Raw genomic sequence first — 72,089 nt, 5'->3', positions numbered from 1 at the left:
GAACACATTGTAAGGGGTTGGGGTCCTAGCCGATAGTCATGAGGAAATGGAGTGGCAGTTCACACCATACTCATAGCCTTTAAATGGGAGTACAGTGTGACCGTCGCACACTGTATCCCTCCAGAGCTAATCTAGGAGAAGAGCCTTCTGAAGAAGAGGGAGACACTACTGGAAAACTACGAAACTCGAGGTAAATCTGGGTCTAGTAATATATCAGTGTCCACCTCCTACTGACACTAAACTAAACTGATTAACTTAATGCCAGTCAGTGGGGTGTACATTGCTGGGGAGAAGCTAACTTTTTTGTGCATAGTGTCAGCCTCCTAGTGGCAGCAGCATACACCCATGGTTTCCTGGGTCACCTAATGAAGCGAAAGAGAAAAGAAAATCACAATCTCAGTATCACTGGCAGAAGCATTTTACAGTTATTACCACATAAACTGACGTGTTAGACTTGAATAATGGGGCTGTCAGGAAGGTTAATACTTATTACCACAAGACAAGGTTAGGAGACATGGAATGGTAACGTGCAGTACATACCTGACAAATCAAGAGTCATGCTCTTCTTATGCTAAATAGTAATTAGAGGAAATACTGATTAGTCAGGGTAATACAATAATGTATGTAACATGAAAATAGGTGATATATTTATGCATGTTTAAATGTAATTTTTTTTGCAGTGCTCAGCAAAAAGTGACCACAACCCCTTCAAAAAGTAGGATTTTAACTAATACCTCACTGAACACAAGAACAATTTCCAAAATGCTGACAAGACGGGGTTTCACAGAACATTTTTTTTGACCCATAAAGCATAAAGGTAAGGTTAATATTATAACTTTCATTGCGAACTCTTCAGTTTTCCCACATTAGTTGATGCAAAAATGTATACACCCCACATCAAAACTACTACATCTAGTATTTTGTATGACCTCTATATTGTTAAGGACAGCACCAAGTCTTCTAGACATGGAACGAATAAGTTGGTGACATATTGTAACATCTATCTTTTTCTATTCTTATAGAAGGACCTTTTTAGAGCCTGAATGTAGAGCGATTCTTAACTTGTCTTTTTAGAATTCCCCCACAGCTGTTCAGGTTGGGTTCAGACAGTCACAGGGGTACAGTGGGGCAATCATATTGAATTGGGGGTGTGGAGCCAACACATTTTGTGGGCAGCATTCTGTGCATATGGTGGCTTTGTGAGGAGGGAGCTGTTTGGTATCATACCTTGTGTGTGTCTGGGGGAGAACTTTGAGGAATGATACTGTATGTATGGGGTACCATAAAATGTGTAGGGTGAACAGTAGTCATCCTGCCATGGGGGCATCCTACTATGTGTATGGTGGCTGTGATGGCTATTATACTGTGCGTGGGAGGGAGCTTTGGGGCATGGACGATATAAAAATTAATAAATTATATGGTTTTGATTGGCTGCTCGAAGTAAGAGCACGTTACAATAAGCTCTAATAATAGTGGCAGTTGATCAACATGCTTGTGATCAATAGCAAGCAGTCAAAATTAATATAATAATAACTTTGCTTAATATTTCTACTAATATTCTTAAATTCAGTGTGTTGGTTTAACCCTGCACAACAGTCACAGTCTCTTATGTGAGCCCTTGAGAAAACTAATTGCCGACCCCAGATCCATGCTCTATTGAAGGGAATCTGTCAGCAGGTTTTTACTATGTAATTTGAGGACAGCAGGAGATAGAGGCTGAAACACAGAATTCAAGGATGTGTCACTTGTCAAACTGCATGCAGTTATTTGCTAACTGTGAAGGGTTTATCACTAAGCCATTGTTTATATGTATCCTTTATAAAAGACATAAAAATTTGGAATAAATAAAATAAGGACATACCGCATGAATGATACAAATGTTCCACAATGCTGTAGATTAGAAAAAAGCACATTACTACATGCATGTGCAAAATATTAACTACAATAAAAAAATTAAAAAAGAAAACTGTTATAGAGTAAAACAATAGTACTGAAATTTACATTAAAGGGAAACTTTTAAGTGAAACAACGCAATTAACCTGCACATATGGAGATAATCTGTAGGTTAATACAATTCTGAACCTGCCCTGCGCCGACACTTAGACCCCCCAAATTAAATTTCCCCCGGTAGTGATTAGATTTCAGTCATGGGGGTGGCACCAACATTGGTTCAGTCACTGCTCTGATTAATAAAGTTAATGAATAAAGTTAATTTCCTCCCAGCTGCAGGGGTCTAAATGCCGGCGCCAGGCAGGTTCAGAAAGCAAGGATATTTTATTAGACAGAGGACAGCCCCTTGCTAATATGTTCCAAAGAGAAGAAAAACTAACAGCATCAAAAGGGTTCCCTATAAAGGAATGCTCATATACAGTACCAATAATAAGTTTGAACATAAATAATATTCCTTTATTTTATTGAAATGTGCTCATTGTAGATTCAGACTGAAGGCAGCAAAATCACGAAGGAACACAAATGGAAACTAGGAGTAAAGAAATACACTTAAAACAAACCAGGATATGTGTTAAACCTTTAGGCTATGTGCCAACAATGCAGAACTGATGCAGATTTTTCCTGAGCGTTTCTGCCTCTCCCTGGCAGAAAAAAAGCATGCGGATTTTACTTGTGTTTTTTCTGCCAGGGAGAAGCGTTTTTGCATGCGTTTTTTCAAGCGCTTTTCCAAGCGATTTTGAGCATCACTTGGATAAAATGCTTGACAAGTTGGTTGCACAATATAAATCCATGCAACTGGCATGGATTTATATTGTGTGACCAACTTATGCTGCTTTAAATGCAGCATGAATAGTAAAAAAAATGAATTAAAATGTAAAAAAACAAAACAAAAAAAAAACCATTACACTTACCTCTCTGGTGGCCCCCGGTCTCCTCTCTGGTGGCGCCCTCGGTCATCGGCATCCCACGGTGTTCTCAAAGGACCTGCGTTGACGTCATTTAGTCAGCTGACAGGTCACGCGACCGTCGACGTCAGCGGTCGCGTGACCATCACATGACTAAATGACGTCACCGCAGGTCCTTTGAGAACACTACGGGACGCCGAGGACAGAGCACGCCACCGGAGAGGAGACCGGGGGCCACCGGAGAGGTAAGTATAATGTTTTTTTTTAATTCTCTTTTTACTATTAGTACCCGAGTCTGGAGGAAAGTTTCCTCTTTTCCAGACCCGGGTACCATCCGCGCATTGAACCGCACAACACACCGCAATTACGCACAATAAATGGTTGTGCTGCGGATATTTCCACAATGATAATCCGCATCAGAAATTTCTGCAGCACATGCGGATTATCATTGGGAAACATGGCAGACAACTTAACAAGCGTTTTTAATGCGTTTTTGTGGCGGAAATGCAGCCACGGAAACGCATTAAATCCGCATCGTGGGCACACAGCCTTATACATCCTCGGCATTGTCTCAAGCAGCTTCTAACTCAAAATGGCAGCAGTGGTAAATGAAGCTTGCTTAGACTGAACAATTCAGCCCTTCATAAGCCAGCACATACTTTGGTTTGTTTCACATGTGCTTTTTTACACTTTGTTTCAATATGTGTCCTTTTGTGGATTTGGTGTCTTAGGCTATATGCCCACAATGCTGAATTTTTCCTGAGCGTTTCTGCCTCTCCCTGGTAGAAAAAAAACGCATGCGGATTTTACATGCGTTTTTTCTGCCAGGGAGAAGCGTTTTTGCATGCATTTTATCATGTGTTTTTTCAAGCGCTTTTCCAAGCGATTTTGAGCATCACTTGGAAAAGTGCTTGCAACTGGCATTGATTTATATTGATTTATATTGTGTCACCAACTTATGCTGCTTTAAATGCAGCATCAATAGTAAAAAAAAAAGAATTAAAATATAAATATAAAATATAAAAAATAAAAAAATAACATTATACTTTTTACCTCTCCGTTGCATCCTTTGTCCTCGGCGTCCTGAAATGACCTGTGGTCGTCATTTAGTCAGCTGACAGGTCACGCGACCGCTGACGTCAGAGGTCGCGTGATCATCACATAACTAAATTACGTCACCGCAGGTCCTTTCAGAACACCGCGGGACGCCGAGGACAGAAGACGCCACCGGAGAGGAGACTGGGGACCACCAAAGAGGTAACTTTAATGTTTTTTTTTTATTTATTTTTTACGTTTTAATTCTTTTTTTACTAATGGTACCCGGGTCTGGAGGAGAGTCTCATTTTCACCAGACCCAGGTACCATCCGCGCATTGAACCGCATAACATCTGCAAGTATGTATGTATGCAGTTCAATGCAAGTCAATGGCGGCGATTTTGCACAATAACTGGTTGTGCTGCGGATTTTTATGCAATGATAATCCGCAGCGGAAATTTCCGCAGCATGTGCACAGCACATGCGGATTATCATTGGGAAACATGGAAGACAACTTAACAAGCGTTTTTAATGTGTTTTCGCGGTGGAAACGCCGTCGCGGAAAAGCTTTGAATCCGCATCTTGGGCACACAGCCTTAAGTCTAAATCTACAATGAGTACTTTCCAATAAAAAAAGGAAAACCATTGCATAAAAAGGATTCTTCAAACTTTTGATTAGTACTGAGCTTAACCCTTTCATGACACGACGTGACGTATAGGGAAGTCGTATGTTGTGTCTCTCCCTTTGATGAGGCTCCGGCGCTGAGCCTTGATCTTTTCAGGCACATGACAGCTGATCTGATCAGCAGTCATGTGTCTCTAACAGAAGCGGGTGTAATCGTGATCCACACGCGGCTGTTAACATGTTAAATGTTGGTGTCAACCTCTGACAGCGGCATTTAACATGCCCGGGCTGGAAGCGCGTCAATGGCTACGGCCATCGGCGCACCTGTCACATGATCGCGGGGCGCCCATGGGTTGGCCTGCCAACACGGGTTTTGTAGAAGACTGCAGGTTGTCTGCTATGAGCGCCACCCAGTGGCCAGCGTTCATAGTATATGAGCATTTCTGCTACACATAGCAAGGCTGAAACCCTAATATGTTCAGCACAAGCAATCGGATAACCGCAGTTGAAGTCTCCCAAGAAAAGTAAAGATTTCCAAAAATATTTAAAAAAATTAAAGCCATATAAAGTTCAAATCGACACCCTTTTGCGCCATTCAAAATAAAACTATATAAAAAAAAACAAAAAACACATATTTGTGATATACGTATCGGCAGGTTCAGAAATGCCCGATCTATCAAAATATAAAAATAATTAATCCGATCGGTAAACGGCATAATGAGTAAAAAATTCAAAACGCCTGAATTAAATTTTTTTGGTCGCCTCAACATTGCAATAAAAGGGGATCAAAACATTGTATGTACCCCAAAATGGTATCGATAAAAACGTCAGCTCAGGCCACAAAAAATAAAGCCCAAAATCCGGAAAAATGGAGACGCTACGGGACTCAGAAATGGCGACATTTTTGTTTTTTTTACCAACTTTGGATTTTTTTTCACCACTTACACAAATAAGAACCTATACATGTTTGGTATCTGTGAACTCGTAAAGACATGTAGAATAATAATGGCAGATCACTTTTAGAATTTAGCTAGCATGGTAAAAAAACCACAATTGTGGAATTGCACTTATTTAAAAAAAAAAAAACTTTGGCACTAGGAATTTTTTCCCTGTTTTCCAGTACACTATATGGTAAATTCAATGATGTTTTTCAAAAGTACAACTTCCTCAAAATACAAGCCCTCACATGGCTATATTGAGGGAAAAATAAAAAAGTTATTGCTCTGGGAAGAAAGGGAACAAAAATCAAAAATGAAAACAAAGCAGAAAATTGCCCGGGAGTGAAGGGGTTAAAGGGAAATGGACACATGCTGCCTAATCCGTGGGCAGCATATCTCCATCACTGACTGAATGAACTCAGCCATGTATATTTTACTCTGAAAAGCTGTGTTCTTAGGTTCCCTTTAAGTACAGTACCAAACAGAGAAAAACAAACTTTTACTAGCCACTCGCATCCCTGACATGACAGGCCTTTGCCTATGAGCGCGTACAGCCCTGAATAAGAGCATATAGCCAAAATAGATAGCACAGCACCTGGCTTAGCCCTAGAATGGTCCAGCTGTGCAAAACAGCATATATATGGCTAGAAAAGACACTATCACTTTGCTTTATGCATATTATGTTAATATTAACTTTTACTTTAAGTTAAGTTTAAGTTGAATTCAAAAGTTATATAAATTGTTAATCTTTTATTTCTATTATTCTATGTTGTCAAAATTACTTACAACTCTGAATCTTCCACGACACAGATGAACTTGCGGGGGGGGATGTCTTTACACCCACATGATTTACTGCAGAAACATACAAATCAAGGTCTCTTTTAGTATTAAAAACAAAATAAAAATAACATTTTAACTAATAAAACCATCATGGTGGGGGCATTGTCCTAGCAAATGTGGAGTGAAGACGTGTTCATTGTTCTCCTGGGCCCTAATCCACAACTAATCAGATTGCATTTTACCTAACCAGATGGGTGGCAAAAGAGAAGATAGACACCTACACCATCACAAGACACTACAATTACCATGGAAGGCAGCATCCACCAATTCCTTACTGATACCTCAGATTGCGCTCCTAGATTCAGATGCAGACAGTTCAAGGTTCTGGAGTGTCCATCTCAGTCTCCTGACCTCAATATCATTGAGCCACTCTGGGGAGATCTGAAGCGCACATTTCATGCTAGACAGCCCAGGAATTTACAGGAACTGGAGGCTTTTTGCCAAGAAGAATGGGCAGCTTTACCATGTGAGAACATAAAGAATCTCATCCACAACTACCACAAAAGACTTCAAGCAGTCATTGATGTTAGAGGGGGCAAATCACGGTATTAAGAACTGGGTTATGTGAACTTTTGATCAGGGTCATTTGGATGTTTTTGGTTGTCATTAAGATTTAAAAAGAGAAAACACAGTAGTTTGACAATAAATGGCTTCACCCAACCAATGATGAATTTATGTATCAATGGGGTATTTAAGTACTGATGGTGATGCTTGTGGAATACTGATGGAATGTTCTGGTGATGTATTCATTTAACGATGATCGTTCTGTTGATGCCTTCCCTCATTAAAAATAAAAGAACAATTTAAAATATTTGGTATGTCCACATCCACAAAAGTCTTATTTTGTGCTTACTTTGCCTCTACAGCCTCTTCCTCAATTACTGGCCTTTTTCTTTTTTTCTGTTGCCTTCCTAAAATATATAACAAAACTGATTATGATTCTCATTCATCTCCATATTTACACATTGTCAAAAGCAGCAGTCTCCACCTCTCACCATTGGAAGAAGCAGAACCTATTACACACCATATGGATAAACCTATTGAGACACATACACATTACTCCCAGAGATGCTTTTATGGCATTCCTTTTTAAATCCAGGGTCATTAATATGGAGTTGATCTCCCTTTGCAGGTAATAAAGCTTCCACTCTTTTGGAAGGCTTTCTTAAAAAAAAAATTGGGAATATTTCTATGTTGACTTTTATCCACTCTTCTAGAAGAGCATTTATCAGGTCAGTCGCTGATGTTGGACAGGAGGACCTGGCTTGCAATCTCTAGCTCATCTGATAGAGGTATCTGATGGAGTTGAGGTTAATCAAGTTCTTCCACATCAAACTCATCCAACTATGGCTTATTTGGACTTTCATGAACTGCCTTAAGACAACATATTACAGCAACATGCTGAATTCAGTGAGCTCTTTAGAACAAGCCATTCTTTCACAAATGTTTGCAGAGGCAGACTACATGTTTAGGTGCTGGATTTTATATACCCGTGCCATTGGGACCAAAAGAGAAAACCTGAATTCAATGATTAAGAGGTGACTTTCCATCCTTGTCCATACACTGTAAGGGCTCTTTCACACGTCAGTGTGTCCGGTACGTGTGGTGTCAGTTTCCACACATACCCAAGACACCAAATGAATGGGTCTACGCAAATGTCAGTGTGTTTCCACGGACCGTGTGTCCGAGTGACACACACGTAGACATGTCTGTTTTTGGCCAGCAGCTTGGATCACATGGACCCATTCAAGTCAATGGGTCTGTGTAAACACATACGGCACACGGATGCTATCCGTATGACACGTACCGGAGCCTGGGATCAGCGGTACAGTTAGCGCTGTTCCCAAGTGTCGGGTGCTGAATGCTGCCCTCATCATTGTTCCCTGCTTGCACTGCGATCAGCACCAGCAGGGACAATGATGAATAGTAGTATTCTGCTCCCACAGTGTCCAACTGTAAAATAAAAAAAACTTATACTCACCTGTCCTAGGTGTCCCCCCGCTGTAATCCATGCGAATGATCACACGCGGAGAATGACGTGCTGCAGCGAGCGGGCCCCGGAGCTGCGCTCAGTAAGTGACAGGACACCGCTTGATGAGCTCAGCAGAGGTCCGGTGCCCTCTTGCTGCAGGAGCCATTTTCCCCGGCTCCTCTGTGTGAGCGGTTGCATGGATTACAGCAGTGGACACTTAGGACAGATGTGTATAAGTTTTTTTTTGTTTAATTCTCATTTCTACAGTTGGACACTGCGGGAGCAGACACTTCTATTCTCAAAATTGTCCCTGCTGGTGCTGATCACAGCGCAAGCAGGGAACTATGATGAAGGCAGAGTTCAGCACCCACCCGGTGCTTGGGAACAGGGCTAACTGTACACTGATTCCCCAGCCCCTGTACGTGTGATCCACACACGGACACAGATATCTCCGGTACTGGTGTTTCTGGTACCGGAAATATCAAGACATGTGAAAGAGCCCTAAAGCCTCCTTCACATGTACGTGTTTCCGGTACATGTGGCATCCGGTTTCACATGCACCGGAGACAAGTATCCACACATACCTATTATAATCTATGGTGATCTTCGTATGACCAGTCCATTTTCTCCCGGCTGCATGGATGACAAGGGCCAATACAAGTTTATGGCTCTGTGTAAAACATCCTTGTAACATCTTTGTGCTGTACATGTTTAACATTGCAAAGTATAGGAGAAGCTTTTGAATTGATATTTCTGAAGTCATAGTGGAAAAAAAATGGGTGGCACACGGATGGAACACTGATCCAAAATACTGATGACAATGGTACCAGTATTATATGGATGTGTTAAGGGGGCCTTAGTCAAAGGAATCTATTACACATGTCATCCTTCGAATAACAAACCCTGAACAGGAGGTTGCAACGAGGTAGACATAGAGCTTTTTCCCAGGATAGTGTAACTTTGTCTTTTACTCCATTTCTAATAAGAGCCATAAACTTTTTATATTTCAACATAGCTGCAAGAGGGCTTGTTATTTGCAGAACACCATTTATTTATGAAATAAGTGGAAACGGTGAGGAGAAAAACACTAGTTCCACAAATTCTTATTTGGAGTTTTGCATTAGCTCTGCTCACTTTGTGGTAATGTGGTGGTGATCTGTTAACTTTGTTCTATGGGTCAGTATGGTTACGGGATACCAAATCTATATATTCTTCTTTTGATTTACTACTTAAAAATAAAATAAAACCAATTACAAAAACAATTTGGCTTTGTCGACAATTTTCTGACAGCCATAATTTTTTAAAAAGTGGGCATCCGGCAATCAAGATAACCCTTCGGAAATCTGCGTCCATACTGCACGGTGGGCACATGGTCAATAGAACTGATGGCCACCATGTTGAAGTCTTTTACATGCCACTATCACACTTTAAAGAAGTAAAACTGATGTGAACAGAGACAACTGTAAGGCTAGGTACACACTCTGTTTGTGCTTGACATTGGCCACAGTCAGGATGGGTGTCATCCATCAGCTATAGGGGCGCACTGCAAGGAAAACATACTGTATAGCATACGTTTCTCTGCCGTGGGCTTCTGTGTAGAAAGGCACAGCCCACTGTGATTTGCTTTTCCAGTTTTTTTGCCAAGTTTTTAATTTATTTTTTAACGGTGTTCACTGAAGGGGTTAACTTCAGTTTTATAGATCAGGTCATTTCGACGATAACAAATGTGTACTTTTATTTTTGTTTTTATATAAATATAGTTATTTATTGGCATGTTTATTATTTTTATTTTGTAATTTTTTTTTTAGATTTTTACAATTTTTTACTTTTTTTTTTTTACTTTGTCCTATAGGATTTTAATTTTTATTACTCTAGATTACTGGTACAACACATTTCAATGCTCCAGCACTGCAATACATTATACCTGTCAGTGTTAGGCAATGTTCACATATTGCGTTTTTGATTCATGTTTTTTATGCAAATTAACCTCTTCACCCCCTGGCCATTTTCAATTTTTGTGCTTTCTTTTTGCTCCCCTTCTTTCTAGAGCCTTAACTTTTTTTATTTTTCTGGCAATATGGCCGTGTGAGGACTTATTTTTTTGCAGGACGAGTTGTACTTTTCAACAACACCATTGATTTTACCCTATAATTTACTGAAAAACAGGAAAAAAAACGTCCAAGTGTGGTGAAATTCCAAAAAAAGTGCAATTCCACAACTGTTTTTTTTTTTTTTTTATCTACCATGCTCACTAAATGTTAAAACTAATCAGCCATTATGATTCTCCAGGTCATTACAAGTTTGCAGATACAAAACATATGTAGGTTCGCATTTATTTAAAGGGGTACTCTGGGGAGATAAAAAAAATGTGTACTGTTCCTGCACTCATACACTATAAAGACAAAATGGTCAGTGCAGTTTAATTATCTTTATAACCCTTGCAATTCCACGTGACAGAATCTGCTCCTGACCACTCACCCTTCCCATCCGGGTCATTACATGATACACAAGTGTTCAGCCCCCCCCCCCCCCCCCGTAAGGAACAGCCACCCTGAGAAGAGGGGACATGGCCTGTTCCAGTGCTGTTCAGAGCTCCAGCGCCATGATATCTGTTTGGTTAGTTCAAAAATATGGGGCATGCTCCCTTCTAGCAGGGCTGTGGAGTCGGGAGTCGGTGCCCATTTTGGTGGAGTCGGAATCCGTATAAAATGGACCGACTCCAACTCCTAAAATGTATAATAAATTGGGTACAGTAGTTCAATGCAGTTTGTGGGGAATATTTTTTCATAAGAATTTGGGAAAGTTATGAAATGTCCTATAAATGTCTGTCCTATTCCCCATCTAAGGGTCTAGACTTTTAGCTGAGATTAATCTGTGATACAGTAAATTTATCACTTAAATATGAGCCATGCATGAGGGAGTTGGTGTCATGGAAATTGAGGAGTCAGAGGTTTGGCAAACCGACTCCACAGTCCTACCTTCTAGTAGCAGTCATGTCAACAAGAAGATGCAAACACATGCTCGGCTGTACAACAGGAAAAAATGGACCCCAAAATTTAAAAATTTGTTATGCAATTTATCCTGAGTACACCGATACCCCATATGTGGGGGAAATCCACTGTTTTGGAGCACGGCATGGCTCGGAAGGGAAGCATCGCCATTTGATTTTTTTGGATGTAAAATTTCCTTGAATAATTAGCAGACGCCATGTCGTGTTTGGGGAGCCCCTGATGTGCCTAAACATGGGAAACAACCCACAAGTGACACCATTTTGGAAACTAGACCCCTTAAGGAACTTATCTAGATGTGTGGTGAGCACTTTGAACCCCAAGTGTTTTACAAAAGTTTATAACGTAGAGCCGTGAAAATAAAAAAATCTCTTTTTTTCAACAAAAATTATCTCCTGAGTACGCTGAGGCCTCCATATGTTGGGTAAAACTATTGTTTGGCCACACGGCAGGGCTCAGAAAGGAAGACGTATAATTTTGGAATGCACATTTTGATGGAATGGTCTGTGTGTGTCATATCGTGTTTGGAGAGCCCCTGATGTGCTTAAACCAGGGCTGTGGAGTCGGTAAGCCAAACCTTGGACTTTGACTCCTCAATTTCCATGACACCAACTCCGACTCCATGACTCTGACTCCCTCATACATTGCTCATGTTTAATTGATAAATTTACTGTAGCACAGATTCATCTCAGCTAAAAGTCTAGACCCTGAGATCAGGAATAGGACATTCATAGGACATTTCATAACTTTCCCAAATTCTTGTGAAAAAATATTCCCCACAAACTGTATTGAACTACTGCACCCAATTTATTATATATTTTCGGAGTCGGTCCATTTTATACCAACTCCACAGCCCTGGCTTAAACAGTGGAAAACCCCCACAAGTGACCCCATTTTGGAAGCTAGACCCTTTAAGGAACGTATCTAGATGTATAGTGAGCACTTTGAACCCCAAGTGTTTTACAAAAGTTTATAATGTAGAGCCATGAAAATAAAAACAAAAACACTTTTTTTGAACAAAAATAATCTTTTAGGCCCCATTTTTTTTATCTTCATAAGGATAACATGAGAAATTGAACCCCAAAAGTTGTTGAGCCATTTCTCCTGAGTACGCTGATGCCCCCATATGTGGGGTAAAACTATTGAAGGGCACACGGCAGGGCTCAGAAAGGAAGAAGAGAAATTTTGGAATGCACACTTTGATGGAATAGTCTGCAGGTGTCATATTGCGTTTGGAAAGCCCCTGATGTGCTTTAACAGTGGAAAAACCATACAAATTACCCCATTTTGGAAACTAGACACAAGGAATAAATCTAGATGTGTGGTGAGCACAGGTGCATCACAGAATTTTACAACATGGATGTGTAAAAATAAAAAAATATATACAGTAGTTTCCCCACAAAAAATTTGTTTTAGCCCCCAATATTTTCATTTTCACAAGGATAGCAGGGAAAATGAACTCATCTAGCGGTGCAGTGAGCATGTTGACACCACATGTGCCTTACAGAAATTTACCCCATTGGGCGGTGAAGAAAGAATAATTACATTTTTCACCACCAAAGTTTTGTTTTAGATTTTACATTTTCACACAGGAAAATGGGTAAAAATGGCACCAAAATTTGTCCCACAATTTATGCTGAATGTGGAAATACCCCATATGTGGCTGTACAGTACTGCTTAGCCACATCGTGAGACTCCGGAGGGAAGGAGCGCTATTTGCCTCCTGGAGCGCAGATTTTGCTAGAATAGTTTGCAGACTCCATTAACAGAGACCCTAAGTGCTAAAAGAGCAGAATCTCCCCTCAAGTGACTCCATTTTGGAAATTATACCCCTTTGAGAATTTATGTACAGGTGTGGGGAGGATTTTATCTACATGGGTGTTTTCCAGAAACAAGCAGCAGTGGATGCTGCTGACTGAAAATTGCAAACTGCCATTGTAGTGACCAGTACGTTACGCCTAGCTTGTGCTTCTGGAGACATGCACCCGTAAATTAGGCGGGCTCTTGTCGCAAAAGTAGTGCCAAACATGTGGATGCTAACTGCGATTTAGGCACACTGTGGGGCTCAAAAGGGAGGTGGGCATTTGTATTTGGGAGCACAGAATTTACTGAATTTCTTTTGGGGGCAAGAGCCATTTCGCTTTTCCAGAGCTTTTGTGCTACTAATAACGTGGAAGCCCCCTATATTTCCGTTAACAGATGATGGACCCGAGTGGGTACTTGCTTTTTTCGTGGATTGAGCCAAAGCTTTTATTGTGATCCAAAATGTTATGTAAAATGTTCCCATTTATCCTGTGCTCTAAGCTCAGCAGTGATATCGGGGTTTCCATTTAAATCTAAGAGTGACTTAATTCAGATGAAACTCCAGAGGGATCCATTCATTATAATGAGGCAGCAGAGTTACTCTGGACCCTGTCTGGCCTCTGTTTAGCAGTGTCCTTTTTTTTCAGAGGTGAATAAAACTATGGCCGACGGCACTTTTTTATGCACACCTAATAAAAAAGACGGACATCGTGGGATTACAGGCCACACGGCGTCCACAGGGTCTCCATTTGCCTCATTATAGGAAATCTTCCGCCGGTTGTTCCGTCTGAATCACGTATTTCAGAGATTTACACAGGAAGCACTGTGAGTGCTCAGCACAGGATAAATGTGAGCCGAGCCTTACTGCAATCCTTGGGAGGCAGAAGGAACAAATCAGCAGCAGGTGAAGAATTGGCTTAATTTATTTTTTACGCTATTCCTTGTGCGGTGTAAGTGATTAGACGACTTTATTCTTCAGGTCGGTGCGATTACAGCGATACCAGATTTATAATGGGTTTTTATGTTTGGCAGCTGTCACACACTAAAAGTGCTTTTTTTTCCTCCAAACACTAGTTTCTCCAAACACTAGTTTTTGCAGAGCCATATTTTGAGAGCTATAATTTTTTCATATTTCGGCTGACAGAGTCAAGGTAACGATTTTAGCGGTAACATTTTTATTTACATTTGTCTTTTTGATCGCGTTTTATTCCACTTTTTCTTCAGCGGCATGATGATAAAACACCTTTTTTTTCCTTCATTTTTTTTATTTTTTTTTACCGTGTTCACTAAAGGGGTAAATAGTGGGATTGTTTCATAGGTCAGGTCATTCCTGACGAGGCATAATATTTATGGGTACTACGCCAGATGACCTGGCCCCCACAGTCACCAGACCTGAACCCAATCGAGATGGTTTGGGGTGAGCTGGATAGCAGAGTGAAGGCAAAAGGGCCAACAAGTGCTAAGCATCTCTGGGAACTCCTTCAAGATTGTTGGAAGACCATTTCCGGTGACTACCACTTGAAGCTCATCAAGAGAATGCCAAGAGTGTGCAAAGCAGTCATCAAAGCAAAAGGTGGCTACTTTGAAGAACCTAGAATATGACATATTTTCAGTTATTTCACACTTTTTTGTTAAGTATATAATTCCACATGTGTTAATTCATAGTTTTGATGCCTTCAGTGTGAATGTACAATTTTCAAAGTCATGAAAATACAGAAAAATCTTTAAATGAGAAGGTGTGTCCAAACTTTTGGTCTGTACTGTATATGTTACATTTTTGAAGAACTGGGGGAAAGAGATTCAGTGGCCAAGAATTAATCTGAACCCAATCAAGACACCTATGGGGAATTCTGAAGAGACAAGTTAAAGAGGTTGTTCCATGAACAGAAGTTCATTTTAATCAATAGATTTTGAAATAATTATAATTTCCACAATTAGATGTGTTTAAAAAAAAGGTTTCTGTGCTGAGATAATCTTATAAATGTGCCCCTGCTGTGTACTATGTAATGGCTGTGTCTGACCGTGCAGGAACATGATCTGATCATACTACATCTCCTGGGCAAGGGGGTTGAAAAAAAGTGAACAGACATTACAGCAGGGGACCACAGATGATTCTTTCTTTGAAGTATAACATTGTTTAAGAACAGGCAGGGAAATGTTTTATCTCACAAAAAGAATCAGCTGTGAACCCACGCTGTAATGTCTGTATACTCTTTTGCTCCCCCCACCCCCTGCCCAAGAGATGTGGCATTATCAGACTATGTCTCTGTATGGTCGGTGAGACATGGCCATTACACAGTACACAACAGGGGCACATTTATAAGATCTCAGCAAAGAAACATTTTATTTAAACACATCCGATTGTGGAACTTATTATTCCAAAATCTATTGATTAAAATGTACTTTTGTTTATGTGAAAAACCCCTTTAAGCATCACTCTCATCCATCATCCAGGCTCTAAAAGAGGTTGTTCTTGAAAAAAGGGAAGAGATAGATGTTGCAATATGTCACCAACTTGTTCATTCCATGCCTAGAAAACTTGGTGTTGTCCTTAAAAGTCATGAAGCTCATACCAAATACTAGATGTAGTAGTTTTTGATGTGGGGTGTATACATTTTTGCATTAACTAATTTGAGAAAAACTGAAGATTTTGTAAGAAAAGTCATAAGTTCATACTTTAACTGCTGGCTACAGCAAGCTCCAGGGATAAAAGCTGGGAGGTAGCACAGGTGCAAAATACTGGTGAACAACCACTCACACCGACCATTCATAGGGAAAGGGGTGAATGATTAGAATTCTAGATGCATGTGAATAAAACCTGCATAATGTGCCAGTCACACAGATACGTGTAGTGCACCACGCCGGCTTATTATGTATAAGTGCGCCAACCATCCTATTTTCCCCACCAACACTACAGAGCCTGGTTGTATCCTGCAAAGATTAAAAATATTAGAGTTAATGGTTTATATTTTGAGCAAAATATGCAAGTTTGTAACCTGTGTCATAGGTCCCCATTTTCTTGTGAGTTCCTACACTAAAATTACAAGCAATTCACTGAAAAGGACATTAAATCCCCCAAAACTGTAAGAGCAAAAAGCAGCCTAATTTACCAATACTTGATCACAATACTAATGCATTAAGGATGTAGCTGACCACCATGATAAAAAGACAGAGCACTACACATACAAAGGGCCAGACTGGCCATTAGACGGGTCGGTACAGCCGTGGGCCACACTGTCTGGTACACTGTTAACAATATCAGCTTCCTGTGGATGCTGATACTGATAAGGACACGTTCACACTAGGTTTTTTTTCAGCTTTTTTTTAATGAAAATTTTCAGCTGTGTTTTACAGTACCAGCAAAGTTTAAGATTTCAGAAATCTCATGCACACACCTTGGTTTTTGTGTCATCAGTATTTTGTGCTTTGCATGTTTTTTTGTTGTACAATAGAGCAAAAAACGCCTCGTGTGAACACAGACATCAGGCTTTGCTGCATTTTTAGTGAAAAAAAATCAAGTACAACAGTATGTGAAACTCATTTATTTTTGTGTTTTTCCCAAGTTTACCATCTTGTCTTGGTCACCTGAGATTACAATTTGGATTAGTACAGTTTAATTAAATTTTTGATGTTTACAACAATAAACATTGGTTGAGCCAGGTGTGTGATTGAACAATACCTGAGCAACTCAATGGCAGACCATAGTTTGAAAATAAATAGTGTCCTATAAACTCAATGCACTGCCAGTGTCTTAAGTAAACTATTCCTGAACAATTAACCTCCCTCAACTGTTATATTTGTAATTCGGGTTAATATAGTTTCACATATATTTTGCATTGGTGACATGTGTTCATGCTTCTGTGATGAAAGCAAAGCTGAATTTTGGGATCTTGAAAAACGCACCAAAACTGGAGTTTTTGACGCAGCTTCTTTCCTGCCAAGAGATCAGGTTTTGCTGCAGAGAAAAATGCTGAAAAAACGCCTAGTGTGAACATACCCTAACAGTTGTGATTGAGCATAGAGCTACTATATTAGTGCCACATCGCTTACTGTTAGGCCACAGGATACCTCTGGCCAGCTGGAGGCCGGCACCGCACAGGGGATATCAGGCTGTGCGGTGACATCACTGCATCACGCCATGCGCATTCACTGAGACACAGGTTAGAAGAGGGGACAGAGACTCGGGACTGTGGAGAACAATCCTACTATATAGTGGACCATGTGGGACTATCATACTGTATGAGGGCTGTGTGATGCCTTTATACTGTATACTGTATTGGGAGGCCCAACATAATGTTAAGCTAACAGATGGATTAGAGAAGGCACAGCGCGCCAGCTTCAGCAATCAAATGTACTCGCGTCTTTCACTTCCGAATCACATCTGGGTGACATCAGCAGCGTAATCAGATCAGCGGCACCGCAGAGGTGCATACAACGTCGGTGGTAAGTGCTTCAGTGAAGCCGGATAGAAGATTTGTTGTAATAGGGTGGGGAGGGATTTGAGGAGAAAGTATGGGGAGCGATCAGAGTTGGGTGCAGACACAGTATGGAGAGCAAGGGGGGATGGGTGCTGACAGTATGGGGAGCGAGGAAGGGGAGATGGGTACAGACACAGTATTGGGAGCAAGAGAGGGAGGGATGGTGTCATGTATTCCACAGGGACGACACCGGGGAGATCACGCAATACCTCACCGTGCCGTCACTATCAGGATTTTGCCAGGGATCCGCGAGCACACGGCCCCACTACTCACTACGGAGGTATCGGCAAGCAACCAGTGGGCATATGGCGTCACACCTCTGGATTCCAGCGCATGGAATATGTGTTTACGCCCTCCATACGATCACTGTCAGCTTCACAATAGCCCAATTATTAATATTATTGGCTGCCACCACCGGCCGAGTTTGAAATATAATACAGGCCTGGCCAAACGCCTGCGTTCTGGTAGCATATAGCTTCGGGGGAGGGAGCGATTACAGGACAAAAGAAACAGAAATATTTATATTTAATCCAAAAGGGAGGCAGTGTTTAGGAAAAATATATACAAGGATGTTATAAAGGAGACATTTATAGTACAGAATAGACAGTTACATAAAATAGGATTACAGAAGAAACTTATTATAGAGTTCGCAGAGACGAATAAGTATAGCTGTAGGGGGGGCTCCCAGATTTGATTTGAGCGTTATCTAAAGCAATCTGTTGCTTATAGTCTCTATACCCACTTGGCAAAGAACATTGATCAATCTTCCGTCGGCTCTCTTGTGTCGAAGGGGAAGATCGGCCCACACACCCCTGTGATGACATCATATGGGCTCGGGCTCCACCCTTCATGTTTGTATTTAAAACCTGCTTTTGGGATAACTTATCGCTTGTTGATCACAGAAGCTTGCAAACGACGCCATTTTTTCCGTTATGATTTTAGCTTCATTTAGAGACCACACATGGCGCAGTTTCGATCCGTTATTCTGGTGCTTTTGCGCTACAGCTCCACGGAGGGGTTTATGGCTATGCAAAAATAAGCATATTATTCCTTGGCTGACCCTGCCACTAAAAATATAGGTTCCGTTATTATCGGACGTATGGAACTTTAGTTATTCCGTATTTCGTATCGGAGTCAAAAATCCTGCAGTTTGTGGTTGGGGAATTGTCTTAATTATTGTAAGTGCGTTTGATGCCTAACGAGCCATTTCCTCTCTCCTTCCATCTCTGCCCATCTGCTGGAGGTGTCTACTTCGCAGGTCTGTGCTAAGAGGAACTGCATTCGTATGTTAAATAGAATAGGCTATTGAGATTCTTGTACTGTTATTGGCATACAGACAGCTGCGTGGAGTGTCAGCTCTTGTCTCGTGACAAATAGGGGATAAGGGACTGGTGAGGGGGGCTTCAGGGGGAGAAGGAAAATTTTCAATATCTCTCAATATTTCCCTGACAGATGGTTACAGACACAGTATGGTGAGCAAAGTGTGGGAATGGGTGCGGACACAGTATGGGGTGCAAGTAGACAAAATAGACACCGAGGGGATAAATATGTGAGGAGACAGTATGAGGAAGGGGGGAAAAATGTGTGCAGAGACTATTGAGAGGAATAGTGTGTGGGGGCAGTATAAAGAAAGGGCAGCATGGGAGTACAGTGTGCCGAGGATGGGGAATGTGATGAGGGGCACAGTGTAGAGACTGGGCACTATAGGGGAGACAGTGTGAGAGGACAGTGTGAAGAGGGGGCCCAGTATATACAGTATAGGAGAGGGGAAATGAAGGGCAAGTACCATAAGGAGGACAGTGTGTGGAAGTCATATTTTGTTCAGGGAACACAGTGAGAGGCAATTATTTATTGAGGGACTCAGCATAGGGCAGTTATTTTTATTCAGGAACATTATAATCACGCTACTATTTTTATGGGCATTGTGTGGTGATGTACTGCACAAGACCGGAGAAGATGGAAGTCTACAAAGACAAAGTGTGGATGAGAAAAGTCAATATAGCGTCTGAACAAGATGAAGAATAGAGAATGATTTCAATCAGAGACAATGTACCTGGACGTAAATGTTTGTATGTGATACTAATTCTCATCAGTACTGTGGTTTCAGCATGGTCCGCAGCCTGATGATGATTTATAACAACAACTCCCAGCATCATCTTACCATTGTTAAGGATATACTGGGAGTTTAGGTTCATGCGATAAAAATGATACAAATGTGTATGGATCTGATCTGACATTACTATTAATGTACCATGAACTGATGCCGGTTTTGGTGATGTAGTTCTGTGCTGATGGTGGTTCTGGTGCTGAATTCATGAATGAAAAGTGGTTCTGGTGATGTATCAATGGTGGTCCTGGTGATGTATTTATGTACTGCTAGTCATTATGGTAATGAATTTCTGTATTGCTGGTGGTTCTGGTGATGTATATCTGTACTGATGAGGTTTGTGATGGTGTGTTTCTGTATGGATGTCGGTTCTACTGATGCATTTCTGTACTGATAGTGATTTTATTGATGTATTATTGTGCTGTTATTGAATTTGATCGTGTACACATGTAATAATCCATGACTTGTATGATTACGTGATACATGTCTATATTAATAAAGCATTGTGTTTGACAAATTATAGGTTACTATATTTTTATTTATGTTAGGAGCATTAAAAGGGTTGTCTAAGTTTGTAATGAAAGTATGCAGTTACTCTACGTGACTGCAGACTTCTGAATTCCCACAGTGAGCACTGCAACCTAACTGGATTCTCTGATGCCATCGGTGAGAGCAGGAAGTCAAGAGACCACATGTATGCGATTTACATACATGCAATCATGTGCCAACTAGACATGCATGGCCTCGCTAAATTAAAATTAATTGAGTGAGGCTGGACACATCTAGTCGGAATCTGGTTGGAAGTTTGCAAACACTGCGTTTGTATGACCGTACACTCTTGCCGCAATCATGGAAGAATCCTAAAAGTGTGCAGTACACGCATTGTGAGAATTCAGAAGCCTGTTGTCACCTAGAATGACTGCCCCGTAGCATTCCAATCCTAAAAGCGTGTAATATACTCACTGTCAACTCAGCTTGCTAGTTCCAGAAGTCATCACATGGCCAATTCACTCAAGCGATTTGCATACTTACGGTCAAGTGAAATCTAGCGTTTCTGGTTGCTGCTCTCAGTTTTTCACTGAACATTGAGAATTAGGAAGAGCAGCTAGTTGGCACATGATTGTAAGTGTGTAAGTCGCATATGAATGAACGGTCACATGACGACAACTCAAACCGCATGAGGAAGGGGGGTTGCGCCAAACTGAATTCTTGCTCCCAGTGTGGAAAACCTAGATGTCAGGGACAAGATAATAGAACAGCACAAAGCTGGAATGGGCTACAAAACCATAAGTAAGACACTGGATGTGAAGGAGACAACTGTTGGTGCAATAGTAAGAAAATGGAAGAAATAAAAAATGACTGTCAATCGACATCCATCTGGGGCACCATGCAAAATCTCACCTCGTGGGGTATCCTTGATCATGAAGAAGGTGAGAGATCAGCCTAAAACTACACGTGGGGAACTTGTTAATTATCTCAAGGCAGCTGGGACCACAGTCACCGAAAATTACGCCTTAAAGGTTTAAAATCCTGCAGTGCCCGCAAGGTCCACCTGCTCAAGAAGGCACATGTGCAGGCCAGTCTGAAGCTTGCGAATGAACACCTGGATGATTCTGTGAGTTATTGGGAGAAGGTGCTGTGGTCAGATGAGACAAAAGTTGAGCTCTTTGGCATTAACTCAACTCGCCGTGTTTGGAGGAAGAAGGATAAGTATAACCCTGAGAACATCGTCCCAGTCGTGAAGCATGGTGGGCGAAACATTATACTTTGTAGGTGCTTTTCTGCAAAAGGGGACATGACGACTGCACCATACTGAAGGGAAGATGGATGGGGTCATGTATCGCAAGATTTTGGCCAACAACCTCCTTCCCTCAGTAACAGCACTGAAGATGGGTCGTGGCTGGATCTTCCAGCAAGACAATGACACAAAACATACAGCCAAGGCAACAAAGGGGTGGCTCAAAAAGAAGCACATTAAGGTCATGGAGTGGCCTAGCCAGTCTCCAGACCTTAATCCCATACAAAACTTATGGAGGGAGTTGAAGCTCCGAATTGCCAAGCGACAGCCTCAAAATCTTAATTATTTAGAGATGATCTGAAAAGAGGAGTGGTCCAAAATTCCTTCTGACATGTGCAAACCTCATCATCAACTACAAAAAACATCTGACTGCTGTGCTTGCCAACAGGGTTTTTGCCACCAATTATTAAGTGTTGTGAGCGCAGCACAGAAGCCGGGGAGAGACAGGAGGCAGAGGCACAGCCTCTATATAGCAAGCAGGAGAGTACAACAGCTGAGCAACTTGTAACAGGAATGGATAGGAGGCAAATCGATGATAGATGGACAAATGGAGAGGATTTGGAGACAAATTACAGGCAGGGATTGTCTCCCTGTCAGAGATATGAGTCCATGGATAGTGACTGTTAACAGGAAAAGAGCATCCAGGAACTGTCAGTAGCAGTCACAGACTACTATTCCAATATAAAAGCTTGCTACTCCAGCCAAATAACAATGGCATAGAGGAGTTTATAATTAATGGAGAGATATGCGTTTCTTTATAAGGGATTAAACTTCCCATCTATGCTTCCCCTTAAATATGTCCAGATGAGGAACAATCATAATCAAAGGATCATAACTCCTACCCTTAAGATAATGAAGAGACCTTTAAAAGGCTGTCTGCCACCTGTCAATCACATGAATCTAATAAAAAAAATGAGAATAGCTATCAGGAGATGAGTTCTCAAGAGCGCATTAACACAGAGGATTTAACCCTCAACTGGTGAGGTGGGGTTTGGCACACCCCAGTGAATTTTTGATCGGCTGCCACGTTTCATAATGCCCTCGGATTGAATCATCAAAGTATTACATTTTCCGATACTTGCGGGTGTCAAAAATTTGTTATACTCATGTGTAATCAATCGCCAATAAGAAAACGATTAAAACTAATGTGATCTTTGCATTTTCAGTAAAAATAAGAGATTTCTAAACACTGGGGTATTGGAAACCCCACCACCAGTTGCGTGACAAAAACCCCACCTCACCAGTTGAGGGTTAAATCTCCAAGAGAGAAAGAAAGAATCTGCAACCTTACGAACCAATGGTCTAAATTATACTAACACATCCTCTACATCTTCTTACCATAGAAGCAATAGCTTTGTCTCAATTCAATCTGAATACCCCTTAGACACGTCAGATGCAAGCTCTGAAAACTCAAAAGGCATCCAATCACAAAATAATTATAACGAGTCTAATGGTCATCAGTCATTTCAGGTCCTTAATAATTATTTCATTAAGAACATACACGCTACCAACGCACCTGTAACAGAAGAGTTTGAGGAGAATTTGCAATGCTCTACTTCAATCCCTTGAATGTCGCCCCACCCCAACTCAAGTTAATATTTTAGACAGGTACTTGACTAACCCAGAAGGTAATTTTCTTCACAAAACTACGACCGCAATAGACAAAGTTACCCTTATTCAAGCAATGCCATGAGAGACATTCATTAAGGATATATTAATGGAGGTCAATAGCCCTGATTCACATACCGTATTTTTCAGACCATAAGATGCAGTTTTTTTCCCCAAAATTTGGAAGGAAAGTGGGGTGTGTCTTATGGTCCGAACAGTACTTTACCGTTGGTGGTGGAGCGGGGATCGCAGGGTCCTCCGGCGGCGGCAGAGGTGAGATGCGGCTGGAGCCGGGGCCTGTACCTCTGCTGGTGTCCGGCGGTGAGGTAGAGGAGCCGGGGGCTCTGCCGGGCTGTGAGCGATGTCCTGCAGTGCGGCAGAGCACGGTGTACGGCTTCCGGGCGCGGCGGCCATCTTCCCAAGGCCGTAATCCACGGGAAAATGGCCGCCGGCGCATGCGCCGACCCGGAGCTCCGGCGTCCATTTTCCTGCAGATCACAGCCTCAGGACGCCGGAAACCGCACACGCTGCTCTGCCGCATCTCCGGAAACCACTCACAGCCCGACAGAGGCCCCGGCTCCTCTGCATCACCACCGGACACCAGCAGAGGTACAGGCCCCAGTCCACTGGCCCCAGGCCACAGGTCCAGGCCCGTCCACAAGCCCCAGTCCACAGGCCAGGCCCCAGTCCACAGGCCAGGCCAGGCCCCAGTCCACAGGTCCAGGCCCCAGGCCCGTCCACAAGCCCCAGGCCCGTCCCCAGTCCACAGACCAGGCCAGGCCCCAGTCCACAGGCCAGGCCAGGCCCCAACCAGACACCGGCATCTCACCTCTTCTGCTGCCGCCGAGTTCCTGAGGCAGGAAATGGAGGGACCTGCGATCCTGCTCCACCCCCCCCCCCCAAGGTAAGATACCTAATCAGAGTATAAGACGGACCCCATCTTATAAAAATTATTTTTTTTCCTATTTTACACCCCAAAATTTGGGGTGCGTCTTATGGTCCAGTGCGTCTTATAGTTCGAAAAATACGGTAGTTTAGTTACATCCTCTGAAATTACAAAAATGAAAGTAAGAATCGATAAGGTAGTATCTTAGTAAACAACACAAAATCATTCGGAGATGGTGAGCTCAATTAATTCTTTACAAAAAGGTCTCATCTTTTAAAGCTAAGATGTCTAATCTTGAAGACATTTCTAGAAGGAACAATTTAAAATAAGAAGCATTCCTAAATCAGTCCAACCAATTAAATTAGATAGCTATATCACCAAAATACTAGCTCAACTAATTTCAAACATATGCAAAGATAAGACAGTCGCCAAGGTCTATAGGATTGCAAAGCCTCATTACATCTCTCCCGATATTCCAAGAGACGTTAAAGTAAACTTCTACTCCTTTTTAACAAGAAATACCACTATCAATGATGTGGAACTCAAAAACTATAGGCCCATTATGATTTCATCTCTTTATAGATCTATCAAGAGCCACTCTACAAGCTAGGAAATCTGTCTAACAAACTACAAAATAACTACTTTGTGTAGCATCGGCATCTCTGCCCTCTGCCAGGCAGAGATGTCGTCCCCCTTACCGCCGCGCTCCTACCCCGGCGTCTTGAGGCTCCCCTGCTGTTGCAGTCGGTACGCGCAGCTTCCTGGGCACTGTGCTTAAGGCGCGCGCACTCCTTCCCTCTTAAAGGGGCCACGCGCGCCATCCTAAGGAGTCCCCGGCCAATGGCCGGAAGACTTCTCACATATAAGGGACCTCCTCCAAAATGGAGGTGCCCGTGCAAGGTTGTTGCTCTGTGTGCTAACTTTGCTTCAGCCCTTAGGTCCCGCTGCCAGTCTGACTACCAGTCCAGTCCGCCAGCCTGACTGCCAGTCCAGTCCGCCAGCCTGACTACCAGTCCAGTCCGCCAGCCTGACTACCAGTCCAGTCTGCCAGCCTGACTACCAGTCTAGCCCGCCAGCCTGACTACCAGTCCAGCCCGACAGTCAGCTTCCAATCCAGTCTGCCAGTCTGTCTCTCGGCTTGGCCAGTAAGCCTATCTGGAGCCTTTACCTGCTACCTGTCTCCACCAGCCGGAACACACTCCAGTCTGCCTACGGTCCAACCCGCCAGTCTGTTATGGGCTTAGCCAGTCCGCCTACCCAGAGAACTTACCAGTAACCTGTCTTGCCTGCCAGCCAGCCTACCTGGAGGCTCCGGCCTGTTACCTGCCGTGCCTACCAGCCTGCCTACCTGGAGGCTCCTGCCTGTTACTTGCTGTGCCTACCAGCCAGCCTACCTGGAGGCTCCTGCCTGTTACTTGCTGTGCCTACCAGCCAGCCTACCTGGAGGCTCCTGCCTGTTACCTGCTGTGCCTACCAGCCTGCCTACCTGGAGGCTCCAGCCAGTTACCCGGGGTGTCCGCCAGTCTGTCTACCCGGACCACCCATCAGCCTGCCTGCCGTGCTCATCTGCTGTACCGGTCAGTCCCTGCCATCTGACCCATGGGAGTCACCTGCTCTCATACAAAGACTGGCCCAGAGTGGCACCTGGTCCCTCTGCTCGGTCCCTCCCTGGTTCACGGAGTCATTTGAGCCGCCGTGCGACCTTGGTCAGTCCGAGTAGATACTTAGTCACGCCCCTTTGGTCCCTCTTTGCACCGCAGCACAGAGGTTCCACCACTCGGATCCATAACACTTTGTGCGGGAATAAGCTACTGTTGGTTAGAATCAGCCACTTTGCAGGTCAATTTAGGAAGCAAGATTTACTTCCTTTTTTGCCAGTAGGACTAAATCTCCTAAGAACATTAAGGCTAAGTTCCCTCGATGCAGAAATGCTGCAGATTTTTTCCGCATCTTCCTGGCAGGGAAAAAGCATGCGGAATTTACATGCATTTTCCCTGCCATGGTAGAAGCGCTTGTCAAGCGTTTTTGCGTGCATTTCTGCATGCGGGTTATCAAGCGCTTTTCCAAGCGATTTTAGCATCACTTGGAAAAGTGCTTGACAACTTGGTCACACTATATAAATCCATGCAACCGGCATGGATTTATATAGTGTGACCAAGTTAATAGTTGAAAAAAAAAATAGTAAAAAATAAACATTATGATTACCTTGAGATGGCCCCCGGTCTTTTCTCCGGTGAGTCCGGTCTCTTGTACGGCTCGCGGTGGTCTAAGAGGATCTTTGATGACGTAATTTAGTCATGTGACAGGTAACGCGACCGCCGACGTCAGCGATCAAGTGACCTGTCACATGACTAAATTACGTCATGGAAGGTCATTTTAGACCATCGCGAGACGCTGTGGAGCCAAGACGCATCGCTATGGAGACCAGGGGCCATCGGAAGGAAAGTATAATGTTTATTCTTTATCTTAAAGTCTCCTCTTCTCCAAACCCCGGTACCATCCGCACATTGAAACGCTAAATATCCGCATGTGCACATGTAGTCATGCGGATATTAAGCGATTCAATGCAAGTCAATGGCGGCAATTACGCAGCGTGTCCACAAAATTAATGGACATGCTGAGTATTTTTCCGTAATGATAATCTGCAGCGGAAATTTCCGCAGCATGTGCACAGAATATGCGGATTATCATTGGGGACCATGGGGCACGTATTACCAAGCGTTTTCGCAGCGGAAATTCCGTGGCAAAAACGATTGAAAAACGCATAGTGGGCACACAGCCTAAAACTGCAAAATATCTTGAAACAAATCTAATCCCAATGCTAATTATCACCAACGGGAATAAAATCCCAGTAATTTACTCAGTCATCACAGACTACATATCAGCTAACATACACTTAATCCTATGTGGTTATTTGTTTCAAACCCATCAGGATAACAGAGACTCTCATTTCAATTAAAAATCAATATTTTTTATTCATTATCCATATTAAAAAAAAGAAAAACAATTTTTTAAAAAAAAAATGACAGGGGACATCCAGAAAAGAGAGATGCAATATACACTGTGTTCCAAATTATTATGCAAATAATATTTTCTCAGATTTTCCCAAATTACCTATATGAATTGCAGTCATTGTAATTTTCCAGTCAAATAACTATTAGAGTACAATTGAAAGGTTTTTGTACAAACTGCCTATGATAACAGTATATTTAAAAAAAATAAAATACTCAAACTGCACTCAAAATGCATGTTCCAAATTATTATGCACAGCAGAGTTTTCAACCTTTTCATTTTAATAAAGAACAAAAAAATGGTCATTTTTGAAATTATAAGCATTAGCAGGTTATTACAAACTGAAATCAAACCGTTTTCAACTCAAAACTTTATTCTAGGTGATGTTACATTTTCACATAGGACCCTTTGTCCGAAAGGAGCTTCTGAACTCTCTCGTCCATTGAATTTGTCAGGTTTTAGATGGTTTCTGCTTCAATTGTTTTGCATGAGGACAGAATACCCTCCCAGAGCTGTTGCTTAGATGTGAACTGCCTGCCGCCATCATAGACACTCCTTTTGATGATGCTCCAGAGGTTCTCAATGGGGTTGAGGTCAGGGGAGCATGGGGGCCACACCATTCAAGTCCCATTCAAGAGAATGTCAAGAGTGTGCAAAGCAGTCATCAAAGCAAAAGCTGGCTACTTTGAAGAACCTAGAATATAAGACATATTTTCAGTTGTTTCACACTTTTTTGTTAATTCATAGTTTTGATGCCTTCAGTGTGAATGTACAATTTTCATAGTCATGAAAATACAGAAAAATCTTTAAATGAGAAGGTGTGTCCAAACTTTTGGTCTGTACTGTATGTATAGTGAAAAAGCAAAGAATAAGCATGGGAGCTGTGCACACGGGCGTGTGACATCACCTACTGACTTCCAGGGATGCGCTACATGTGGACCGCGTGCGTTCCACTGCGCACCACCCGGAAGTCCCTTTTGCAAACAGGTGTAGTATACACGCAAGCGATGCGCCATCAAAGCACCTTACAGCTGGCACATGATTGATGGGATAACTTCCTATGGACACACCAGCCCCGGAAGCCTGGCCTATCATTAGATATCTTTCATCTTTTCTTACTTTCTTTTTCATACATCAGATGATGCAATTGGCTACATGGCTCTATATATACTCAAGCCCCTCAGTGGATAGACACACCCCCGGAAGAAGCTTAACAGCGAAACGGCGTAGGGGTTCTGAGAGGTAAATGCTGTCAATATGGTCAGTTTGTAGCAATTTTTAATAGGTATATTGACTACTCCATGGCACTTTGCATAGTTGTAAGCAGTTGTTTACTCTCCAACTAATGGAATGAGATTATGCAGACAATTTTTTCTAAATATAAGCACTTAGCACTTTATGATCATAGATGTAAATGTCTGACTCCCTACTTTAATATAATTAGGGTATTGCATAATTTGCACTTTGTCAAATCTGTTTACATCTGTCTATAATACTGGTTCAAATATGCATCAAGTGAATAAGGTGGTTTAGTTTTCTGCTATACAATCATGATGAATGTGACATGACCAAGCTATATATTGCATCTCTCTTTTCTGGATGTCCCCTGTCATTTTTAAAAAATTGTTTTGTTTTTCTGTTTTTTTAATATGGATAATGAATAAAAAATATTGATTTTTAATTGAAATTAGAGTCTGTGTTATCCTGGTGGGTTTGAAACAAATAACCACATAGGACTAAGTGTATAGTAATATTTTCCCAGTGTCTAGTGTTGCTTAGAATTTCTTGGACTATGTGAATAATTATGTTTGCTGTTTTCAAACAGATTGGTCCATTCAAAATACTTAAAATGGATTTAAAAGCCAGAATGAATGCCTGGCAAACTAAGGCTTCAGATCTATTCAAACAGGGAACATCCAGTGTATGGTGGAATAAAACATCCTTAGAGAATTATTATACCAAAAGAATCATCCCACGTGGCTTACGTATACAAGTGTACCCATCTTTTGATCTAAAAGACGAGACTTTGAGCAATAAATGGATTAAGGCCGCAACTTTATGCTCGCTGGATTTCATCCAGATCATCATTGAAACAAATACTAAAACCCTTGGTGACTTGGATGATGAGTTGGAGGCATTGGAGAAAACTATTCACAAGGAGATTACAGGGGAAAATTTTGAAAAACTTATGACTGATATAAATAAATGGGAAGGAGATATCAGTCAGATAAAATGTAAGAAATACCAACGAGATCTAACTGATTTTGAGAACAATAAAGTATTTCGCTGGCAGATTAAAAAACATAAAAACGTCACTAAAGTCTTCAATCAAGGTCAGTCTTATGAAAGTCCTTATCAGTCACAGACGGATGAATTTTTCATCCTCTAGTGATATTGATAGCACCAGTAGTAGGGGCTTTCATATGGACAAGGGCAAAAGACAGGAACGAAGATTTCAGGATATGTTTGCTAAGGCTGCTGGAACCAAAAAGGGAGAGAACTGTAGCACCCTGAGGACTCGGCTGCTACAGGGGTATTACACCTCAAGCCAGAGGTGTGGTATTCCACTCCCGGGTAAGGATGGAGTGTGGAACTGAGCTTAGTAGGCTGCATGCACTACATACATCCCATTTCCGGGGGACAGAACTACGGTACTCCCACTAGGTATATGTGCAGGTACGACAGCGTCTGTCCCTGGCTGGAGTGGGAAGGGGGGTGGAACATCCCAGTAGTGTAGGGGCAGATAGGGGGAGTAGTCTGGGTAAAGCTAGGAGCTCATTGGGTGCTGGTCACCTGAGCTCACACATAGAGGGAGTATATAAGGTGGGCACCATCTTAGGTCAGGGCCAGTCAGTCTTTGAGAGTCAGTCAGCTCAGAGGAGCTCAGCCAGGAGGGCTGACAGGGAGCTGTGGCTCCGGCTGGGCCCAGCTCCAAGGCCAAGTCTGCAGTGAGGAAGAGAGGAGTAAGAAAGACCCAGAGAGAGAGACAGAAGGAACCCCAAGATCCCAGAATTAAGCCAGAAGGGTGAAGGGTTGGCGGACACGGGTACCGGAACCCGAACTGGTGGAGGCCACTTATCCTCAGCCAGAAACCGGAGGTCTTGGTCAAGATTTGCCACGACCCTCACCAAATCCACCAGAAAGGCACACCGAGTATAGGGTCAGGGAACCCAGAGAAGGGTTGACCACCAAGAGACCCAAGGGAGCCGGCCATAAGTGGATCCCTGGTGGGAACGGCCAGGAGGAAGAGAGAGAGAGACAGGGAAGCTCAGGACCACGCTCCGGACTGCCTGGGGGTTAGCCGAGTCCAGGACCTGGTGGACGCGGCACGGCTCGGGTGGTCACTCAAGGCCAGAGTGACCAAGGAACACCCGTGAGTAAAAACACTGAACTTGCATCTCGTGTCTCTGACTCTTCTTACTACACCATAACTACCCCCATCATCCGCACCAGCTGCCCTGAGGCCATACCCCTCCCGTTGGGGGTTATACCATCATTGCTGCACCCATACCACCGGCCTCAGCGGACTGTTCTGCAGCGGCGGCTTCAAAGCCGCACTCAACGGGTGGCGTAGTCGATCAAGTTAACATCTACTGCCTTAGACTGCCACTTAGTTTGACACCCTGGGCACGGACCGGGTCACCGCCACAAGGACTACTACCCCTATCCAGATCCGGCTCCGGGTATCCCCTGAACATGGCCCAGGGGGCGCGTCAGAACCGCTTAAGGGTAATTAACTTGTCTTCACATGTTCTATCAGAAATTCAACTCAGAGTTCTTGAAAGAGGTTTGACGTTTTCTCCTCTTCGTATTGAGACACGTTCTCGGTGGTGAGAGATGTACATCTCCTTGCTATAAAGCTAGTTTTTAAAAAATTGCATAACAAGGCCGACCATCAGAGTATGTTTTCCATCGTGGAAGAAAGGGAAGCACTTCAGATTTTGGAATCATTGGATGATGAAAATCAACTTACAAACGTTGGTAACATTCCTTCGAACCTTTTTCACAAATCCAAAAAGTTCCCCCCTCTAAGTACATGCCCAGCGGTCGATGTCTTCACCAAACTAGTTACTAATGACATTCAATCTCTTCCAAGCTGTCCCCCTGGAAGTCAAACATTAATAAAACAGGAGAGAGCAGCTGTAAAAGAATTACAATCCCTCCCCGACGTGGTATATAAACCAGCAGATACGGGGGGGAATCTGGTGGTGCGGCCCACCTATTTATACGAAAAACAAGCCCACCATCTTGCTATAAAAAAACTGGTATATAATCCGACCCCTACCTTCCACAATGAATTAATTTTCATCATGGAGAAGGCTTTGGAGAAGGGTATTATTACCCAAAAAATGTTAGATACAATTAATAACTTTCATCCAAAACTTCCCACATTGTATCTCATTCCAAAGGTCCACAAAAAGCACACTGACCCCCCGGTAGACCCATTGTTTCAGGCAATGGGGGATTATGTGAGGTAATTTCCGACGTCATTGATTATTTTTTGAAACCTATCGTATCCACCCTACCATCATTCATCCAGGACACCAATGCGGCTCTCCAAAGATTAAACCACCTTTATATTCCAGACCAAGCCATCATGGTAACGGCAGATGTGGAAGCCTTGTATACTTGTATAAAACATGAAGATGGCTTGAGAGCGGCATCTTGGTATCAGACATCTACAAATTTGGATTCAGAGCTAGCTGACTTAATATTGATCCTCCTGGAATATGTCCTCAAGCATAATGTATTTATTTTTCATAATTTTTTTTATTTACAACTACAGGGCACAGCGATGGGGGCCTCTTGTGCCCCCTCCTATGCCAATTTGTTTATATGAGCTTGGAGAGGGACATATTCCAGGGAAATCAATTCCTGGCATTGATTTGGTGCAAGGGTGGATGCGATATATCGATGACTTATGGTTTATGTGGGAGGGGTCAGTGGGGGATTTGGATATTCTGATGAAAGCTCTCAATAATAATAATAATCTTAACATTAAATTGACATATCATTTTCATAGAGAGCTAGACTTCTTGGATCTCAAAATCCACATTTCTAGTGAAGGACGTGTCATTACGGATATATATCGCAAGTCTATGGCCACTAACTCACTGCTACATGCAGAATCGTCTCATTTGCCCTCCACCATTAGGGGACTCCCTATTGGTCAGTTGAACAACAAGCCACTAATCTCGCTCAACGCTTTTTGGCTAGGGGTTACAGTCGAAGACAAATTAGATGCGGATATATGAGAGCCAAAAAAGTATCCAGAGAACAGCTCATTCATAATGCGCCCAGGAAGATTGATACAAATAATGATGGAGTGGTACGGTTTATATCAACGTATAATAACCAATGGGATGAATTGACATCAATTATCAACAAACATTGGAAAGTTTTGCTAAGGACCATGTTTTGTCCAAAATTCTCCCTTCAGCCCCATCAATGGTGGCAAAGAGATGTAGAAATCTGAAAGATATATTAGTACATAGTTACTATGATTCAACTGCCAAAAACAAGGAACCTTCTACTATTCCACAGGGTTTCTTTCCTTGTGGCCACTGTAAGGCTTGCTGGAATCTCGTGAAAGCCAAAACATTTGCCAACCATGATGGCACCAGAACTTTCCAGAAATGCAAACATCTGAATTACAGCTCCAAAGGAGTAATCTACTATGCCGAATGTCGCTACCGAAAACTTTAAGTTGGCTTTACCACGAGAGAATTCAAAATACGGGAAAGAGAGCATGTGAAGGACATCGAAAAAGCAGTTGGCATTGATGACCCCACATTAAAACTATTCCGCGTCATTTTAAACTGTACCACAATTGTTCCCCTAAAGGCCTTAAGGCATTTGCCATAGATCAGATAGTCCTAGGTCTAAGGGGTGGAGATCTTGGAAAAGCCTTAGGTTAGTTAGAAAGTCATTGGATTTTTCGATTGGGTACCTTGAATCCACAGGGTTTAAATGAAGCTACGGGTTTTAGTTCTTTCTTGTAATTTATTCATATTTCTTCCCCCATTTTTTTCGAGTTGGTAGGTTTCATGTTTATTTCTGGGTGGCTATTTTTTATGTTTTTATCTTATGGTATTTTAATACCTTTTTAACTTTTCCCTTTTTTTCATTCTGACCATTTTTCCTGGCGTCTGCGAGGCCGTTTATAGGGTAGCCGAGAATTATGCTGTAATCAGCTTTTAAATAGATCTTAGGTCCAATTTCCCTTCCCTTGTTCCCTTTTTTCCCTCCCGCCCCCATTCTCATTTTTCATTTTTGTGTATCATGGGTACTGTAAAGGATGAGTAGTCCTCTTTACAAACCATTATGTACTTCTAATTGATTGTGTTTTTATCCCAAATCAAAGACTTACTTATATCCACTACTTACCTGCTGCCTTGGCTACTTGGGGTGGAGTCTGGTGACCTGGTTGACTCCTCCTTCCGAAGGGGATGGTGTTCCTAGAGCCTTCTGTGGAGATCCATGATAATGGACAATTAGAATCAAGGAACATTAGTTTGGAACCATCTACCAATGATATGCATGGACTATAATTATAGATGGCGCTGTGTCCCTTTAACAAGTGAATCTGAAACATATTGAATATTTTTGAAATTCGTGGCATTGTGTAGGCTTCTCCCCTTATTCTCCGTGATTGCGTGGCATAAAATCCTAGCACAATTAAATGTTTCTAATTGTTACACTTCGCTTCTCTTTGACAATAGACATATTAACACTTACTTACATATATTTGTTTTATTACTTTTCACTTATTCTTTGCTTTTTCACTATACATACATTATTTTCGTTATTTATACACTTCACATTCAACAAATACATATTTTCATTCATACATGATTTTTCTTTTTTAATTTACACTTTTAGGGTATGTGCACACGATGCAGAAATGCTCAGGATTTTTTCCTGAGCGTTTCTGCATCTCTCTGGCAGGAAAAAACGCATGCGGATTGTACATGCGGTTTCCTGCCAGGGACATGCGGAAATGAAGCGGTCTTCACTTTCATTTCCGCATGCGGGGTGACAAGCGCTTCCCAAGCGATTTTAGCATCACTTGAAAAGTGCTTGTCAACTTCACACTATATAAATCCATGCAGCCGGCATGGATTTATATAGTGTGTGATGTCAAAAAATAAAAAATAAATCTATACTTTACCCTCTGATGGCCCCCGGTGTCCTGCTTCATCGGTCCCGGCTGCCGGCAGTGAAGACTGTAGGACCTTACGACGTCAGCGTCACGTGACCCGTCACATGACTCTGACGTCAGCGAAGGTCCTTCATTCAACCCCGAAGTGCGCGGGAAGCCGGCAGGACGCAGCGCGGGCCGTCAGAAGGTGAGAATATATATATTTTTTATTTTATTCTTTTTTTTTTAATGGTACCTGGGTCTGGATGAGAGTCCTCTCCTCCACACCCGGGTACCATCCGCACATTAGACCGCATGAAAAGCGCATCAACATATACAGTGATGCGGATTCCATGCGGTCTAATGCAAGGCAATGGCGGCAAAAGAGCAGCGTTTCCGCAAAATTAATTGACATGCTGCGGATTTTTGACTGCAGCGTTTACGCTGCGGAAAAATCCGCATCATGGGCACAGGACATGCGGATTTCCATTGGGGAACATTGCTGCCCTTCTACCATGCGTTTTTCATGCGTTTCCGCGGCGTTTACGCAACTGCAAAAACGCAGCGGAAACGCATGAAAAACGCATCGTGTGAACTCAGCCTTACTTTCATTTTCACCCCCCCACCCCCTTCACATTTCACTTTATGGTAATCGATGCTCCTACAGCATCTATTTTCTGTCTTTACATTTGGTTTATTCTTTTCTTCTTCCCTCCTTCCTTCCCCATTCCCCTCCCATTTTCCCTTGTCATTCCTTGATATGTATGCCATGTCCTACAGGTTCATGGTTTAGGAAGTGGGGATGGACCTTTTTGAGGTTGTGCTCCATGTGGTCCGCATGCGTTCCACACATGCGTTCCACTGCTCTGCACAGCTAGGCTTTACTCCACGGGTCCGGTTCCTGTATAGTGGCGTGCGGCACCTTACAACTGGCACATGATTGATGGGATAACTTCCTATGGACGGCTCCCCCGGACGCCTGGCCTATCATTAGATATCTTTGATCTTTTCTTACTTTCTTACCAATTTTTAATAGGTATATTGACTACTCCATGGCACTTTGCATAGTTGTAAGCAGTTGTTTACGGTCCAACTAATGCAATGAAATAATGCAGACAATTTTTTCTAAATACAAGCACTTAGCACTTTATGATCATAGATGTAAATGTCTGACTCCCTACCATTTAATTTAATTTATTATATTTGACTGAGTATTGCATAATTTGCACTTTGTCAAATCTGTTTACATCTGTCTATAATACCGGTTCAAATATGCATCAAGTGAATAAGGTGGTTTAGTTTTCGGCTATACAATCATGATGAATGTGATATGACCAAGCTATATATTGCATCTCTCTTTTCTGGATGTCCCCTGTCATTTTTTTTAAAAAAAAATTGTTTTTCTGTTTTTTATATGGATAATGAATAAAAAATATTGATTTTTAATTGAATTTAGAGTCTCTGTTATCCTGATGGGTTTGAAACAAATAACCACATAGGATTAAGTGTATAGTAATATTTTCACAGTGTCTAGTGTTGCTTAGAATTTCTTGGACTAGGTGAATAAATATCAGCTAATATCTACGGATTTTAACCAAGATTATAACATTATAAACACTTGAATTACAATTCATACTAAATTCGATTACAATATGGGTCAATTTGGGTCTATGTCTTGGATTTCATCTGGATTGTAATACAATTTTCCATTTTGGACTATTACCATAGAATTACAATCTATCTTCAAGAACCAGATTATAAAAAGATCATAATCCTTTTTTTTCCATCTTCCAATTGAAACAATCTTCAATATTTGCATTAGGTCAGCGAACTTCTATTCATACTTCACTCTGACTGAATGGAAACTTAAATCAAACTCCTTCCCCCCAGGTCGATGGAGAACATCTTGATCCCCGGCAAGTGTCCACATATATCATTAAGCTACTTTTAATGTACTATATGTGTCTTACTAATATTTCTGTCTTTCTTTTTTCAGCAATTAATTCATAAGGAATAAGCTATAATTTTAACAAGTGCAAGTTACATGTAAAATTCAAAGACAGCTTTTTGTACACTTGCCTCTCTTTTCCATATTTTCAAAAGGAATTACCTTTTACTTACCCTTCCTTCCCCCTAGCTTTCCTACCTCCCCTACTCTCCGCCAACCTTTAGGCTTATATTGTGTGTGCATTTCTCCCTTTAAAATGTTTTAAAATACCAATAAACATAATTGAACAAGAAAAAAAGCCTTTACTTACAAAAATTGTAAGGTATTTTGAGTTTCCCAAAATACATGTGGGAGTCTCCTCAAAGGTGTGGAGGAAGGCGATGTGGTCAGATGAGACCAAAATTGAACTTTCTTGCCACCAAAGTAAACGCTATGTCTGGTGCCAAACCAACACAACTCATCACCCCAAGAACACTATCCCCACAGTGAAACATGGTGGTGTTAGCATCATACTATGGGGATGTTTTTCGGCAGCAGGGATAGGGGAAATTGTTCAAGTCCAGGAAAAGATGGATCCTGCGAAAAACATGGATCTTTCTGAGCAAAACCTGTTTCAGTCTGTCAGTGATTTGAGACTGGGACAGTGGTTCACCTTCCAACAAGACAATGATCCAAAGCATACTGCTAAAGCAACACTCGAGTGGTTTAAGGGAAAAAGTGTAAGGCTGTGTGCCCACGATGCGGTTTTTTAAGCGTTTCCGCAGCGGCAAAAATGCTGCAGAAACGAATGGTAGAAGGCCAGCCATGGTCCCCAATGATAATCCGCATGTGCTGTGCACATGCTGCGGAAATTTCCGCTGCGGGTTATCATTGCGGAAAAAAACGCAGCACTACCAATTATTTTTTTCGCCGCCGTTGACTTGCATGGATTACGCATCACTGCATCTGTATATGCGGAATCCAAGTGTTTCAATGTGCGGATGGTACCCGGGTGTGGAGGACAGGAGACTCTCCTCCGGACCAGGGTACCATAGAACCTGTAAAAAAAAGAATAAAATAAAAAATAAATATTATATTTACCTTCTGACGGCCCCCGCTGCGCTCATCCTCCCATGCCGGCAGTTTGCGATGGACTGAAGGACCTGCGCTGACATCATAGTCATGTGATGGCAGGTCCTTCAGTGCAGTGTACCGCGAGCTGCCGGCAAGGGAGAATGGAGCGAAGCAAGACTTCGGGGGCCATCGGAAGGTAAGTATAGATTAATTTTTTTATTTTTAAACATTCTTTAAGGTCACACTATATAACACACATGGATTTATATAGTGTGACGAAGTTGTCAAGCACTTTCCAAGTGATGCTAAAATCGCTTGGAAAGCGCTTGTCAATCCGCATGCAGAAATGCATGTGAAGAACGCTTCACATCCGCATGTCCCTGGCAGTAAAAACGCATGTACAATCCGCATGCGTTTTTTCTGCAAGGGAGATGCAGAAACGCTCAGGAAAAATCCGGAGTATTTCTGCATCGTGGGCACATAGCCTAAATGTTTTGTAGTGATAAAGCCCAGATTGTAATCCAACTGAGAATCTGTAGTCAGACTTGAAGATTGCTGTTCACCAGAGGAAATCATCTAACTTGAAGGAGATGGAGCAGTTTGGCCTTGAAGAATGGCCAAAAATCCCAGTGGCAAGAGGTAGAAAGCTCATAGAGACTAACCCAAAACGACCTTCAGCTGCAATTGCTACAAAAGGAGCTTCTACTAAGTACTGACTTTAGACGGGTGAATAGTTATGCGCATTGAAGTTTTCAGGTATTTTGTCCTATTTGTTGTTTGCTTCACAACAAAAATAAAACCAAATGTTCAGAGCTGTAGGCATGTTCTTTACATGATCTCATGCAAAGCCTTTAAAAAACAATTAAATTCCAGGTTGTAAGGTAGAAAAACACAAAAACTGCGAAGGGGGTGAATACTTTTGCAAGCCACTGTATATCGGTTTTTTTATGTTTGGCTGCTGTCACACACTAAAAAAGTGTTCCCCAACTCCAATTTTTGCAAATTTATTAAAAAAGAAAAACTGAAATATCACATGGTCATAAGTATTCAGACCCTTTTCTCAGACACTCTTATTTAAGTCACATGCTGTCCATTTCCTTGTGATCCTCCTTGAGATGGTTCTACTCCTTCATTGGATTCCAGCTGTGTTTAATTAAACTGATAGGACTTGATTTGGAAAGGTACACACAAGATCTTACAGCTCAAAGTACATGTCAGACCAAATGAGAATCATGAGCTCAAAGAAACTGCCCAAGGAGCTCAGAGACAGAATTGAGGCAAGGCATAGATCTGGCCAAGATTACAAAAGAATGTCTGCATTACTCAAGGTTCCTAAGAGCACAGTGGCCTCCATAATCCTTAAATGGAAGAAGTTTGGGACCACCAGAAGTCTTCCTAGACCTGGCCGTCCAGCCAAACTGAGCAATCGTGGGAGAAGAGCCTTGGTGAGAGAGATAAAGAGGAACCCCAAGATCACTGTGGCTGAGCTCCAGAGATGCAGTAGGGAGATGGGAGAAAGTTCCAAAGTCAACTATCACTGCAGCTCTCCACCAGTCAGGCCTTTATGGCAGAGTGGCCCGAAGGAAACCTCTGCTCAGTGCAAGACATATTAAAGCCAGCATAAAGTTTGCTCAAAAACACATGAAGGACTCCTAGACTATGAGAAATAAGATTCTCTGGTCTGATGAGACAAAGATAGAACTTTTTGGTGGTAATTCTAAGCGGTGTGTGTGCAGAAAACCAGGCACTACTCATCACCTGACCAATACAATCCCAACTGTGAAACATGGTGGTGGCATCATCATGCTATGGACCTAAGACTTGGCTGAAGGTTCACCTTCCAACAACACAATGGCCCTAAGCACACAGCTAAAATAACAAAGGAGAGGCTTCAGAACAAATCTGTGACCATTCTTGACTGGCCTAGCCAGATGCCTGACCTAAACCCAATTGAGCATCTCTGGAGTGACCTGAAAATGGCTGTCCACCAACGTTCACCATCCAACCTGACGGAACTGGAGAGGATCTGCAAGGAAGATTGGCAGAGGATCCCCAAATCCAGGTGTGAAAAACTTGTTGCATTATTCCCAAGAAGACTCATGGCAGTACCAGCTCAAAAGGGTCTTTCTACTCAATACTGAGCAAAGGGTCTGAATACTTATGACCATGTAATATTTCAGTTTTTCTTTTTTAATAAATTTGCAAAAATTTCTGCATTTCTGTTTATGTTCAGTCAAGATGGGGTGTAGAGTGTACTTTAATGAGAAAAAAAATTAACTTTTTAGAATTTACCAAATGGCTACAATGAAACAAAGAGTGAAAAATTTAAAGGGGTCTGAATACTTTCCGTACCTTTAATAAAACCTATAAAAATTTTGGAATAAAATATAAAGTCACATATTTCATTATACCATCTGAATTTTCATAAAATGTCTTACCGCTATAATAGGTGCGGTCTGAAGGTCCGCTTGCACTGCAGATTTAAAAAACAAAACAAAACAAAAAAAGACATTACTACATGCTTGTAAGAAATAATAACTACAATAAAAAAAGCTTCTTTACTTGAAGGGAATTTGTCATGTGAAAAAACGAAATTAGCCTGCACATATGGGGATAATCTCTAGGTTAATACTATTCTGAACCCGCCCGGCGCCGACACTTAATCCCCTGCTGTTGGGAGGAAATGAACTTTATTTCTCCCGGCATCCATTGGGTTTCCATCTCGGGAGTGGTACAGGTGTAGGTTCAGTCACCACTCTGTATAGTGAGCGGTGGCGGTAACCACATCACTGGCACTGACTGAAAGCAGCTCAGCATTACTCAGAGCCGGGGATGCGGTTACAGCTGCCCTCTCTATACACAGAGCGGTGACTGAACCACACCGGCACCATCCCGGTGACTGAACCCAGAACACTACCAGGAGGAATAAAGTTCATTTCCTCCTGAGAGCGGGGGTCTAAGTGCAGTGCAGGTTCAGGATGCTATTACTCTGCAGATTAACCCCATATCTGCAGATAAATAGCTTTTTTTCACGTCACAGGTTCCCTTTAAGGAACAAAAAAAATATATTACATCAGTGGAGAACCTAGAAACACCAAGGTGCATTCTGATCATAGGGAAAACAACCACAAACCAATGTTCAAGAAGAAGCAAATAGAGGACAATATATCCGCATGCATTTAGCCGTGTGAGATGCCACCAGTAGCAGTGCAGGAAGGATTGTGAAATTTGGCGACAGATCCACTTTAACCATTCACATGCACAGACATGAACTAAGGAAATTTTACATCTAGAACTTTACGATATATGAAAAAAAGAGGATAGTCCCTTGCGTAATAAGTTACAAAGTGAAGAAAAAGTAACAGCACCGAAGGGGTTCCCTATAAAGAGATGCTCATGTACAGTACCAATAAAAAGTTTAACAACAACAGTTCACGCAATAATTTTCATTCATTTTATTGGAATGTGCTAATAGGTCCCTTCATAGGTCCCTCACGAACGATGACGTTACTAAGTTACTGATGTCATCGCTCGTGAGACATGACCAGGAGTGATCTGTGAATTGTCGTTCTCAGAATGACGCACCAAAGGTTGCTGTACAGAATCGCGAGACGTCGTGGGAACCCCAATGGGTCACATCACAGCTGCAGGAATTATTATTAATAATAAATTGGTGAATGAGGGAATGTTTCTTGTTTTCATTTAGTTAACTCTCTTTTTATGTCTTTCAGGTTCCCATTTTTGGACTACTTCTAAGTGGCTGGATTACGTCGGATCTTCATGTTGATTTGTTTGCTTTTTAATAAATTGGCGAGCAAGGTGTGTGGGAGTGTTTTTTTAAAATAAACGATTTTTTCCTGTGGTTTTTTTTATGACTACTGGATTAGTAATGGGGGTGTCTGATAGACAACTCTCCATTAATAACCATTAGGCTTGTTGCTCACTGACATTACAAAGCTGACATCCACCCCATAAACTATTACCCCAATTGACACCGCACCAGGGTAATCGGGAAGAGTCGGCAAAGTGCCCAAATTGGCGCATCTCATGGATGCGTCAATTCTGGGGCGGCTGAGAGCTTTCATTTTTGGGCTGGGAAAGGGCCAATATCCATGGATCTTCCCAGCTTGATAATATAAGCCCGCACCTGTCTCCTTTACCTAGGCTGGTTATCAAAAGTAGGGGGGACCCCGCGTCATTTTTTAAAATTATTTATGATATAGATGTGTTTTTGGGTGCGTTTGCGAGGAGTAAATGCACTTTAACCCCTTTCTGACATTGTCAGTAATAGTACGTCCCTGCGCCCTGGTACTTATGGACCAGGTACCTACGATTACGCACAATGTGATCGCGCCCGCACAGAGGCTGTGCATTTCCGGGGCAAGCAGAGTTAAGAGCGCCCCTCTAACCTTGAATACCATGACAACATCTGGGTCACCAGGCATCAGGAAGATAGGTAGAGCTTGTGCAATGCACGATTTATCTAACTTGTGCCAGTGCAGGGCTGACAGCCTGCATAGCACAAGGATGCTACTGCATCCCTATGCTTTAAAAGTGATCGGTCTGCAAAAAAATGAAAGTCCCATAGTGGGACAAAGTGTAAAAGAGTTATCAGAAAGTGAAAAAAAAAATAGTAAAAATATTTAAAAAAAAAGAAAAAATCCAAAAAAATAAAAATATTCTGTACCCATAAATAAATATTATTATGAAAATATATATATATATATTAGAAGTACACATATTTGGTATTGCGGCGCCCGGAAAGACCTGTCCTATAAAACTATCCCTCTATTTAACCCCTTTAGTGAACACAGTAAAAAAAATAAATAAAAAACTAATCAAAAAACTATGCTTTATCATCATACAGCCAAACAAAAAAAAGTGATCAAAAAGACGAATGTAAATAAAAATAGTACCACTGAAAATGTCATCTTGTCCTGCAAAAAAATAAGCTGCCATACAGCTCCATCAGCGAAAAAATCTAAAAGTTACTGCTCTCAGAATAAAGCGATGCAAAAAAAATTTTTTTTCTATAAAATATTTTTTATTGTGTAAAAGTGACAAAACATGAAAAAAACTATATAAATGTCGTACCCGAAGAATATCGCTGCCTTATCAATTTTACCACACGCGGAACTGCATAAAAAACAAAGCGATAAAAAATGTAATTTGCCCGATAATGGTACCAATAAAAACGTCAACTTGTCCCGCAAAAAACAAGCCCTTACATGACTGTCGGTCAAAATATGGAAAAATGATTGCAAAAACTAGCCTTTGCAAAAAAAAGTGTATTTTAGTGTGTGACATCTGCCAAACATAAAAACCCGATATGAATCTGGTATTGCTGTAATTGCACTGACCGAAAGAATAAAGTCGTCTAATCACAAGGAAAGGTGTTAAAAAAACCTCTAGGCTTAGGGTTGTACTAGGATTAGGGTTGTGCTAAGGTTAGGGTTGTGTTACTTTTAGGGTTGTGCTAGTAGTTAGGGTTGGAGATAGGGTTGGGGTTAGGATTTTATCAAAAGTTAAAAAAAAAAAAAAAAATGATGACCATATGGCGACTAGTGTTGAGAGCAACTGCTTGCTACTTGAGTTCGCATCGGGTGCTCGGGTATACACCGAGAATTGCAGATGCTCGAGTGACATGCTCGAGTCTCCACCCCATATGTTTTGCGGCTGTTATACAGCCAAAAAAACTTGAAGGGATTGCCTGCCATGCACGAGCGATCCCCGCATGTTTTTTTTTTGGGTGTCTAACAACCATGAAACATGAGGGGCGGGGACTCGAGCATGTCACTCGTGCACCCGCAATACATGGTGCTTACCCGATGCAAACTCAAGTAGCAAGCACATGCGCTCAATACTAATGACAACTTATTCAATATGATGACCTAATGGGTATCAAATTCTGTGTCGTACCTCTGGGTTCAAAATGTTCACTATAACCCTTGATAAAATCCTTGAGGGGTCTAGTTTCTAAAATAGGGTCATTTGTGGGGGGTTTCCGCTGTTTAGGCACATCAGGGGCTCTCCAAACGTGACATGGCATACGCTCTCGATTCCAGCCAATTTTGCGTTCAAAAAGTCACACCATGCTCCTTCCCTTCTGAACCCTACCGTGCGCTTAAACAGTGTATTTTCCCCATATATGGGGTATCGCTGTACTCAGGAGAAATTGCACAACAGTTTTTACGGTCCATTTTCTCCTCTTACCCTTGTGAAAATAAAAACATTTGGGGCTAAAACATCATTTTTGTGGAAAAAGTGATTTTTTCATTTTCCTAAAAAGTGATTTCTTTATTTTTAAGAGTGCTCATCACACATCTAGAGAAGTTCCTTGAGGGGTCTAGTTTCCAAAATGGGGTCACTTGTGGGGGGCTTCCACTGTTTAGGCACATCAGTGACTCTCCAAACCCGACATGGCATCCGCAAATTATTCAAGCAAATTTTACATTCAAGAAGTCAAATGGCGCTCCTTCCCTTCTGAGCCCTGCCGTGTGCCCAAACAGTGGTTTTCCCCCACATATGGGGTATCGGCTTCTTCAGGAGAAAATGCACAACAAATATTGTGGTTCATTTTTTCCTGTTGAAAACCCTTGTGAGTGAACATAAGAAAATTTGAGTCTAATGTAACATTTTTGTGAAAAAAGAAAGGTAAATGTTCATTGTTTTCTTCCACATTCCAAAAAATCATGTGAAGCACCTGGAAGGTTAATAAACTTCTTGAATGTGGTTTTGAGCACCTTGAGGGTTGCAGTTTTTAGAATGGTGTCACTTTTGGGTATTTTCTGTCATAAAGGCCCCTCAAAGTCGCTGGTCAATTTTTAACCCATTTTTAAAAAATGTTGGTTCCAAAATTGTGCTGATGTAAAGTAGACATGTGGGAAATGTTATTTAGTGGGTGTGTCCAGATGAGGAGCTGAGCGGCCGCACATAGACCCAGCTCCGAGCTTCCACCGTCGAATAGCGGCTCACAGCGCAAAAAAAAGTAGAGGACTACCTTAATATCGTGCAGCACAAGCTCCGCTACACTTTGGGCGGCGATGGGGCGCACCACAAAGAGCAGAGATGTGGCACAGGGCAGGCACCCTGTAAAATCCAAGATGGCTGCCGTAGAACTCATCATGTGTGGCACCCCAGGGGTCTGGTTTCCACAGTAATGTAATGTTATGTCTGAGAGCAGGTGGGAGGTCCTTTGGTCAGGGATCCTGTGCATGCCACACCTCCTGCCCAGCCTTGGGAGGGGAAGAACTTCCCCTGTATAAACCCGGGGCTGAGGCAGGGTTAGTCAGTCCAGGAAGAGTAGAGACAAGAGCAGCATAGGAAACAGCAGAGTCACAAGGAGTCAGGGGCTGGCAGCTACAGAGCTCGCCCTGACTAAGAAGATTTCTTTCCGGACCCGGAGTCCGAGGCTGTGGGGACTAACTCCTACCCAGCAGCAGAATCCGTCAGGCAGGGGATTTCAGGTCCTCTGGCCCAGAAGCCCGAAGGCACGGTCACACGCGTGGGACCAGCACCGCCATCGTGGAGCGGAAGCCATTAGAAGGCCCCGAGTCACCGGCCATACGGGTGAGCACCACACGGTACACTCAGGGACGTGGGCTACTTACATCAGCTTCTAGCAAGGTAGCCAGAAGAGTACAGTCAGTTTGGGAGGCCTACAACTACGCCTGGCCAGGGGAGATCCCATCTGCTCAAGGACTGACCAGGCCCCGTCCGCTAGCAAGTACTCCGGGAGGGTCTATCGTTGTTACCAGTAAAGACCCTGAACTACACCGTACCGTCTCTGAGTGGTTCCTGCTACCCCCATCATCCACGTCGGCTGCCCTGAGGCCATACCCCTCCCGTTGGGGGTTATACTATCACGCTGCACAATCCTACCATCGGTCTCAGCGGTCTGCCCTGCAGCAGCAGCTCCCTGGCTGCACTCAACGGGTGGCGTAGTCATCAACCATCTATTGCTAATAGACTGCCGTACAGTTTGACTCCCTGGGCACGGACCGGGTCACCGCCACGAGACTACAACCCTCAACAGATCCGGCTCCGGGTAAGCTCCCGCGTGCGCAACGCAGCGCGACACAGGCCCAGGGGCGCGTCAACTTTGGCGTAGTCGGCAGGATCTCGTGCCCGCAACCACCGGGTACTGCGTGCCTGAAAAGCAAAGACTGTTCAAACTTACCAGTGGTGAAGATTCCCGCCATCGGGGAAGATTCCCGCCATTCGGCGCCATCTTCAGCCTTCTTCCCGCCATCGGTGAAGTTTCCCGCCATCCGGCGCCATCTTCTGCCTTCTTCCCGCCATCCGTGGAGTTTTCCCGCCATTGGACGCCATCTTGAGGACGCCGCGCGGGAAGAAGAGGGGCGTGGACTCCGAAAGCGCGCGAGAACTTAAGCCCCGCCTCACGTCCGGACGTTGCGTAAGGTCCTGGAAGGAGCCCAGCAGACGCTGACGTCACCGGAGCGCGACGGAAGGTCCTCAACCCTGACGATCCACTGCGGAGCCGCGGCCTACGGAACAGGATCATCGCAAGGTAGGCCACGGTCCACTAGGGGGGAGGAAGATGTCGGATACGGAGGAGAGCTTCACTGCCTCAACCCCCGCCAGCGCTACCGCTGCTGCAGTTATGCCCTTCACCATGCCCTATATCCCGGGAGCAGCCTGGCTACCCCAGTACTCAGGGGAGTCACATACCCTGCATGACTTTAGAGAAAAGCTGGATAGCCTCTTCCAGGTGTACCCCCTCACAGAAGAGCAAAAAGTGAGCATCCTGGTGGCCCAACTAACCGGGGCAGCCAAAAGGGAAGTAAAATCCTGGCCACCTGGGAGGAAGACTGTCGCAGGGATACTAACCCGGCTGAAGGACACCTTTGATACCCGCACCTCAGCCGAGATTAAGCTTAGATTCTACGGGTGCAAGCAGCGAGCGCATGAGAGTATAAGGGACTATGCACTAAACCTACAAGAGGCCCTGAGGGCCATTAAGCAGACCGACCCTAATGGAGTGGGAAACGAGGACAGGCTGTTGACCGAACAATTTATAGAGGGTTTATATTGCAATGCCCACCGAACCCAGTTGCGGGCAATGGCCTTACAGGACCCTCATCTGGAATTTGCGCAGTTCAAGGACAGAGCCATCCGGGTGCTCCGAGAACCGGCACCAGGTGGCGTTGTGACCCACAGACGCCCCACTACCACTTACTACCAGGAGGCGGCGCCCTTGTCAGCAGGGCCTGTGGGAGCTGATGCGCAGGCTTTGGACAATGACCCGGCTCCAGACCTACACCATCAGGTCCAAGAGCTAGCTAAAAGCGTTGCTGCGCTAACCCGAACTGTGCAGTCTTTACAGGTTTCCACTCCAGGGAAGATCCAGCTGGCATCCGGACCGGAGGACATCCCGTGGCGTCGACCAAGGAGGACCCCACCGGCCAGAGGAAGACCCAGTGACCGATACAGCGAGGACGGACGACCCATCTGCCGCCGCTGCAATCAACCCGGACATATGGAAAGGTACTGTTCTTTAAATGGGCACAACCTGGGGTAGAGGGCCAACCCCCAGGAAAAAGATCACCAGGCCCATCGAACTGGCGCGACAGATATGTGGGAGGACGTCCAGTCTTGCCTGTGGTACTGGATGGCATTCCTATGAGTGCCCTACTGGACACCGGGTCACAGGTCACCACCATCCCGTACGTGCTCTTCAAGCAGTACTGGAATGACTCGGATATTACCCGCTACCCTGACGACGACTTGAGTATCATCGCCAGCAATGGTCAGCCCGTGCCACAGATCGGATTTAAAGAGGTGACCATCAAAATTGGTAGAGTCGAACTGGCCGCACAGGGACTGATCATTGTAGATATTGACAAACATGAGAGTCACCCAAAAATAACTCTAGGAACTAATGTAATTGAAAATTGTCTTGCAGAGGTGATTTTCCTTTTACAGCAGGTTGCCAAGAATGCCAGCTCCGGCGAGCAGCGGGTGCTCCAGAAAGAAATCCGGGCACTGATGCAACGGCAACAAGTGGAACTCTCCGGCGGTGAGATTGGTAGCGTAAGAATGTGTGACCCTTTTCCTATTGCCATGCCCCCAAAAAGTGAAATGATGATTTGGTGCCGGGCAGCTATTGGTCTGAGAGGTAGAGATTACCAGGCAATGGTAGAACCAGTTTACTCAGACAGTAGGCCCACCATTTTGACAGCACGGGGGGTGGTCAATGTACGCCATGGGAGGGTGCCCGTTCGCATAATAAATATCGGGGAGAGGGAAGTGTACCTGCCCCGGTATGCCACGCTAGCCAAATTATATACCACTAATCAAAATTCTATACAATCTGTGGAACCCTTGCCTCCATCTCACCCGGAGGAAGGTAACGGCTCTAAGAAAGACATGGAGGACTGGTGTCAGCAACTACATTTGGGTACTGACTCCACTCCCTCACACCAGAAACAAGGAGTCTATCGGGTAGTTCAAGAGTATGAGAGAGTGTTTAGTAAACACCCGTTAGACTTCGGGCGAGTCAAGGGGGTAGAACACCGCATCCCCACGGGAGATCATCCTCCCATAAAAGAGAGGTATCGACCCGTACCCCCTGCACATTACCAACACGCCAAGGGGATGCTTAGAGACATGAAGGAGGCTGGGGTAATCCGGGATAGCTGTAGCCCCTGGGCAGCCCCACTAGTTTTAGTCAAAAAGAAAGACAACACCATGAGGATGTGTGTAGATTACCGGAAAATCAACCGTATCACACACAAGGATGCGTACCCCTTACCGAGGATAGAGGAGTCATTGGCTGCTTTAAGATCTGCTAATTTCTTCTCTACCTTGGATCTTACTAGTGGGTACTGGCAGGTTCCTGTAGCAGAGGCGGACCGGGAGAAGACCGCATTCACCACCCCGATGGGACTTAGCGAGTTCACCTGCATGCCGTTCGGACTCTGCAACGCCCCAGGAACCTTCCAACGATTAATGGAGTGCTGTCTGGGCCACAGAAACTTCGAGACGGTCCTGTTGTACCTGGACGATGTCATCGTATATTCCAAGACGTATGAGGACCACCTGAAACACCTGGCGGAAGTGTTCGAGGCTCTGGCGAGTTACGGCCTAAAGGTGAAACCCTCCAAGTGTCACCTCCTGAAACCAAAGGTGCAGTACCTGGGACACGTGGTGAGCGCTGACGGAGTGGCTCCCGACCCTGATAAGATCACCGCAATTAAGGGATGGCCAAGCCCCTCCAGCGTAAAAGAAGTGCGGCAGTTCCTCGGGTTGGTAGGCTACTACCGAAGGTTTATTCCCGGTTTCACCAAAAAGGCAGCACCTATGCAGGACCTCCTGATAGGCCAGTCCCGGAAGGCCAAGAACCAGAAGCCGCCCTTCAAATGGGAGGAGCTGGAAGAAGAGTCCTTCCGCCAGCTGAAGATGGCCCTCACGGGGGACGAAATCCTGGCGTACCCGGATTATAGTCAGCCCTTTATCCTCTACACCGACGCCAGTAACATCGGGCTAGGAGCTGTGCTGTCCCAGATCCAGCAGGGGAAGGAACGAGTAATCGCCTATGCCAGCCGAAAACTGCGACCCACCGAAAGGAACCCCGAGAATTACAGCTCATTTAAGCTAGAGTTCCTGGCCGTGGTATGGGCAGTCACCGAGCGCTTTAAGCATTACCTCGCTTCTTCCCGGTTCACCGTGTACACGGATAACAACCCGTTGACACACCTGGACACGGCAAGACTCGGTGCCCTGGAGCAGAGGTGGATGGCCCGTCTGTCCAACTTCGAGTTCACAATCAAATACCGGGCAGGGCGCTCCAATACCAACGCGGACGCCCTGTCCAGGATGCCCAACCTGCCGGACGGAGGAGAAGATCCGGAGGGACTGGAAGAAGTTGAACTCCCTGCGTTCCACCGTCATGGGACTATTCAGTATTCCCACCGGGTAGGGAGTAAGCAGGCTGTTACGTTGAACCCCTTACCTCACTACAACTGGGCGGAAACGCAAGACAGCGACCCTGCCGTCCGACTGGTGAAGGAGATGCTGACTCGCCCGGAGGCTAGCCTGGAATCAGACGCTCCGGAGGAAGCCAAACAACTATGGGCAGAGAAGAGTCGACTGTTCCTTTACAAGGGGAAGTTGTGCCGCAGAATGGTTAACTCCAGGACGCATGAACTACTCTGGCAAGTAGTGGTGCCACGAAGAGACGCAGCCATGGTGATGGAGGCATACCACGACGGAGCTGGACACTTCGGGTGGAAGAAGCTAGAGTTCCTGCTGCGCGAGCGATTCCACTGGGTAGGCATGAGGGGAACCATTGAGAAGTGGTGCAGAGACTGTGGCCCGTGCAACCTGAGAAGGAAAGACCGCGCCAGCCAGAAGACTCCCCTGCAGTCCATCGTCACCCGGCAACCGTTGGAACTGGTAGCCTTGGATCATGTAAAACTGACCCCGAGCAGAAGTGGCTACGTCTACGCGTTAACCATCGTGGATCATTACTCCCGGTTTCTGGTTGTCGTCCCCGTCAAAGACTTAACGGCTCAAACAGCAGCTAGAGCCTTCCAGCAGCACTTTTGCCGTCCACACGGGTACCCGGACCAAGTGCTGACGGACCAGGGACCTGCCTTTGAAGCGGAGGTCTTCCAGGAATTCTGCAATCTGTATGGCTGCCGGAAGATAAGGACGACACCCTACCATCCGCAAACTAATGGACTTTGTGAGAAAATGAACCAGGTGGTAATGGATCTTCTAAAAACGTTGCCCCTGGAAGAACGCAATCTGTGGCCTGAGAAGTTGCCCGATCTGGTGGACCTATACAACCACATCCCGGTAGGTTCCACCAACTGTACCCCGGCTTACCTAATGAGGGCAAGACCTGGTAAGTTACCTGTTGACCTGGAAATGGGAGTCCTGACACCCGAGGACACTTCACCAGAAACAGACTGGGACACAGAGAGGCAGCAGCAGTACCGGAGAGTACAGGAGAGCGTGGAGCGAAGTCTCTGTCAGGCTAGGGAAAGACAAGAGAAAACTTACAACCAGTATGCTCCCGCTGTTCCCCTGGTCCCCGGAGAGCAGGTCTTGAAGAGGAAGAGACGGCTCCACAAGTTGGACGACCAGTGGGAGAAGGACCCGTACACCGTACTGCCCTCAAGCCACGAGAACCCGAAGGTCTGTACCATCAGTAAAGACGGAGGGGAAACCACAGCCATTGTATCCCGGGACCACCTGAAGAAGTGTCCCGAACAACTGAGGAACCCTGAGGAGGAACAGGAAGACCATCGACCCGTGGAAGAAAGGGAAGATATGGTTAGTACCGTGCTCGGGGACTTCCCTCGGTCTTGGACTCAAGTCAATGGTGCAGTTGTGGTACCCGTACTCACCTTCCTCCAACCATCACCCCAAGAACCTACGGAGCAACGGGTAGAGCTGGAAGAACAGCCGGTCCAGGAGGCAGAAGACTCCACACAAGCAGAACAGGAGAATTAACCCTCTGCTTATAGTGAGCCTGCCGTACCCCTAGTGAGACAAAGAGCCGGTAGACAGCTGCCCAGTTTACCCTTGACAGTTCCTACACCCTGTAGTTCAGGGTCAGACAGTCAGCTCCGTAGGTCCACTAGGGCCACTAGAGGCCAGTTACCCGCACGTTGGAGGATCTAAATGTTTCAGCTATTTTATAATGTTTACCTGTTTATTGTTGCTTGTGTGTAATTTTGTGTTTCTAGTTGTTTTTAGGAGTCTTTGGTGGATTTACCGGGAATCCTTTGTACATAGTTGGAGCGTAACCCAGGATGGACTAGAGACTGTTAAGGACTCGGGGTAGGACAGGCCCCTACCTGGTTACGTCTCCCTGTGTTGGTGAAATGGACACCTTTGCTTTTCTTCAAAGACTGCACCCGGTTGCGGACACGCCGTGACCATCTTATTGTGTTTCCTTATTGTATTCTATTGTTATTTGTTATACCTTGTTATATTTTTCTAAAAAAAAAAAAATGTTTAGTCCCGGAGTACTAAATTTCACTAGGGGGGAATGTGGCACCCCAGGGGTCTGGTTTCCACAGTAATGTAAAGTTATGTCTGAGAGCAGGTGGGAGGTCCTTTGGTCAGGGATCCTGTGCATGCCACACCTCCTGCCCAGCCTTGGGAGGGGAAGAACTTCCCCTGTATAAACCCGGGGCTGAGGCAGGGTTAGTCAGTCCAGGAAGAGTAGAGACAAGAGCAGCATAGGAAACAGCAGAGTCACAAGGAGTCAGGGGCTGGCAGCTACAGAGCTCGCCCTGACTAAGAAGATTTCTTTCCGGACCCGGAGTCCGAGGCTGTGGGGACTAACTCCTACCCAGCAGCAGAATCCGTCAGGCAGGGGATTTCAGGTCCTCTGGCCCAGAAGCCCGAAGGCACGGTCACACGCGTGGGACCAGCACCGCCATCGTGGAGCGGAAGCCATTAGAAGGCCCCGAGTCACCGGCCATACGGGTGAGCACCACACGGTACACTCAGGGACGTGGGCTACTTACATCAGCTTCTAGCAAGGTAGCCAGAAGAGTACAGTCAGTTTGGGAGGCCTACAACTACGCCTGGCCAGGGGAGATCCCATCTGCTCAAGGACTGACCAGGCCCCGTCCGCTAGCAAGTACTCCGGGAGGGTCTATCGTTGTTACCAGTAAAGACCCTGAACTACACCGTACCGTCTCTGAGTGGTTCCTGCTACCCCCATCATCCACGTCGGCTGCCCTGAGGCCATACCCCTCCCGTTGGGGGTTATACTATCATGCTGCACAATCCTACCATCGGTCTCAACGGTCTGCCCTGCAGCAGCAGCTCCCTGGCTGCACTCAACGGGTGGCGTAGTCATCAACCATCTATTGCTAATAGACTGCCGTACAGTTTGACTCCCTGGGCACGGACCGGGTCACCGCCACGAGACTACAACCCTCAACAGATCCGGCTCCGGGTAAGCTCCCGCGTGCGCAACGCAGCGCGACACAGGCCCAGGGGCGCGTCACATGCAGCCAGAGGCGGTGCAGAACGCTCCATGAGGTCTGATCCTCTGCTATCGGGTCAGACCTCACCTAATAAGAGCGGTTATAGTCCGAGACCTGCACAGGAACATCACCCCCTGACAGAGGACCCATGTGGATCGCAATCCTGCAGCCCAGAGACCTCCAGACACCAAACAGCAAGTATCAAATGCACCTGACACATGGCACAGCTCTGCCCCCATTACAGAGACCACACTGAAGTCCCTTTTAGGGGATCTTAAACAGGGCATACACAGTGATATTACCTCCACCTTCACTGCATTACAGAAAGACATTGTGCACATTGGAGATAGAAAAGCACATATTAAGGAGAAGTTGGAGGAGTTCACTACTGCTCACAATAATCTGGTCGACGCTCATAATGAGGCAGATGAGGAGATTAATGCACGGAGATTAAAGTTGGCGGATATGGAGAACTGCTTCAGACGCAACAATCTACATTTTAGAGGGATACCGGAGAGTATTGCTGCAGACGCACTGAAGGAGTTCCTAACGGACTTTTTTACTGAATTAATCCTTGAGAAGGATCAGCGGGACCTTCTAATAGACAGGGCGCACAGGATCCCCAAACCCAAAAGTGCCCCCACCTCTGCACCCAGAGATGTAATTGCCCGGCTTCACTTTTTCCACTTTAAAGAAGCCATAACCAAAGACGCGGCGGGAAATCCAGAGCTTCCGGACAGGTTCAGGAGCATCATGATGTTCACTGATCTGTCTGCTGTCACCCTGAACAGGAGATGCGAGTTTTCTACAGCGACCAAAATCCTGCAAGACAACGAGATCGTGTACAAGTGGGGCTACCCTGGAAGCTGATCATGACTAAGAAAGGAGTCACACATGTCCTGACATCTCCTCGGCAGGGAATGACTCTGATGCAGAAGTGGTCGCTGGCGACTGTGGCAGAAGGGACAAGTTCTCTAATAAAGAAGAAGAAACCGCCGATGTTGAGGAAGGAGTGGATCTGAACAAGCAGCAAGCTTACTTTCCTAACCGTTGTACCCTCAATTTAGTTGCTCTGCCTAGATCTTTTATTATTTTTTTTTGAGCAGATCATACAACTATTTTTTCCAATACTCTGCGGTAGCACGAGAAAAATATTTTTTCATTCTCACTTCCCCTTGTTGTATACTGGATAGCACGGCATGTCCAGTAGGTTCACTTAGAACCGGACTCTATTCTTGGAACTGTTATAGTTATTTATATCTTTTGAGATTTGTATTTTGTTATTTCCCCATTCTTCCCTAACTGTCTAGTGGTGTCATATAGATTTTCTCTGCATTTTGTATATGGTACTTCACATTTTGAATATCAACGTGAAAGGGTTAAATAGTCTGCTTAACCCTTTAATGAAATTGCGATTTTCCGTTTTAATTTTTTGCTCCCCTTCTTCCCAGAGCCATAACTTTTATATTTTTCGCTCAATATGGTCATGTGAGGGCTTATTTTTTGCGGGACAAGTTGTACTTTTGAACGACATCACTGGTTCTTACCATATCATGTACTAGAAAACGGGGAAAAAATTCCAAGTGCGGTGAAATTGCAAAAAAAAATGTTTTTTTTTTTTTTTTCCACATTCACTGAATACTAAAACTGACCTGCTATTATTATTCTCTGTGTTATTACGAGTTCGTAGATACCACACTTGTATAGGTTCTTTTTATTTAAGTGGTGAAAAAAAAATCCAAAATTTCCTTATAGAAAAAAGCCACGCCATTTCCGAGACCCTGAGCGTCTCCATTTTTCGGAATCTAGGGCCAGGTGATGGCTTATTTTTTGCGCGTCGAGCTGACGTTTTTATTGATACTATTTTGGGTTAGATCGGCTTTGCTGCATACAGGAGATGAGCAGATCGCCTATATGCAGCAGAATTGTTCACTTGCTATGAGCATCAACCATTGGCCGGCGGCGCTCATAGCAATCAGGACATGACAACCACTGGGGTCTGCTGCAGACCGCGGGTTGTCATGCCAACCCATCGGTGACCCGCGATCATGTGATGGGAACACCGATGGGCGGGGCTAATGCCAAGATTGACAGCGGCATTTAACTGGTTAACAGCTGGGGGTGGATAGCGATTCCACCCGCGGCTGTTGCGAGCACATGTCAGTTGTATAAATCACTGGTTCAGCGCAGGCTGAGCGCCGGAGCCCGTGCTGAACCGCGGGTATGATGACCTGGGGCGAACTAGTATGCCCCAGGTCATAAAGGGGTTAAAAGATCTCTCCTATGGAGAGAGGCCCGACTGTGTGTTCAAGAAACTCACTTAAACAGTGTTGACGCACACAGGTTGCAGAACAGAAACTTCCCAATGTGTTTCACTCTCACGCAATTGGTAAAAAAGGGGAGTAGTAATAGTGATAAAAAACACCGTCGCCTTCCAATTGATCAACAGCATTGTAGACAATGAAGGCAGATACATCATCTTAGTATGCAGAAGAAATAACAAAACTTACACGATCGCCTCCAAATATGCCCCTAATTCCAAGCAGATTTCCTTTGTTAAGGAAACTTTAGCGGTAATAACAGATGCAAAAAAAAAGCCCTCCTGGTGCGCAGGGATTTTAATATCACCCCATGCCAGGCATAGACAAATCTGTACATCCTCAAAAAAAAAGTTCGTTCTCTTTCTCAGACTCTCTTGGCAGAAGAACTCTACGATGTTTGGCGAGTTTTGCACACCTCCGTACGTGATTACACGTTCTATTCACATTCACACAAAGGCTACTCAAGAATCGACCTAATTCTTACAGATAAATGGTTATTACATGACATCCAAAAGCCACGATAGGTAACATCACATGGTCAGACCATGCCCATCTCGTAACACATTAAAGAGGGATACAACTACACGACATACTCCCCATGGAGAGTAAATAATTACCTAATCGCAACACATAAAATTAGGCCCCAACTGCAGGAGACCTTGAAAGAATATTTTATAATTAATAATACACCCAACGTGTCCGCATCAACAGTATGGTATGCTCATGAGGCTTATATTAGAGGAAAACTAATTCAAATAGCATCCCAAAACAAAAAAGAAAGAATATGCCAAATAGAGGAAATCAACCAAAACAAAGCCTCACTAGAAGAAATGCATAAAAACAGCCCCGTAAACACAACTCTCCAAAAAGTACAAAAATTAAGATACGATTTATATCAATTGCTCCAACATAAATACGGGCATAACCTACGGAAAAGCAAAGCTAAATACTATTGGCAGGGAAACAGAGCAGGTAAAATACAAGCGAATAAAGTCAAAGCTAAAATGACCAAACAAAGAGATTGCCAATACCTTCGCAAATTATTACTCAACCCTCTACAATTTACAAAAAAAACAATACAATACCACAACCTAATGCCCAACTGATCAATCAATTTTTAGAAAGTATAAAGCTACCCAAAATATCAGAAGATAAAATTATATTAAACCAACCAATATCCCAATTAGAAATAAAGTGTTATGATCTGCAACATGTACTAAGGAAAGATAGGGGAAAGCTGTCCCTACATTAAGACTAAGCTGAATCCCTATGATGTAGCAGGCTGCCTGTTCCTAGCGAACAGACCCACCTTAGTCCTCGGCTAGTCTGAACGAAGACCTATAGCATTAAGGGAGGGGTTCCTAAAAGAACTAAGGACTGGGACAAAAAATGGGACACCTCCTAAACAGAGAAGTTGCTGCAGAACACAAAAAGACAAACTGACAAAAGGTACAAGAGGTACCAGAAGGACCAAGTGAACTGACAGAGAAGGGCACCAAAGCACCAGGCTAGAGAAACAGTCAAACACTGAAGTCCAGCACAGCCAGAAGGGCGGAGCTGGAATATAAAGGCAAATGGTCACGTGACCGCAAAACACAAGATGGAAAAAACAAACAGGAGGGTTCTAACAGTACCCCCTCTTTTATGAGGATCCTCCGGATTCTCCAGGCCCAGGCCTATCCGGAAACCTCCTGTGGAAAAGCTTTAACAAGCCTAGGAGCAGATACATCATCCGTCCTTACCCAGGAGTTATCTTCGGGACCAAAACCCTTCCAGGAGACAAGATACTGTAATCTCCCTCTATGCCATCTAGAATTCAAGATACGAGAAATTTCATATTCGCCGTCTTCCACCAAAGGAGGAACTGTGATAGTGGCGGCCCTATCAGATACATCAGCCTTTTTCAAACATCATTTTTATTTGTTTTTTTCAACAGAACAAATCATAGAAAGACATATAAAACAAATAAATCAAAGCCAGGATGCACATAATAAGGAACCTGTACACAGATCATCCACAATGAATAATCAATAAGTTCCGGTTAGCTGGCTTAACAAATAGACATCTAAACTAAGTATTAGCAAGTTACAGTCATCTACAGTCAATGGAATTAATTAAATAACGATAAATTGTGATGATTATCTCCCCTGCTTTAGTTAACACGTAAGAGTCCTAGGTTATTATTTAGATCCTCCAGAATATACCATTCTGTAGAAGTAAATGGTTTGACAATTTTATTCTTTTCAGACAGAGAACAGCATGTTATAATAAACTGCTTCCATTTTGATAGAAATTTGCCAGCTTGCTGTTCTTTGTTACAAAGGGTATCTAATTGCTCTACTCGCATAAAATGTTTCATTTGGATTATTAGCTCTGCTATAGGGGGAATGATAGGATCCAGACAATGTTTAAGTAACTTTTTTTGCCAGGAAGAATAGAGCATGAAGTAGTTTTGGGGGGCCTTTTGATTTTTGGTCAGGATTTTCTGGGTTATTCCAATGATGTAGTATGGCTACATATGGAGAGAGAGTGTATCCTGGGCCCCATATAGTCTTTATCACATCTGAGACTTGATTCCAGTATACTGTTGAATCAGGGCAGGACCATAGGCCGTGCATAAGATCAGAGTATGGGTGATGACATTTAGGGCATGCAATCATCCTATTTGACAAGGGATCTTTTTTCGGTATATTAAAAGCGTAAATGGCCCCGTGTATTATTTTATTCTGAGTCTCTCTCCATGATTCGTTTATAATGTATTTTCTAAATATATTCCAGCCTAATCTGATTTTAGTAGGGATTTCAACGTCATCAAGTTGCTGCTTCCAATATTTAAAGAAAATGTCAGGGTGTAGAAGTGTATTAGTGCAGTTAAATTAAAGGTGTAAGCATAGTCAGGAACCGCCGGAGCGGTGAGCAAGGCAGAGCAGAGAGAAACCGCCGGAGCGGTGAGCAAGGCAGAGCGGGCAGAAACCGCCTGAGCGGTGAGCAAGGCAGAGTGGGCAGAAACCGCCGGAGCGGTGAGTAAGACAGAGCAGAGATAAACCGCCGGAGCGGTGAGCAAGGCAGAGCGGGCAGAAACCGCCGGAGCGGTGAGTAAAGCAGAGCAGAGATAAACCGCCGGAGCAGTGAGCAAGGCAGAGCGGGTAGAATCCGTCGGAGCGGTGAGCAAGGCAGAGCAGAGGGGACAGGGCTCTGTTCACACCGAACAGACTGGAAGGGAAAGGCAGAACCAGATACACACAAGATACTTGCAATGAAGTAGCAAGGCAGAGCAGGCAGGAACCGCCGAAGCGGCGAGCAAGGCAGAGCAGAGAGAAACCGCCGGAGAGGTGAGCAAGGCAGAGCAGAGAGAAACCGCCAGAGCGGTGAGAAAGGCAGAGCAGGCAGGAACCGCCGGAGCAGTGAGCAAGGCAGAGCAGGCAGGAACCGCCGGAGCGGTGAGCAAGGCAGAGCAGGCAGGAACCGCCGGAGCGGTGAGCAAGGCAGAGCAGGCAGGAATCGCTGGAGCGGTGAGCAAGGCAAAGCAGGCAGAAACCGCCGGAGCGGTGAGCAAGGCAGAGCAGGCAGGAACCGCCGGAGCGGTGAGCAAGGCAAAGCAGAGAGAAACCACCGGAGCGGTGAGCAAGGCAGAGCGGGCAGAAACCGCCAGAGCAGTGAGCAAGGCAGAGCGGGCAGAAACTGCCTGAGAGGTGAGTAAGGCAAAGCAGAGATAAACCGCCGGAGCGGTGAGCAAGGCAGAGCGGGCAGAAACCGCCGAAGCGGTGAGCAAGGCAGAGCGGGCAGAAACCGCCGGAGCGGTGAGTAAGGCAGAGCAGAGATAAACAGCCGGAGCGGTGAGCAAGGCAGAGCGGGCAGAATCCGCCGGAGCGGTGAGCAAGTCAGAGCAGAGGGGACAGGGCTCTGTTCACACCGAACAGACTGGAAGGGAAAGGCAGAACCAGATACACACAAGATACTTGCAATGAAGTAGCGAGTGGACTCTAAACTCACAAACGGAAGTACAGCGACAACAAGTAGGAGTTAGGTGCAGGTTCAGACTCTGCAGAAAAAGGGACATAGAGGGAAAAACGGACATAGAGAAAAACAGGAAACAGGCTAGGAGAGTGTTCAGACAGGAACTGAGTGTTCAGACAGGAACTGACACTGCAGCGAGATACAGGAGCAGGAGCAGGTCTGGGTATGTGGCCCCCAGAAGGCGGGACGAACAGGCTAGGAGCGTGTTCAGACTGGCCTGGAAATACAGCCTCCAGGAAGGCGGACAGACAGGCAAGAAAACACAGGTAACAGATCTAGGTATGCGGCCCCTAGAAAGCGGGACGAACAGGCTAGGAGCATGTTCAGACTGGCCTGGAAATACAGCCTCCAGGAAGGCAGAAAGACAGGCAAGAAAACACAGAACAGGACCTAGCACATTCAGAGTCAAGGAGCACACTAAATGATAGAGCTGCTCAGGCATCAGCTTTCAGGTGGAGCTGGTTTAAATATCCAGTGACAGACTGCAATAGGCTGAGAATGCATTAGGGGTGTGCCCACAGCAGCTACAAGAAACAGGAAGTAACCGGGCCGCCGCCCTAAGCAGTCAGAACAGAGACAAACAGACAGCATGAATAGAAGCCAGGCTAGCAGACTGGACTGAAGATCAAGTTTGCATAGTGAGAGATGGTGCACCATGCAAGCCCGCCACCAGGTATGTTACACTTATACACATGTTCACAATTGCACAAATGACTGGCACGGCAGAGAATAAGCGCTCATCCTCCACTTCCACGATGTGCAGTGGCATAATGAAGTGAACTTATTTTACGGCTGACATCACAACTGTGCTTTAGAGGTGCATTAAAGAAGTTGTCCACTACATTTATATTGATGCTCTATCAATGTCTGATTGGCAGGGCTGGCGGACCCTGGCCTATTGTAGTGTCGGCGTCCCTGCCTCCTGCCAGACAGGGACGCCGTTCCCCTCACCTCTCCGCTCCGTGCCCGGCGGCTTCCTCCCGCTCTGCTGGCAGCGCGCGCTGCTTCCCGGCCTCTGCGCTTAGGGCGCGCGAGCATGCTCCCCCTCTCTTAAAGGGGCCGCGCGCGTCGTCCTAAGGAGTCCCCGGCCAATGGCCGGAGGACCTCACCATATATAAGGCACCTCCTCCAAAATGGAGGTGCCCGAGCAATGTTGTTGCAAAGCCTTTCAACTCTGCTTCAGCCCTCAGGTCCCGTTACCAGTTACCTGCCAGTCACCTGCCAGATTCCTGCTTGATACCTGCCTGATATCTGCTTACCTGCTTGTTATCCTGTGGTCCGACAGTCTGCCTACCAGCACCTGCCAGTCTGTCTATGGATCAGTCCGCCTGCGGACCAGGAAGTACCTGCCAAATACCTGCCTGATACCTGCCTGCCTGTCCAGAGACTCTTACTCGCTCACCTGGGAGCGCTCACCTGCTACCTGCCTGCTAGCCTACCTGAGGCTTAGCCGTCACTTGCTGTGACCACCTGCCTGTCCAGAAACTCTTAATCGCTCACCTGGGAGCGCTTACCTGCTACCTACCTGCTAGCCTACCTGGAGGCTTAGCCGTCACTCGCTGTGACCACCTGCCTGTCCAGAGACTCTTGCCCGCTCACCTGGGAGTGCTCACCTGCTACCTGCCTACTAGCCTACCTGGAGGCTTAGCCGTCACTCGCTGTGACCACCTGCCTGTCCAGAGACTCTTGCCAGCTCACCTGGGAGCGCTCACCTGCTACCTGCCTGCTAGCCTACCTGGAGGCTCTGCCGTCACTTGCCGTGACCACCTGCCTGTCCAGAGACTCTTGCCCGCTCACCTGGGAGCGCTCACCTGCTACCTGCCTGCTAGCCTATCTAGAGACTCTTCCCTGCTGTCACTTGCCGTGACCACCTGCCCGTCTACAGACTCTTTCGCTGCTGTCACTTGCCGTGACCACCTGCCCATCTAGAGACTCTTACCCTGTTGTCACTTGCCGTGACCATCCGCCTGTCTAGAGACTGTCCCCGTCACTAGCCGTGACCTCCTGCCCCTTCTACCCAGAGACTGTCCCTGTCAATTGCCGTGACTACCTGCCCGCCTTCCCTGGGAGCCACCCGCTTCCTTACAAGGACTGCCCCTTTGTATAGTTGCTCAGAGGTTCCACCTCCCAGACTCGTTACACCTATCAGCTGCTATCGGTGTCGGCAGCAGCTGTCGTTGGCCAAAAGTGCTTACTTGCGGTGCTTGGCCATCTAGTTGTTGAGGTCGCTGTGGGTACTGTATATCTGCCTCCCAATGAATTGAATAGGAGGCGGATATGCAGTACCCCGTGGTGGCCACTACAATTAGATGGCCAAGCTCTACAAGTAAGCATTTCCAGCAGCCGCCGCCACCACCGATAACAGCTGATCGGCGAGGGTGCTGGACCCCAGCCAATCAGACGATGATGCCCTATTCTACGTATAGGGCATCATTGTAAAAGTTGTTGACAACTTCTTTAAGGTAAGTTCTCGGTATTAGCTGAAGACACTGAAAACTATAATTTTGTATTAGTATGAGCAGGGCTGTGGAGACGGTAAGCTAAACCTCCGAATCTGACTCCTCAATTTCCATGACACCGACTCCGACTCCATGACTCCGAATCCCTCATACATGGCTCATCTTTAAGTGATAAATTTACGATAGCACAGATTCATCTCAGCTAAAAGTCTACACCCTTAGACTATAAAAGGGCAGACATTTGTAGGGCATTTCATAACTTTCCAAAATTCTTATGAAAACATATTCCCTACAAACTGCATTGAACTACTGTACTCAATTTATTATATATTTTAGGAGTCGGTCCATTTTATACCGAGTTCACCAAAATGAACACTGACTCCGAATCCACAGCCTTGAGTATGAGAGGGCAGTATGGGAGAACATGGTTCAAGAGGGGGGAGAAATGTGCTAGAAAGCAGCATGGGAGGAACATTATGTTGTCAGTAAGGAGGATAGCTTGTGGGATGCACAGTATTGAAAAGGGGCAGCTTGTGGTGAACTGTTTGTAGAGAAGGCATCGTGTGTGGGATAGAATGGAGAGGGGTCAGCATGAGGGGGAAGTATGAATGGAGAGGGGACAGCTTGTGGGAGACTTGATAAAGAAGGGACAGTGTGGAGATGGCTACAGCATCAACATAATTAGTAGATAGGGGACAGCATAAACTGGGGATGGTGTGGATGTCATAGCTCATAAGGGAACAGTGTGGAGGTTAAAGTTCATAAGGGTGGTTAGTGTGGCAGTTATAGTTCACAAAATCAGAGAATGTAGACATTATAGTTCAAAAGGGAAAACAGTCTGGCGGTTATAGCTAATATGAGCAAACAGTCTGGTGGTTATAATTCATAAGGACAATTGTGGTGGTCATCGCTCCTAAGACAGAATTGTATGGAGGCTGTGGTTGACAAGGAGAGCAGTGTAGCGGTTATAAATCATAAGGGGGGATATTGTGGAGGAAATATTTTCTAGTACAGGGAAGTTTAGGACATATATCTTGAGAAGGACAAAGTGGGTGTCAAATTTTGTACAAGAAGCACAGTGAGGGGCAATTATTCAGGGGCACAGTATAGCAGGAATGTGGAGTCGGTAAGCCAAACCTCCGACTCCGACTCTGTCTCCTCAATTTCCATGACACCGACTTCAACTCCGACTCAGACATACATAGTTCATGTTTAAGTGATAAATTTACTGTAGCAGCACAGATTCATCTCAGCTAAAAGTCTAGACCCTTTTCCCTTATCAGTGAAGTAGAAAATAGGATAGTAAATGGAGTCATATGACAAACAATTTTATAGAAAAAATTTTATTGAATAGGAAAAAACAATATATAGTGGTGTTTTTTTTTATTTTTTTTTAATTTTTTCCCCTCTCCCCTTTCTAAATTCATAGAGTTCACTTTTTATTAACTGCTTAATACCTTTTAGAAATTGCACATGTGTTTTAAATTGCTGAAAATTGATTGAGGGGTTGGATTAGTTCCTCCTCCTCTTTTTATTCTATATAAATGTATCATTTAAAGACAAGTATGATTTTACCTGATGAAGGCTAATGTTATGTATAGCCGAAACGCGTTGTTTGTATAAAAATAAACTGGATTATTCCTGAAAGATTTGGAGTAAGTAATGAATCACCTGGAAGCGCTCCCTGACAAACTGGAAACTCTTTCTTGCACGTCCTAGACCCTTAGATGAGGAATAGGACAGACATTTATAGGACATTTCATAAATTTCCCAAATTATTATGAAAAAAATATTCCCCACAAACTTCATTGAACTACTGTACCCAATTTATTATATATTTTAGGAGTTGGAGTCGGTCCATTTTATACCAACTCCGATTCCAACTCCATCAAAATGGACACCGACTCCACGACTCCGACTCCACAGCCCTGCAGCATAGAGCAGATATTTTCAATCAGGAACATTATAATGATACTCTTATTTTGAAAGGTACTGTGTTGGGATGTGCTGCAGAAGACTAGAGAAGATGGAAGTCTGTAGACACAAGCTGTGGATGTGAAAAGTCATCATGGCATCTGGACAACATGGAGAAGAATAGAAAGAAAACAACACCAATCAGAGAAGATGTCGCTTATAAAGTACCGGGATATAAATGTTTATTTGTGATGTTGCCTGTCTCATCAGTACTGTGGCTTCTGTATAGTCCGCAGTCTGATGTTGACTGATAGCAACGCTTAATATCTCCTTACCATTGTTATGGACATACTGGGAGTTATAGATTTGGGAGATAAAAATGTATATGTTGGGGCAAGATTTGACATTGCAATTGATTGCTGTATTAAAGGGACTCAGCAAAGGATGACTCTTCAAGCTAAGTACATGTGCTTGGTTCTTCACGGCTGTGCCAATCATTTAAATTCACCTTTACATCTGCTTCATACTCCTTTCTTCTCTGATTATCAGCTCTAAATTCATAAGGCCTGAGAAAGGCAGAGATAGATGGAAACAAAGCAGATGAGAAAGTGAAATTTAAATTATTGGCCCAGCGGTGATGCACCGAGAGCTTGTACTTTGTTTGAGCAGTAATTTTGTGCTGACAGAGCACCTTTAAAGGAGGTGTCACAATTCAGAATTTTTTTTTACCCAAGTGCAGTTTGTTATACTGTATAAACATAAAATACGTGCATTACAAACTGTCTCCAGGTGCAGTGCTAAGTCTTCTGCATCGGTGTCTGGAATTGGCTGCATTACTGATGTCACATCGACAGTGTGTCAGACAACAACCTAGCTCAGCGGCTCTGAGCAAGTCATTCTATCTATTCTGGCAGAGCTTACTTATTAGCTGCCGCATTGTCAAAGTGACATCAGGACTGCAGTCAATTCCAGGCACTAGTGCAGCAGCTGAAATGTATCAGTGGACCTGGGGACAATGAGTACAGCTGGTTTATTTTTTAATAACAAACTGCGCAGAGGTACAACATTTTCAGAGTTTAACAGGGCAAATCCTTTAAGCTTAGTGCTGTATCTATGTACTGATGATGATTCTGGAAAAGTACTCATGCACAAATTCTGTTTTTTTTTTATTATGTATTAATGTATTGATGGTGGTTCTGGTGATATTGTTATCTCTGTATGGTAGTTCTAGTCAAGTATTCATGTACTGTTGGTGGTTCTGCTGATGTATTCAAGTAATGATGAGGGTTCTGATACTGTACTTGTGCATTGATGATGGTTCCAGTGCTATATTCAATTACTGATTATGGTTCTAGTGATGAATTTATGTATCAGCTGTGTTTAAGTACTGATGGTGGTGCTGGTGCTGTATTTATACACTGATGAAATGTTCTTGTGATATATTCATGTAAAGATAATGGCTCTGGTGCTGCCTTCCCTCATTAAAATAAAATACACAATTAAAAATATTTTGTTATGTCCATATGCATAAAAACACATAAGCTCTGTTCACACATGTCTGGTTTTTCAGCGTCACAAATCTGCAGCAAAACCTAGTCTCTGGCAGGAAATCAGCTGTGTCAAAAATGCAGGTTTTACTGTATTTTTTGTGCGTTTTTTTTAACAGTCCTACTGTCTCTTGTAAGGTGGCTAAGGGACACATAGTTGATGGGAGGTATGTATCACAGAGATGTCTGTCTTCTGATGTAACCCGGAATGTTGCTCCAGTGCACGCAAGCAGTAAGAGGACTGTTTGGTGCACCTGGGACCGGGTTACGGGTAGTTGGAAGAGATGGGCGAGTCTAGCTAGCCACATACCTCACCTCTGGGAGTGGTTAAAATATAAAAAGGAGGCCGGTGTTTGGCACATGGTCTGTGTGTTTGGAGGGAGAACGCTTCCTGTGTGTTGTGGTCTCATGACTGAGCCAGTGAAAGGGATGCTATCCACAGCCTGTGTGCCCACACGACTGGCTAACCAGAGACTTTGCCTTAAGGACTTTTTACTTAGTTTTTGCATGAATTAAAGGCTGTTTGTATTCCTTTTGCCTGGTTGATGAAGTAATGAACCGACATGGACATTTAAAGGAAAATGCTTCTCGATGAACACAAGTGAGTAGAAACCCCACAATTGGTGTTAGTAGTTTGGACAGCATTCCCAGCAGAAACGTGTGACCGCTAAAAGGAAGACTGCATGTTCAGGGTGAAGTCTGCCACAAGCCAGCAAGTGACAGCAGACAAAATGGAGGACCTGCTGAAACATTTGGTGCAGGCGCAGCAGGCACAACATCAGCAACACCAGCAATTAATGCAGTAGCAACAAATGGTGCAACAAGAGACCACTAAGTTGCTGATGCAGCAGATCCAGCTCCAGAAGCAGCAGCAACAGGATGAGTATCATCAACAGCAGCAGCAGTTCAAGTTACTTGCAGAGACGATCGGTGGCACGGCGACCGCAAAGACCAGGTCAGTGGACGATTTTTCTATCTGGAAGGCAGTAAGGAGAGCCCTACAGAAAATGACCCAGGGGATGACAGAGGCCTTCCTGACTGTATTTGAAAGGGTCACCGAGAGGGAGAAACTTCAGACAGAGCAGTGGGCAGAAGTGCTGGTGCCATACTTGATGGGGGAGTCCCAGAAGGCTTACTATGACTTAGCTCTGCAGGACGCCAAGGAATATGGAAAACTTAAAACCGAAATTCACCTGGGGGTGACGTTGACTGTCAGGGCACAGTGGGTCCACCGCTGAGAGTATTACCGGTACAAACCCCCTCGCTCCCAAATGTTTGACCTTTTGCACCTGGTCAAAAATGGCTGCAGCGGGAGTCCTCTACCCCTGCGCTGATGGTAAAGCGAGTGATGATGGATCGGTTTGTGCATTCCATGCCGAAGCCAGTAAAGACCTGTTTTGCCCAAGGTGATCCCCGGAATGTAGATGGACTGGTCGAGAGACAACAAGGGGTTGAGGGCTCCCTGGGAAGGCAGCCCACTCAATACAGGGGGCGGAGACCCAAAAGGGGGTGGGACGTCCCAGGTCCAAAGGGGCGGGGAAGGTAATGCTCAAAGTCCCTACGAGTGAAATTATTTACTGGAAGTGCAGCGGCCCAGGCCATATAGCTGCCCGTTGTCCCCTGACCCTCGAGCAGATGGACTGCAGTGTCTGGCCTGCAGTGTGAACTGTCACCCAACGAGGGGCCACAAGCATGTCCTATGAAGGTAAATGGTTGGCAGGTAACGGGACTGCTGGACTCCGGGAGTCTGGTGACACTTGTGAAGGCCACATTTCCTCTCCAACTGATCCCAGGAAAGAAGCATTCATAGTGATGCTAAAGACTTCCCCACGGCCAGAGTGGACAATGAAACGGGCCACGGTATTGAGTCCCACGAGGTCGCTGTTGTCCAAGACTTGTTGCACCCCATCATTATAGGCCGGGACTTTTGTTTGTTTTGGGATCTGTTGGGGAAGGGTTCTGGGCTCGCTTGCTTTGATAAGAAACCAGTTTGTTCACACACGTTGTGTTTTGCTGCGTATTTTGCAGCAGATTCTTATGAAAATTTTCAGCTGGGTCTAGCAGTACCAGCAAAGTCTATGAGAAACCAGAATTCTCTGTTCACACATGTTGCTTTTTGTTTGCTGCGTATTTTCTGCCTTGCTTGCGTAATTGGAAAATAGAACATGCCACTTCTTTCAGCGTTTCTGCGCAGAAAACGCACCTGAGTTTTTGCTGCGTATTTTAACCCATAGGAAGTAATGGCTGGTCAAAAATACGCAGCAAACACGCAACAAAATCCGCAGCAAATACGCATGTTTTTTACGCAACTGTTTTCCTGCCAGAGAAAAGTTAGCAGCAGATTTTCAGCAGAAAAAAACAACGTGTGTGAACATAGCATAAGTGGTATCACCACACCCAGAGTCAGACGGATTTCTCTTTTGTGTTCTTGTGGATGATGAGGCGATAGTGTCTCCTGAGTCAGACATTCCGGAGTTAGGGGTGACCAGTGAGAATTTTGGATATGCCCAACATAGGGACCTAACTATGAGGGAAGCCTTTAATAATGTCACGGTCATGAATGGGATTGCACAGGAGCCGGGGGCTGACACAAGACTTCTCTATTTAATGCTGAGTGGGGAGTTGTACCGTGTTACGAAAGTGAGGGAGGAGCTTGTGGAACAGTTATTGGTACAGGGCCCTACAGACTAAGGGTGTTGGACATGGCCATTGACATGTCTTGGGAGGACATCTGGGAGTGGAAAAATGCAGGAACGAATCATGCAGAAGCCTTATTGGCCTGGATTTCACCAGGAAATAGTAAAGTATTGCAGGTCCTGCCCTACATGCCAGATTATCCGCCCCCACCTCTCACTTTCGAAGTCGCCTCGTGCCTTTGCCCATCATTGAAGTGCCGTTCGAGAGAATTGCTATGGATTTGGTCTGTCCCCTCGATAAATCTACTTGTGGGCATCAATATATATTGGTCATCTTGGACTATGCCACCCGCTATCCTGAAGCGATCCCTCTGAGAAACTCCTCAGCTAAGAGTATAACTCGCGAGTTGGTCAATGTTTTCTCCCGGACAGGGTTACCAACAGAGATCCTGACCGACCAGGGAACACCCTTTTTGAGTAAGGTGATGAAGGAATTGCGTAAGGTCTTGCAAATCTCCCAACTGAAAACATCAGTATACCATCCTCAGACAGATGGCCTCGTGGAGAGGTTCAACAAAACTGTGCTGAGGAAGGTCATAGAAAAGGATGGCAGAGACTGGGATTGTCTCCTGTCGTATCCGTTGTTCTCTATCTGAGAGGTTCCACAGGCCTCTACTGGGTTCTCGCCATTTGAACTCCTGTATAGCAGACATCTGCGGGGTCTCCTGGATGTAGCAAAGGAAACCTGGAAAGCCAAGGTCACACCCCAGAGGAGCATCATCGAGCATGTAGCCCTGATAAAGGAGAGGATTGCGAAGGTGATGTCCATCATAAAATAACATCACCTCCGGGCACAAGAGGCTCAGGTCAGGGTCTACAACCGATCAGCCAGAGTGCGGCAGTTCATTCCTGGTGACAGAGTCCTTGTGTTAATTCCTACTGTTGAAAGTAAGTTCTTGGCCAAGTGGCAATAGCACTATGAGGTGGTGAAAAAGGTTTGTGAAGAGAATTATAAGATTCATCAACCAGGATGACGTAAGCCATACCAGATCTATCACGTGAATCTCATCAAACCGTGGCAAGACAGAGAGGCTGTTGAAGCTCCGAGCTTGTTGGCCAAACCAGAAGGCGAGGTTGGAGGAGTCGCAATAGCGGAGACACTAATGAAAGACCAAAAACAGCAGTGTCGGGAATTGCTACAGAAGAACAGGGATCTGTTCTCGAAATTTCCGGGATGCACAAAGGTTATAAAGCACGAGGTTCTGACGGAACCTCATGTGCGCGTGAACTTGAAGCCCTATCAGATTCCTGAGGCCTGACGAGAGTTGCTCTCCATAGAAGTGAGTCGTAAGCTGAAACTCAGGGTCATTGAGGAATCCAAGAGCAGTTGGTCGAGCCCAACTGTACTGGTCTCAAAACGAGATGGCGAATGGAGAATCTGCAATGACTATCGGTAGTTGAATGAGGTCTCTAAATTCGACCAATATACGATACAGCGTGTCTATGAGCTGATTTAGAGACTTGGGCCAGCAAGGTACATAACCGCCTTGGAGTTGATGAAGGAATATTGGCAGATCCCTATTTCACAGGGAGCCTAAAGAGAAGACTGAGTTATCTATGCCGGACAGATGCTTCCAATATGTTCGGATGCAGTTTGGACTGCAGGGAACACCTGACACCTTCCAGAGAGTCATGGATTGAATCCTTGCACCCCATAAGAAATACTTAATGATATACAGTTAGGTCCATATATATTTGGACAGAGACAACATTTTTCTAATTTTGGTTCTAGACATTACCACAATGAATTTTAAACAAAACAATTCAGATGCAGTTGAAGTTCACAGACTTTCAGCTTTCATTTGAGGGTATCCACATTAAAATTGGATGAAGGGTTTAGGAGTTTCAGCTCCTTAACATGTGCCACCCTGTTTTTAAAGGGACCAAAATTAATTGGACAGATGAAATAATTGTAAATAAAATGTTCATTTCTAGTACTTGGTTGAAAACCTTTTGTTGGCAATGACTGCCTGAAGTCTTGAACTCATGGACATCACCAGATGCTGTGTTTCCTCCTTTTTGATGCTCTGCCAGGCCTTCACTGCGGTGGTTTTCAGTTGCTGTTTGTTTGTGGGCCTTTCTGTCTGAAGTTTAGTCTTTAACAAGTGAAATGCATGCTCAATTGGGTTGAGATCAGGTGACTGACTTGGCCATTCAAGAATATTCCACTTCTTTGCTTTAATAAACTCCTGGGTTGCTTTGGCTTTATGTTTTGGGTCATTGTCCATCTGTAGTCTGAAACGACGACCAATCAGTTTGGCTGCATTTGGTTGGATCTGAGCACACAGTATGGCTCTGAATACTTCAGAATTCATTCGGCTGCTTCTGTCCTGTGTCACATCATCAATAAACACTAGTGACCCAGTGCCACTGGCAGCCATGCATGCTCAAGCGATCACACTGCCTCCGCAGTGTTTTACAGATTATGTGGTATGCTTTGGATCATGAGCTATACCATGCCTTCGCCATACTTTTCTCTTTCCATCATTCTGGTAGAGATTGATCTTGGTTTAATTTGTCCAAAGAATGTTCTTCCACAACTGTGCTGGCTTTTCTAGATGTTTTTTTAGAAAAGTCCAGTCTAGCCTTTTTATTCTTGATGCTTATGAGTGGCTTGCACCGTGCAGTGAACCCTCTGTATTTACTTTCATGCAGTCTTCTCTTTATGGTAGATTTGGATATTGATACGCCTACCTCCTAGAGAGTGTTGTTCACTTGGTTGGCTGTTGTGAAGGGGTTTCTCTTCACCATGGAGATTATTCTGCGATCATCCACCACTGTTGTCTTCCGTGGGCGCCCAGGTCTTTTTGCATTGATGAGTTCACCAGTGCTTTCTTTCTTTCTCAGGATGTACCAAACTGTAGATTTTGCCACTCCTAATATTGTAGCAATTTCTCGGATGTTTTTTTTTTCTGTTTTTGCAGCTTAAGGCTGTGTGCCCACGATGCGTTTTTCAAGCATTTACACTGCGCAATTTCCGCAGCGTAAACGCTTGGGAAACCTTCCCTCATGGTCACCAATGCAATTCCGCACTTTCAATGCCCATGCTGTGGATTTTTCCGCAGCGTTTATGCTGCGCTCAAAAATCCGCAGCATGTCCATTAATTTTGCGGAAGCGCTGCGTTTTCGCTGCCATTGACTTGCATTAGAAAGCATGAAAAACGCATCACTGCATCTGTACATGCGCATTCCATGCGTTCTAATGTGCGGATGGTACCCGGGTGTGGAGAAGAGGAGACTCTCCTCCGGACCCAGGTACCATAAAACTTGTAAAAAAAAAGAATAAAATAAAAAATAAAGATTATATTCACCTTCCGACGGCCCCCGGACTCCTTCCCTGTGCTAGCGAGCAGATCGCGAAGGGCAGTCATGTCACGGCAGATCCTTCAGTACAGTGTCCCGCGATGTGCCGGCAGCCAGCACATGAGCGCAGCAAGACACCAGGGGCCATCGGAAGGTAAGTAAAGATTTATTTTTTATTTTTAACATTCTTTACGGTCACACTATATAAATCCATGCCGGTTGCATGGATTTATATAGTGTGACCTAGTTGTCAAGCACTTTCCAAGTGATGCTAAAATCACTTGGAAAGCGCTTGACACCCACATGCGGAAATGCAAATGAACAACGCTTCATTTCCGCATGTCCCTGGCAGGAAAAACGCATGCACAATCTGCATGCGTTTTTTCTGCCAGGGAGATGCAGAAATGCTGCAGAAATTTTCTGCTTCATTTCTGCATCGTGGGCACATAGCCTAAGGATGGCTTGTTTCACCTGCATGGAGAGCTCCTTTGACCGCATGTTTACTTCACAGCAAAACCTTCCAAATGCAAGCTGCACACCTCAAATCAACTCCAGGCCTTTTATCTGCTTAATTGAAAATGACATAAGAAAGGGATTGCCCACACCTGTCCATGAAATAGCCTTGGAGTCAATTGTCCAATTACTTTTGGTCCTATTAAAAACAGGGTGGCACATGTTAAGGAGATGAAACTCCTAAACCCTTCATCCAATTTTAATGTGGATACCCTCAAATGAAAGCTGAAAGTCTGAACTTCAACTGCATCTGAATTGTTTTGTTTAAAATTCATTGTGGTAATGTCTAGAACCAAAATTAGAAAAATGTTGTCTCTGTCCAAATATATATGCACCTAACTGTACCTGGATGATATTGCAAACTGGACTGGAAAAGTCATCTGGAAAAGGTCCAGGTGGTGTTTGATGCTCGAAAGAAGGCGGGGTTGTCAATAAATCTGAAAAAATTGTGCCATGGGGAAAGTAGTAGTCAAATACCTGGGATATGTAGTGAGTAGAGGCGAGATCAAACCCCAAATCACTAAATTGGAACCAATCCAAGCTTGGCCGAAACCACTGTCGAGGAAGCAAGTTAGAACCTTTCTGGGAATCGTGCGATACTACAGGAGGTTCATCCCAAACTTCGTCATGATGGCCGCACCCCTGACTGATCTCATTAAGGGAACAAAATGAGCCATGGCCAAATGGACTGTAGAGGCGGAGACGGCCTTTCAAGAAATGAAAGTGGCTCTGTGTAGGCAACCGGTTCTGGTTGCCCCCAACTTCAAGAAAAAATTTATACTCCAAACAGAAACATCAGATGTCACATTAGGAGCAGTCCTTTCCCAGGAGATACACAGGGAGGTGCACCCTGTTCTCTACCTGAGTGGGAAGCTGTACTCATGCGAGAAAAATTATTCTATCATAGAGAAAGAGTGCTTGGCCATAAAGTGGGTGGTGGACACGTTACGGTACTATCGCACGAAAGTTTAGATTTGTATTCGACCATGCCCCACTCAGATGAATGAAGGGGAAAAAAAGGAAAAAACGCTAGGGTCACCCGCTGGTTTTTAGCCCTACAGGATTTCAACTTCCAGGTAGAACATAGAGCAGCGAAGCTATAGTTGTGCTCAAAAGTTTACATACCCCGGCAAAATTTTTGCTTACTTGGCCTTGTTTCAGAGAATATGAATGATAACAAAAAAACTTTTTCTCCACTCATGGTTATTGGTTGGGTGAAGCCACTTATTGTCAAACT

This window comes from Phyllobates terribilis, unplaced genomic scaffold, assembly GCF_046119375.1.
Source record: "Phyllobates terribilis strain yellow unplaced genomic scaffold, ASM4611937v1 Scaffold_24__1_contigs__length_18792416, whole genome shotgun sequence".
In the NCBI taxonomy this organism is placed as follows: Eukaryota; Metazoa; Chordata; class Amphibia; order Anura; family Dendrobatidae; genus Phyllobates; species Phyllobates terribilis.
The sequence above is the reverse complement of the archived record's forward strand: the minus strand, read 5'-3'. Positions refer to the sequence as shown.